We start from the raw sequence: 72,089 nt of genomic DNA on the forward strand, positions 1-72,089 counted from the left end.
TTGCAGTTTCATTTTCAGGAGTATATAATTCAAGGCAATAATTCATCCAAGCCAAACTTGGCAATAAAAAGAAAAAAGGGGAATCAACTATAACTGTTTTCATGACAGTGTTGACTTTTCATAGTAAAGGACTGTACATGATTCTCTGTGTCTCAGATTCTGAAAGCTATACAATGTTCTATCTTCTAAAACTTTCAGTTTATAAAAAACAGTATTTGGCACTTCATTGAGGTGAACTGGAGTCTACATCTCTGCTTTGTTTAAAATAAAGATAACACCATTCTTTGTGTCTTCTGTTAATGTCTGATCACATCACTAATGCTGCCTAGAACCAGCTGTTAATGATGCTGTCTGCTAAAACCTGCTCCTTTGTTCCTTGAATCACAGAGGAAAGGACTTTGGAGATTCTGAGTTTGAAAAATGCAGTGTGACTCTTAAAAAAAAGGAACTCATAAGAAGATAGTTTACATAGTGAAAAAGGATATTTTTCTGTAATGTCATGTGCAAGATGGTTGAAAATGCACTCTGGGCATCTTTAAAATATTGGTTACTGGTGCAGTGCTTTCATCCCAATAAAACATTCCTCTAATACTGTTTGACATTTCGTAGATTGTTGATGATCTCCAGCACAGGCTTTACTTGAGATATTATACTCCTTTTTAAGTCTTGGAAGTGGTATGTGTCTGTGTTTTGTAATGAAGAGCACATACAAAATGTTTTGTTTCCAGAAAGGCCTGTCTGAAATGAAGAACAGGGGAAAGTGCAGAAGCTGGAAGAGTTGGAAGCAACATCTTTACAAATCCTGTTATGAGAAAAGGTTTATGTGAATCATGTCATATTGATGCTTTTATTGCATGTGGAGAACTTTTAGCCACCCCCAGAAATAAATTCAGACAAGACTCAAATTTATGGTTTGGTTTTTGGCAGAATTTAGGCCACAACTTTATTGATTATAATCAAGTGAGTAGTTGCATAGGCTCTGGTTTGACTAGCTACCTGAAGCCCTGCAGGCAGCACTGACTCTGGGCACCAACCACGAGTCAGTTTGGGTGAACCCCTGGGACAGTGGTAAGCAGGAGCCCTGCTCGGCCTCCATCCAGATGAGCCCTGGACTCAGGCTCCGGGCACAACCCCGCATGGGGAAGACCAACCATGAGTCCACGGATTCCTTCTTAAAGGAATACCCAACACATAGGGATGGCTAGGCATCCTGCCACCCCTATCCACCTGAACAAGACCCTATCCGCAACCTTACAAGTTGTGATGATTTGCTATGCGGCAGGCGAAACCCAAGTGGCACCAGCCAATCAGCCAAGTGGGAAAAATTCCTGCTGTGCCCCTGTCCTGACAACAGGTGACACACGACGCCATAGCAAGGTCAAGCACAAGCCCTAAATAGAGAGAGAGGCGGGCAGGTGTTCCGATGCACTGAGCCCGAAAGAGGAAGCTCAGGGACACATGTATCGGGTTAAATAGTGGTCCCTTGATCGATTTAACTGGCGTCCCTTAGACCCAATTGCTCCCAAGATCGAGGGACCACCAATAGGGTGTTGTGGCCGCTCCAATGTTCCCACCCACAACACAGGGTCTGGTTGCCAGGTCCCACCGCAACACGTGCCCTCTTGTTAGGGAGGACCCGATTTAGTAAAATATAGTCCAACCTGATTGTGCTCTGAAGTCAAGAGACCATATGCACTGAGAGCTAGGGGTGGGATAGCTATTCCTTGTGTGGCCTATGGTAAACTGTGTGGAACATATGTAGAGCCTCTTGGATCAGGCCAATGGTCCATCTAGTTCAGCATCCTGCTCTCACAGTGGCCAACCATCTGCCTGTGGGAAACCTGCAAGCAGAATCTGAGCACTCTCCCGTCTTATGGTTTCCAGCAACTGGTATTCAGAAGTGTTACTGCCTCCAGCCATAGGGATGGAACATAGCTAGTTTAAGTTATGCCAGTGTCAGTTACCTGTATTCCAAACTTCATCCAGTTGGCTACCGCCAACTGAGTCAGCCTGAGCCTTGAGCCTTGCAGAGGGAAAATAAGTCTTTAAAATACAGATTGACTTACACCACCTGTTTTGTTGGCACAGGTTCTATTGGGTTGCCAGGTCATGTGACTGAGTTGAAAGAAATTTGGAATAGGTGTATATCTCTCATTGCCCTATCCCCAGGACAATCACCCCTTTATAAACTTCCACTGGTACAGTTTCCACTGGCTGAGCCTTAGCATAGCCCTGGCTCAGTGAGATTGAGAGAGTTTTGCTAGTACAGTGGTGCCTCGCAAGAGGAATTTAATTCATTCTGTGAGTCAATTAGTTTTGCGAAAAATTCGTCTTTCGAATCCCATAGGAATGCATTGATTTTTATTCATTTTTTTGCCCATAGGAACACATTAATTGAATTTCAATGCATTCCTATGGGAAACCGCGATTCGCTATATGAATTTTTCACAAAATGAATTCGTCTTGCGAGGCAACCTCCGATCGCAAAACCCATTCGTCTAGCGAAAAATTCATCTAGTGAGGTACCACTGTATATCCTCAGCTGAGTTATGAGGGAGCTGAATTGGCTGAACCATGGCTGAGCCCAAACTCAGCTGGGGCAGCCCAATATCTGCCTATTTCCTTGCTCATCCTGTTGGATCTTGATTTTGGATTGTATTGTTGGTTGGCTCTAATTCTACCTACTTTGGGTCTCCCTGCCTTCCTCTCTACAAGTCTCAACGGGCAGCTGCCACCAAAAATTATGCAATGCAGTTGGTGCAGATCAATGCAACCACAAAGTACACCAAGTTTCCTCTCAGCCTTGATCTGCTATGATTTTCCAGTGGGTTCTGACCAATCCAGGCAGGGCAGCTGGAATTTCCATTTCATTTATTTTACTCTAAATACATAATGAAAATACTCTAAATACATAATGAAAATGGTAATATGATGCTTTACTGAGACATCTCAGTAATCTAATTTTAATTTTTTTGGCTCCCTGCTTGGTGATAAAATTTGCATAAGTATGCCGGTTTTTAAAGGTTTATTGGGGAACACGGGTGTAGTTTTGACTGCACTGAAAAGAGGATTCAAAAAGAGACTGGATGGTGAAACAGATTCCTCTGCAGTATAAAAATTGTCAGAGCTCAGAAGAAGAGGTTTGGAATAGTTAGAACCAATAGTTATTATTACACCCTAACAAAAGTCAAAATGAAAGGGCAGAGCAGACTAGGTACTTTGCCACACATGGGGCATACAGACCTTTCAAAAATACCTTGGTTTAAAATCAGCAAAGTTGTTATGATTCCCCTCAAATTACCTTAGGAATAGCCATTTTCCGAGGGTACTGTGGCTCAGCGGAAGAGTGTGTAAGTGGTATGTAGAAGCTTCAGTCCATAGCATTTCCTTTTAAAGGGACCTGATAACCCAGGGCTCGGAAAGCTGGGCCCATCCAGATGTGTTTGGACTTCAGCTCTCACCAGCTCTATCAAGTATGGCCAATGGACAGAGAGTATGCAAGTTATAGTCCAGCAGATTCTAGGGGACCACAGGTTTCCCACCCAAGATGTGACTTCTGAGTGAGTATCTGGAAAGCCTCTGCCAGTAGTTAATACTGGGCTATGTGGACATAAAGTGTTGCCTAGTATAAAGCAGGCTGTGTTTCTAGTAGAGGTACCTATCCCCATCACTGATTTACAATTAACTGGGTTCAAAGTTGGGGAGCCTACGGTGGTTAAACATGTTTGAAACTGGATTATTTTTTAATGACAATTGCACAGACAGATAGCAATTTCATAATGAGTTTATCTAAAACTCTGAATGAAACTTCAAAATCCATCAAAGAAAGTGAAGAAAGCTGTCACATTTCCCACTCATGTGATGAAAGCTTTTACATAGGGTGCAAAGGGCCATGGAGATGAAAAGCCAAAGAGCAATTTCACATGGCACGTCGATGTTTCAGTGGTGCTTATTTGAAGCTTTCACAAAAACCACTTGGGGGGATTCGATAGACAGTGCATGATCCGCCTTCGTTGTGCTGTCTCTGACATGAATGCACTGCTTACCATTCATTACAATGGGGCGAACCACATTTAATTAATACTGTGAATGGATGTAGCACAGCTACTACCATCCATTACAATAAGGGCACACACAGGGGGAAAAACTTCCCAACAGATTGTGCCTATAGTCTGTTTTGTTTATTTCATTCGAGATGTGCAGAGTTTTGAAGATTATTTCCTCTGCTCTAGCAGCTGACTCACATCAGTGAGGCTTCAGAGAAGTGAAACTGGAAGAAAATGAGGTTGATGTATTAGGTTCAAACATTGGAGAAGTTGTAAGTCTTGCATTCCCTTTCAAACACCAAATGTTTCCTCAGCCAGTCTTCTGAGTTGCTTTGCAGCTCATGAGTCAGCCAAAAGAAAACACAGCATAATCCCTTTTTATTTTTTTGTCAGTGATGGTTCTTAAGGGGGGGGACACAAAAAAAACTCTATGAAGTCCTTTTCAAAGTAACCACACGCTACAACCTTCCTGAGACTATACAGATCTCTCTCCCTACCCCATCCCTTCATCTTTTTTGTTGCTTGAAGAATAAGAGAAACAAGATAATAGAAAAAGTCATTTTTGAACGGGGTTTTAAAACACACACCACTAGGTTTGGTTTGCATTTCAATGCAATTCTACCTTATGCACACTTCCTCAAACAATAAAGGTAAAGGTAAAGGGGCCCCTGACCATCAGGTCCAGTCGTGTCCAACTCTGGGGTTGCAGCGCTCATCTCGCTCTATAGGCCGAGGGAGCTGGCGTTTGTCCGCAGACAGCTTCCGGGTCATGTGGCCAGCATGACAAAGCTGCTTCTGGTGAACCAGAGCAGCGCACGGAAACACCGTTTACCTTCCCGCTGGAGCGGTCCCTATTTATCTACTTGCACTTTGATGTGCTTTCGAACTGCTAGGTGGGCAGGAGCTGGGACCGAGCAACAGGAGCTCACCCCCATTGCAGGGATTCAAACCGCCACCCTTCTAATCAGCAAGCCTTAGAGTCTGTGGTTTAACCCACAGCGCTACCTGGGTCCCATCATGTTTACACAGATTCAAAAGCCAGCAGTGGGAGCCCACTGGAGTCAGAGAAAATGCCAATGTGTACACAGCCTTAATGTGTACAGGATTACAGTTTCAAATACCTAACATTAGTAGATTTAATATACAACCATGTTCTCAGGGATTCTCTGAAATCTTTAGCTCAGCAAGCCCTAGACTCTGTGGTTTAACCCACAGCGCCACCTGGGTCCCTTCCTCAAACAATAGGCAGACTAAAATGCACCTCGCCTTCAAAACTCACACTTCTACGAAATTTGTGTTGCAGTCTTCCAACCAAATAATGTGAATAATTAGTAGAAAGGGTGCATAAACATGCATATATTGGTGAACAATGTATATGCCTTGTATTGGGGAGAAATGCTTGCCAAAATATGTATACTAGGCAAAAATGCATGTGAAAAAGTAAATATTACGGTAGGAGAAAAGCCTACTAAAATGCTGGTGATTTTTTGTGAGCTCCCCCCTCCCAAATGACAATGGATGTGGAAATGTGGAGAAGTGAAAGTAAGTTTGGCAAACTGAAAACACTGAGAGAAACTGAACTCGGCAGATTTGTCCATCCCTACATACAATTGCGGACAAGAGTCAGCGGTCAGCAACATTGGGCATCTGCTAAGGCCCACTTTGCAGCAGTGAACCAATCTCTGCTTGTTCACCTGCCCTCTCCAAGCACAAGAAGAGTAATGAAAGGTAGCAGCAGCAGCAGCCGCCTCCATTTCCATGCCCTCTGCATCATCAGAGCAGCGGTATGAATTGGACCCAGAGGGAGCTGGCATTTGAATGAGTAGAAAGAAACAGGGTGTGAGGGGGAGCGAGTCCCCTGAGGACATCTTGCTGCATAACCGTGAGCTGGCACTGAATGTTGCAGGTACAATATTCCAAGCCACATAGGTGATATGGAGGCCCCATCCTACCCTCCCCCCCTTATTCTTCTTTTGCTCTTATGAATGGGTAGCTGGACTACTTTAGGGCCCTTCCAAACCTCCAAGTCTATGATTCTATGAACGCTTTTCTCTCTCCCAGTTTCCCATCTACAAAGTTACCCCAGTGGCATTTAGCACTATGGCAGTAAATATACTGCTAACTGTTTTTCTTCCCCTGGACATCTCCTCCCCACCCCCACCCCTACCCCCACAAACATCCCATGGGACTAAGGCTCAGTGCAGCAGGGCTCCCTACTGAGAAGACGAGCATAAATCTGTACTGTAGTACAGGGGGGGTAGTATAGGTGTGGGAAAGCCTACCCACCCTACCCTGCCAGTGTGTCATTTGCAACCGCAGCCTGGATTGCCACTTGAGATTTAAAAGGGGCGGGGAAGAATATGTAAAGGCTTCCATGCACTAAAAAATAAATAAAAATGCATAATTTGAGCCTCAGATGGACCCCATTTCTACCTGATTGACGGGAGAACTCTTTGCGACAGAGTTCTGAAATCAACTGTGTGATTAGCACTTCTAAGCAGGCTCCTGAAAGATCAGCCCAGTATATAGAGAGGAGTAGGACGAAAAGGAGAAAAGGCCAAGTGGAAAGTGTCTGAGTGTGTTTTTAAAGTGCAAAGTGACCCCTGCTCCCACTAAATATAGCAATTATTTCAAAGAGGTCTGAAGACTCCTTTGTGAACTTCAAGTGGATGCATCTGGAAAATATTATTCATTGTTTGGATTCATGTTTCAAGGTATCCTCTCAGTTAAAAATGCATACTAATAATTTGGGGGGGAGAGAGCTCAGCTTCAGGGCCCCCCAATTCTGTGCATACAACACATCTATAAATCTGCCACTGTGTTTGTAACCTTTGTAGCAGAGCTCACTTCTGAGCTCATGGAGTTTTTCTGCCTATAAGTTATCCCTATGAATGCTGTCTGCTGCAGTTCTGCATTTGGGTGCTTTTATAAGATTTTGGTCAATGTAGGAAATTCTTAAATAAAACCGATTCAAGTAATAAAATCCCCCAAATCTGTCGCTGAAACAAAAGACATGCCTATCAGCATTGTACACTGTGTATCAGTGTAATGTTTGGTATTATCTGCAGCCCTGATTCAAAATTGATCCATTTTCTTTGCTCTCTCGGAGCAGATCAATGGCAGGTTCATGATATCACATGGCCTCTAGTTGAAGATGAAACACTGACAAATCCAACCTGTACGTTTCTAGTTTGCTCGATATGAAGAAATCATAATCTTTCCCACCATTCTTGGCTTCCTACAGGAATAAAACATATTGATGGTTTACAGCCTAGAAGTATTTGCAGCCAGAGTAACACACCATAAATGATGTTACATGTTCTTCAAAGTTATTAAAGTATTTGGGGGGGGGAATCAGGTGAGGATTTGCACCCCTCTGCCTGTCGGACTTGAAAGTTCCACATAGATTTATTCATACTACAAAGGAGCTTATCTGGGTATGTGTGGTAATATAAATTGTTGTATGCATTTCTCACACAGATTCATTTCCTTTCTTTTTGGGGTGGGGGTGGGGTGGGGTGGGGAGCTGACCTGGCATGTGGAATCAGTGAGACAATATAGTATAATATGAAGCCACTCTGGAATTTATTAAAACCCTCATTTTTAAAAAAACTTCCATGGCTAGCCATGACTATACACTCACAATTATACCAATGTGTGTGTGTGTTTTAATATAGGAAAACAATGCAAATTTTGTCCAGCTTTGGAGTGACTTCTGGTATGAATTTAGGCATTTGATAGGATTGACTTGATTGACTTTGTTTGTTTGTTTGTTTACAACATCTGAAATGAGGCTCATGAATATTTCCCACCTTGCATGTGACAATTTTGCAGGTTTGATGTTACAAGAAAAGGGGAGTAACTCAAAATGAAACTAAAGTGAAAAACTGGATTGGATCTTTCCAAAAGACTGAGTCTTCTTACCCACAAGGTAGGAGAGGATATCCAAATCTGATCAGAACACCAGCACCAGAGAAGATGTTGTTTAACCCTTTTATTCCACACTGCTTCCCCTATCTCAACTCTGACTGTGAGCAATAATCACCAGGATCATAAAGGAGTATCATAAGAGCTTGTATCTTGAGTTGGAGAAAATCATAATTATAAAAAAAAACCCTGGTCTTATCCAACTTCTGTATTTCTGAGGATAACAGTTGCGTGTCAAGACCCCGCAACCACCCCCTCAAGGAGGAATAAAACACTAGGACACAGGATATACATTTTTTGTAGATTTTTTGAAGACATAAAATGATTTCCCTTTCATTGTCTGGAAGCCTTTCTTTAAATTTGACTACTATGGCTATGAGCCTCCATAGCTTCCCGTTAGATTTTCTGCCAGCCATGTAAGAGCTGTGATCTGCCCCGAATTTATGACCCAGCCACAAAGGTGAAGCCAATCGTATGGACTAAAAACAGCCATATTTGAATTACTAGGTAAGTAAGAGGCAGCCCAGTGATAGGCATTGGGCATTCTGTGTACACTACACAAAATTTTGTGGAATTTCTTGGGTGCACATGCAGTTCATGAAGAACTCGGTCTGCACATCCTGATGGACACGTTCCATGAACTGTGTATGGCTTAAAACACATCCAGTGTTCACCTCCAGCTGCACATTGTGGGAAGACATCACTTGTATTTTTCCCAGGAAGCTTTTCTGCTGTTAGCAATCAGCTCACTGAGGAGCTCCTGACAAGTTTCCAAGAAACTCTACAATTTCCTCTAACACAATTTTTTTTGGGGGGGGGGAACCAATGACAAAAGCTGTCAGGAAGGCTAGTGGTGTGATAATTTTTGGGAAAGGGAATTTTGGGCTCTTCCATCCATATTCCCCAACTATACCAACCTTTCTATCAATAGCAACCCTTCAGATCTATAATGCTAAGGGTTAAAAAAGAATTCTCTAATAATACCGATCAAGGAAATGGCATTCACGTTTTTTGGGGGACTCACTCTTTTCCATAATATGTCAGTCCCAAAGACTTTTGTGCCCTTAATTATTACTGACCTGGGCCATCATCAAGAAAAATAGTGATTTCTCATGTAATTAGGATTTAACAAGTTTCACCTTTTTGGAATAAAAGATTCATTTTTAGTGTGGCCAGTCAAAGAATGAGCAGGCAGCAAGCAAGAGTAATGTTTGCTCCCGCCTGGCACAGTAAATTTGATGGAAGAGAGCCATTTCATTTTGCAGTTGATGCTTTCATTTTATACAAGCATGGATGGACTCCATCTGTACCCAAATTTTTCAAGACTTCCACAAAACTAATTTAAATTCTCTCAACTTTAATCAAAAGCACTTGGCTCCATACACTGTTGACTTTGATACTGGCAGTTTGCTTGTGAAGGGTTTGGTGTGTTCAGAGTTTTAAAAAGCCTTTTTCAGCTGCTCCAAAGGGGAAAGTACGTTGGTATTGTGAACAGTGATGCCAAAATGGCTGCCTATACATTGTTTCAAAATCACAGTTGCTTTATACTTCTATTTGTACTTCAGAATTTCAAAAACAGTTGTAAGGGGACATTTTCACTTGTCTCCAAATGGCTTTAGGCATAGAGGTCTGCAGAGGACTATAAAGTTCACACACAAAAAAACAATTTACAGTCATCATTTTTTGAGAACAAGGAAGTGGTCAACAAAGGGAATTCTGCAGTTTGCAGAGTCTAGTTCCCTGTGGAATGAAGCAACACAACAGCTGCAATCAAATTCACAGTAACATTTCAAGATATGAACATGCCTTTAGGGGAAAACAATGGATGCATACAGTTTGGTTACATGATGCATACCTAATGTTCTCCATACAGATTTTTGTGGTACCTCAATGCTAAACGTAGTTACTTGTGAGGAAGCCAGTACTTTGAATTCCTCTGCAACTTGCTTTAACTCAAGTACTGTTTATGTTACGAGCCTTTCACCTTAACTCTTCTACTTGGAAGTAAGTTGAACTACAGTGGTACCTCGGGTTACAGACGCTTTAGGTTACAGATGCTTCAGGTTGCAAACTCCGCTAACCCAGAAATAGTACCTCAGGTTAAGAACTTTGCTTCAGGATGAGAACAGAAATCACGGGGCGGCAGCGGGAGGCCCCATTAGCTAAAGTGGTATCTCAGGTTAAGAACGGTTTCAGGTTAAGAATAGACCTGCAGAACGAATTAAGTTCTTAACCCAAAGTACCACTGTACTTTCAATGCAGCATGTTTATAGTTGCTGGTATTTAGAACGATGGGCAAGAAAGTGGCAGTGAAGGTATTGAAAAGCAACATGACACTGACTTTAACTGAGCATTCCTATACATGTTTCATCCCCATTGATTTCAATGTTACTTAGACACAAATGTATAGGTTTGAACCCTGGAGCTCCCATGTATGGTTTTATGCACAGGTGGGGGGGCACATTAATCAGTTCCATGTATTGAAATGAATGAGGAAGCCCTTTTAGGTGGGAGTGTTCTGATTTGCATGCTTGGGGGGAGGGGATCACTGGAGTGGGTGACAGGTGACCACAGCCCAAGTATGTCATTGATAATGAACACATAGATGGGTTTTTGTTCCCCATATTATCTTGCACGCTACCACAAATTTGCAACTTGGTGCTTTAGTAGGGAAGAAACTAAACTGGAGTGTGGGAAGCCTTCACAGCACACGGATCTAACATGTATGTTTATGGGTTGAAATCGTTTATCCTGATCCAGTGGTTTCCAGCTTGTTCCAGACGTTAGCCACACATGAAAGTCCAGTTCCCAGAAGGATTTCCACTTTAATTTCAATAGAATGAGTTGATTCATTGTTCATATTTCTTGGCATGCACATATTGGCTCCTACTGAAATCAATTGAGACTTAAATGGCACCACAGCATACGTGGAATTCTGGATTAGAATGATTTAATCAGGATGAGTGTACTCCTTTATCACGGGCATCTTGGAGCTTTAGAGTATCATGTAGAAGTGAGAATATTTACATTTGAGGAGAGGGTGATATTTCTGTTGTGAGATCTAAGTTGCTAGCTTATAGGTTTCTGTATCTTTTGAGACTTACTAAGGCTACATGCTTTGTTCAGTCTTCACAAGTGATTATACTGTATATTTCAATGTGGAATAAGAAAAAGCCCTTTTCTAATATTCATTATTGAAAACAATTTTCCTCTCTTCTATGGAAGAATGACACATTGAATAATACATTGCAATAAAAGCATATAAATATTGAAGGGGGAATGTTAGCAAAAAATGAACCTTTTCAGTATATACCATTGGCAAGTACAGGTATATGTCTGCACTTCATATATAAATCCTTTGAAATTTCTTCCAAACCATCAATAATTCCAGATCATTATCCAACTACTTCATGCATTATTTTTTCCAGTGTTTCTGAATTGGGAAACTTCTGGCTTCAGGTACTATCAAGGGAAGAGAACTACATAGAACTTCATGAATGCTAAAATTGCCTGATTGGTCTGCAAAGGTATAAAGCAGGCACCCCCAAACTTCGGCCCTCCAGATGTTTTGGACTACAACTCCCATCTTCCCCAACCACTGGTCCTGTTAGCTAGGGATCATGGGAGTTGTAGGCCAAAACATCTGGAGGACCGCAGTTTGGGGATGCCTGGTATAAAGGTTTGCTAAATAAAAAATGTATTATGAGGGATTATGTCACACATGAAAAACATGATAATGATGTACAGTGGTACCTCGGTTTACAAACACAATTGGTTCCGGAAGTCTGCACTTAAACTGAAGCGTACTTAACCTGAAGCGAACTTTCCCATTGAAAGTAATGGAAAGTGGATTAATCCGTTCCAGACAGGTCCGTGGAGTACTTAAACTGAAAATACTCAACCGAGGCATACTTAAACCAAGGTATGACTGTACAAATTTAAATTGACAAATCTGTTCAATGGTATCTCCTGGAACATGCAGATTTTTGTCATCCAACATGCAGGAAAAGAGTAGCATGGGAGTCATAGGTCCCCTTTGCACACCTCACCCTCTGCTACGGTACTTTAGACAACTGACCACTATGTCACTCTCTTGCCATTTATGTTCACTAATGAAGCATTGTTGCTTTCGCATCCAAACTGATGCAGTATCTGTTAAAATAATTTATTCCAGCAGTCAGCGTTAGAAACTGAGATATGAAAGCTAGGAGCTACATGGCACCTTAAACCTAGGTTACGAACACAACAGCGGAATGTCTAGGTGAGCTTTTTTAATAACAAGAATACAAAGCTGAAAATGAATGAACCGCAGCTAAATTGTTATGTTCATTTTTTACATGGTCTATAGTCCTTCCCCTGCCCACTCCTTTAATATTCTTAAGAGGATTTCTTCTCCAGTCTTCAGAGAATAGCTGGAAGAGGGAAGGCAGAAAAAGGTCCTCCTTTCCTTCCACTCTGCAGTTTTAATCCAAAATCTTACACACAGAAACTGCTCACGCTAATGAAATTCCCTCTCGCAAAATGCACCTAGAACAATGGGAGTTTCAAATGCTGCCAGTAGTCTATAATATAACCGATGCTGTTCTTGTCATTATATTCATATCCAAAAACATTGGAGGTATGTTGCTTTTTCCAAATGCATACTTTATTGGAGAGCTTACAAAAGCATCCCATCAACATTATACATATTTCTTATGCATTTAGAAAACATGAGATGTTTCTTAACTATTGTCACATTGCCTTTGGAGTTTTAGACTTCCTTTAGAATTGTGCCATTCTGCAGTTACATGCTTAATCAAGTACAGCTAAAACAACAATATAGAACATATTAATTTATTGTTACCACACAAGAACTGGAAATAACCTTCTGGCAGTGCATTTATGCTATCTCTTGTGATTAATAAAGCATTCATGCAATAACATGTTGATTTAACTGCACAAATGTCACTGACTGACCCTTCATTTGGGATTAATGACCCCCTTTCTGAGCACAATAGAGCTCATATTTACAACAGTGCTGTGTTTTATCTATGCAATTTTCATAAACATCAGTCAGTTGATGGTCACCAAAGACTTTCTTAACGTATGGCCTTTGAAATAAGTGCCACTGAAATCTATGGACACATTTTTCTAGGACTAACTAGTTGGTTGGGTTTTTTTTTTAAGGCAACTTGCAAATCCATCTGAGCAAAACTAAAGAGCTGGAGGGGCAAAGAAATGAAGCGCTCTCTCTCTCTCTCTCTCTCTCTCTCTCTCTCTCTCTCTCTCTCTCTCTCCACACACACACACACACACACACACACACACATATATATATATATATATATATATATATATATATATATATATATATAGCAACTTCATAGCAGGAGACTGATAGATTGGGTTGCATGGCCCATCTCTGCAGTGGGTTTCCATGCAGAAGTCATAACCTCTATGCCCAATTAGAGAAATTCTGAACAAACATAAGAATAGAAAGTGCTCTTAGAGAACCTTACACATGGTTAATAGTGAGATGTACACCCAAAACATTTTCTTTTTGCATGACTCTGGGGGTTTGGTCATGCTCAGAGTAGACATACTGAAATTATTGAACATAAATAATATGTTCATTTATGTTGCCATTCTGCAGGAGACCAGACTCACTTCAAATGGCAGCCTTTGAGAGAACTACACTTTTTTCCGCCAAGGAGGGCATCCAGAAGAACTACGTATTCATGGCATAAACTTTGCAGTGAGGAATTCTCTTCTGTCTGCGATAGAACTACTGACCGAGGGTTCAGAATACTTGCTTTCACTCTGCCTCTGAACCACCTCTAGTCAGGTTAACATCTTGAGTGTCTCTGTTCTCACTATGTGCTCTGACATACAGACCAAGGACCAGTCCTACAAGGAACTTGACCATGCTGTTAGGAGGGTCCCACACTCTGAACACCTATTCCTGCTGGGAGATTTCAGTACCAGAGTTGGGGATGTCCATCACACACGAGACAATTGCAAAGGCTACTTTTGAATTGGCAGCATGAACGAGAATGGACAAAGGCTGCTTGAGCAATGCTCATAAAATAGCCTCTGCATCATAAACATGTTCTTCTCTACCAAGGCAAAACAGTGAGTGCCCTGGAAACATCCCAACATCCCTCTTGTGCATAAGGCTGCACAACCCTTAAATTATTGTCATTGGGAGTTTTAAAAACGGAGCAGATGATGAGAAAGACTCATGTCTGAGATCTGGGAAGGCCCCTGCAAGTCAATGTAGACTACAACTCCCATCAGCACCACACAACATGGCCAGTGATCAGGGATGATGGGAGTTGCAGTTCAGCAATGTTTGGTGTAGGGCAGGCATGGCCAAACTTGGCCCTCCAGATGTTTTGGGACTTCAACTCCCATAATCCCTAGCTAACAAGACCAGTGGTCAGGGTTGATGGGAATTGTAGTCCCAAAACATCTGGAGGGCCAAGTTTGGCCATGCCTAGTGTAGGGAATACTAGCTTAAACGGACAAATAATTTTATACAAGGCAATTTCCTATTTTCTTTTAAAAAACAACCTGTGCATTGAAAAGTGTCATATTATTATAAATAATCATACGTATGAAGAATAATGTGTTAATGAAGCAACTATTAATTAGTACATTTGTTTCAAAAGACTTACATTTGCATCCAGGGGCTCACTCCTGCGCAGGTACCATATCTCTTCATTAAAGTAACTCAGTGCAATAACAGAGTCAGTTTTCATTGCATTTTTCAGAGTTTAAGACTGTTTGCAATGTGCTATATTGACACAGTACACAGAAGATTTAATGTAGGCCAGGATATGGACCTAATTACTTTTCTGGTGATAAAAATTTATCAAGATAGGCATTATGTATACCTCGTAATATAATACAGGGGATTTATGTAATTTGTGGCTGCAATAACACTCGGTGTCAGGCTGTTATAAAATTTGTGGGTTTTTTGTTGTTTTTTTAAGGTAAATGCCTGTAAAAATGGGTCGTTTCCCTCCATTTAAACACAGCAGGAGTGGTCAGCTCTGCTTTTTGTCATACAAATTAATTTTATATAGAAATTAGTGAGGTTTTTTTTTGTTTTTAAGGAACCAAGCAGTCTTCAGCTTCACAAAAGGAGTTTGGGTTAGGTTTTAAACTGCTGCATACATCAAGGTGTTCATGACAACTACCAGCTTTCATGTGTCTGCACGAGAAGTCGCAGTGCACTTGCTACAGTGGGGTTGGTGGAAGTTCAGTCAGATGTGCGTGTTTAAAAGCAAAGGGGAGCATTCCAGACTGTAAATGTGAAAAACAGCAGATCATGTACACTGCAGTACAGATGATTTTAACAAATGAAATCATTTTTTCCACCTTGCTTGAGATTATACAGATGTGAACTACTCAAACCTGGGGGAGAAATGGAATTAATGAGGGCCCGGTAATACTTCCAGATAAATGGACACACACGCTCATGAGCACTCAGGCACACACACACACACACACACACACTTCTTGGGTCGAAAGAAAAGGAAGGAGAACCCTACTAAGGATTTTAATTGAATCAGAAAGAACTTATTGGGGGGACCTACTTGGGGGACAAGCTTCTTCTTCTTTTGGCCACAGTCCTAAGCACATTTACCTGGAGGTAAGCCCCACTGAAACCAATCAGTTACTTCCAAGTAACCTTTAGAGTCAGGTTATAAGTTTGCGAATCTGGCACAGTCTTCAGTCTGGTCTGATGCGAATGGGGGAATATCTTAAACATAAAAGAAAATGTAGTTGTCTGGCATAAATAATACTCATCAAATAGCGAGCCAAACCGAGAGCGGGAAGAGCTCTCTAATAGGTTGGGGACGGCATGTCATCACTAAAAGTGCAGTAAGGATTAGCTGAGCTTGGGAACGGCAAGCAGGGCGTGCAATTATGCAACATGAGGCACAAGCTGGCAGGAGAAGATTAAAAAAATGAACAAGCGCACAAGAAACAACATGGGTAGCCATGATGGTCCATGGGGGATAAGGGGAATCCAAAATTCACAGCATGGCAATACCTGTAATGCAATCAACCAAAATGTCACAAAATAGTGAAAACTGGTACCACGTGGCATGGGAAGGCATCAGTACTCATCTGATCTTCCAACAACTGAGTCACTTACTGGAAAGGAGTGGGAGAGGGGCAAGGTGGCAGGGAAATCAGTGTGGGGCAAAGACACTGGTAGAGCCGATCTAGTGTTTGTGCCATTGCTTTTGCACTGCACTGACCTCCCTGCCACCTCCGCATCTGCTTCCTGTTAAGCACCAGGGACCCAGCGATCAGGATATAAGCACCACAACCTATCATATATTCTGCTACTAGTGAGAACCTTAAAGCTTGCTCACTATTTTGTGACATGTTGGTTAGCGCTGATACAGGTATCCCCTACTGTGATACTGTGTCCAGCATCCTGTTCTCAGAGTGGCCAAGCAAGTAGATGCCTGTCGAAAACCAGCAAGCCGTACCTGAGCACAAAAGCACTCTTCCCTCCATTGCTTTCCAGCAACTGGCCTCTGGGAGTGTAACATGTTTTCTGTGATGGCACAGCATCACCGGGTTTCTTGAAATCACTGGTCTTTCTGTCCCACTACAGGTGTTTAAAAAACAGAGCACGACTACTTGTCACAAGCTACTGCTGATGTGAAAGGTCATGTTGTGTATTTACACAGAATTTGTCACAGAGCTTTTTTGTCACAATGGAGTGCACCTCCAGGTATGAAGTCAAACCAATGCATTAACAGGGCCAAAGTGACCTCCCCAGTTCACAAGCCTGGGCAGTGTATATGGAAATCCCTGGGCTGCCCAGACAACAAGACCCTGAGTAGACTATAGAAAGGAAGGTGGCATCTAAACTATGCAGAGTCCAACATATTTAGAGACGTTCAATTCATAGAATCATAGAGTTGGAAGAGACCACAAGGGCCATCCAGTCCAACCCCCTGCCAAGCAGGAAACACCACCAAAGCATTCTTGACATATGCTTGTCAAGCCTCTGCTTAAAGACCTCCAAAGAAGGAGACTCCACCACACTCCATGGTAGCAAATTCCACTGCCGAACAGCTCTTACTGTCAGGAAGTTCTTCCTAATGTTTAGGTAGAATCTTCTTTCTTGTAGTTTGAATCCATTGCTCCATGTCCGCTTCTCTGGAGCAGCAGAAAACATCCTTTCTCCCTCCTCTATATGACATCCTTTAATATATTTGAACATGGCTATCATATCACCCCTTAACCTACTATTCTCCAGGCTAAACATACCCAGATCCCTAAGCCGTTCCTCATAAGGCATCGTTTCCAGGCCTTTGAGCATGTTGGTTGCCCTCTTCTGGACACATTCCAGCTTGTCAGTATCCATCTTGAACTGTGGTGCCCAGAACTGGACACAGTACTCCAGGTGAGGTCTGACCAGAGCAGAATACAGTGGTACTATTACTTCCCTTGATCTAGATCAGGCATCCCCAAACTTCGGCCCTCCAGATGTTTTGGACTACAATTCCCATCATCCCTGACCACTGGTCCTCTTAGCTAGGGATCATGGATCTATAGCCTGATCTAGATGCTATACTCCTATTGATGCAGCCCAGAATTGCATTGGCTTTTTTAGCTGCTGTATCACACTGTTGACTCATGAACAGCTTCTTTTGTGTTGCCCATAAGGTAATCATGGAAGACTTCTGAGAACTGATGCAACATCCTTCTGATGACCCTGCCATGTGCTGTTAAGATGACGTACTCCAACTTCAGCTAGGCAAGTCTTTAGACCTAGCTATCACAGACCTTAGGCAAGGTCATCAAACACACCATCACCATGTTTAGTTGCAATCATGCACACTGCTTCAGTAGTAAAACCGGAGCCTAGCTTTTTTATTACATTGGGAAATGCAACTCTTTATGAGAACAGCATATTCAATTGTACATTGTAAAAATGAGAGAAAAAGTTAGGACATTTCCAGTGGCAAAATCTACCACTTGTGTTCTACATTGTGCACCATGACACAATAAAAGTAATCCAGTGCTACATATTCTTTTGTTCATATGCTCCATGTGGCATATGTCACATTGTCAAATGGTAATGAAACATGCAATACAATCGAATCATGTATCTGCCATCAGGCTTGAACTGGGAAAGGTCAACAACACATCTGACATCAAACCAACTTTTGAATTTGAAGGCACATTATTATACAAAAGCATAATAAATATATATTTTGCAGGTGTTTCGCTCTGTTTTCATTAAAACACCCCCTCACTCTCTTTTGGGTTGCTTTCCTGATAAAGATAAATCAGATACATTTATATCATGGGATAGGCAATCATTGCTAAAGGAAATGAATAACATCTAAAGTAGTAAACTGTGCTGAAATGAAAACTTATATAACTGGCACTGGAAGAGCTATTACAAGCTGAAAGAAATATTGCTGAACCTAAAATGAAAATCTAGGCCTTGTTCCTATTTCCTTGCCTCAAGTCAATTTCCTATCTGTCCAGCCCTTATTTACAGTAGTATTCAGTCTGCTGCTAGCCACGAGAGTATCTCTTTGGGAATCTCTACTAATATTCCAACTGTGTACCAACATTGGAAAAAAAGTTATGAGGAAGACAATTCCACAATTTTCCAGTAGAGTGACTACACACACACACACACACACACACACACACACACACACACACTTTTGTATTAAAGGAGGCATTTTATATTCAACCTATTTTCAGAAACCTGGTACAGTCCAGGGAGTTGAATTGTGGAGAGGATATTTTCCCGGAGGAAGTTGAAACCACATTCTTCTAGAAGAAGGGTCTGGAGACAGTTATATATACCCTCATTTTATCTGTACTAGATTACTGTAATGTCCTTACCATGGGGCTGGCTTTAAAGATTCTTCAGAAACTCCATTTGTTGCAGAAATAAAGCTTTTGGACCAGAATCAGGTCTGTGATCAATGTAGCTCTATTTCTATACCAACTACTCTGGCTTCTGATTTATTTCCAAATCCAATTCAAAATTCAAGTTATGGTACAGGAGTAGGAAACTTTGAGGACCACCTCCTTCAAAATGAATCTGCCTTCTCTCTCAGATGATTGGAAGAGACTCTTCTTTATGGTCCACTGTAGCATTATGAAACAGGATCACACTGGTTGACTGGGGATCCCTAACCATTATCTAGTGCAGGCATCCCCAAACTGCGGCCCTCCAGATGTTTTGGGCTACAACTCCCATGACCCCTAGCTAACAGGACCAGTGGTCAGGGATGATGGGAATTGTAGTCCAAAACATCTGGAGGGCCGAAGTTTGGGGATGCCTGATCTAGTGCCTGGGTTTGGGATTCTTGTATAGTAGCCCTTTGGTGTGAGTGCAGTATAGCTCAATCAGACCAAGTCAGGCTGTGATAGGTTCAAATCTTCCCAGGTCAGGTCATTGTGGTGGACAGGAAGAAAGTCAGGTGGGGAGAGGGAGAAGCTGCAGGTATCTGCTTTTACCCTCAGGTGTCTGTGGGAAACCCACAAGCAGAACCTGCTTGTGATTTCCAGAAACTGGAATACAGATGCATACTGCCTCTAATAATGGATGTAGAAGATAGCCACTATTGCTAGTATCCATTGATAGTCTTATGCTATATGAATTTGCCTAATTACCTTTTAAAGCTGGTGGTCATCTCCACATATTATGAGCACAGATTCCAGCAGTTAACTATGAGCTCTGTGAAGTACCTCCCGGGAGGAGATCATGTGCAGAAAAAAGAGAGGCTGCTTACAGGTCTGAACCACAAAGAAACGAAACATGAAATTATCTCCATCATGACTTCTTTACAGAAGCTTAGAAGCAACATATTAAGAGAAGAGGGAGACGGTCCCAGGCACAGCAGTTTTATGAACCCCAAACAACACATTCTGAATTGTGTCTACTTAAAACATAATAAGATGATTATTTATTATTATTATTATTATTATTATTATTTGCAGAAAAACAGTTGGACATAATCATTGGGTGGTATCTGCATCAATGAACAGGGATATAACGTAGCATGATTATCTTTAATATCCTGCTTGATGAAATATGTTACTTATGCTGTGTAGCAAAGTAGTTTGATATGTCCCTTTAAATGTTCAAGGAAGAGCCAGCCAGATACACACACACATAAATTTTCTCCTGCAATGGTTTTGCAACAACTGTTGCAAGACCCATGTGATTAACAAATAACAGAAACAAATCTCTACAGTGGTACCTCCGGTTATGAACTTAATTGGTTCCGGAGGTCCGTTCGTGACCAGAAATCGCTCGTAACATGAGGCGCGCTTTCACTAATGGTGCCTGCTGCTGCTGCGCTGCTGGAGCACGACTTGCGCTGGTATCCCAGGGCAAAGTTCATAACAAGGGGCATCTACTTCCAGGTTAGTGGAGCGCGTAACCTGAAGCATTCGTAAGGGGCCGGTACATAACACGAGGTACCACTGTATGTAGTTTTGAACGTTAGCGTTCTGTGGTTTTTACACTGAGCATTCAGAAACTATTTCAATGGCCATTTATTGTGAAACAGTAAGCATAACAATAATGTTTAGACCCCAAAGCGTCAGAACATGGCTCAAAAGACAGAATCAAAAGTATTTGTATCAAGAATGGAGGCGTTTAAAGAAATAAATGACTGTGAGATACACACAGATGGGAAAATAACTGACAGTTATTCTATGACCTCTGTTTTTAATCAGACTTCCCCACAAACATTTGCTCCATGTAATGATTTGATGCTACAATAGTGATCTATGGTGATTCACCACAGAAATGGGTAATTATAGGCTGCCTCATATTGCACAGAAAGCTTTTGTGTGGCAGCTTGACAGCTCTGTCAGATATAGAGCACAAAATTGTGCTAGCTACGGCTCAGAGTTTGGTTTGGGGTTTCGTTATGCATTCAGAGAAGAGATACTGAGCTGACAACTATAAAATAATACTTTAGCAGAAAGCCGTTTCTGAAGTTGGTACTACAGTTAGGAGGAAGTATAATAAGCCACATAAAACAGAGATTTTGAACTAAACTTAGCAATAATGGGATAATTGTAAGGTACATGAGCTTGTCTTTAATCAATAAAAAGTGTCACCAGAGTTTCAAGATTGGAGTGCAGCGACTGAGGAAGGAGCAGAAGGTGAGCTGAGCTTGGGAGACACTCTGTAGGTTTTGTGGTTTTGTCTTTTGGGGCTGTGTGTGAGTAAGTTTGTGTGCTTATTTGTTTTCTTACTTGTTTGTGTGCTTGTGCTGGTTTTCTAGGGCTGCTGCCTCTTGGATTTGGGTGACTGTCCAGGCTTGTGTGGGTGTTTGTTTCTGGCTGTGACCTTGTTTGTTTCTGGCTGTGACCTTTCACCTAGAAGTGTGAGTCAGGAAGTTCAGGTGATTAGCTGTGGGCGGAGCTAGTCAGAGCTTGGAGTGCAGCGACTGAGGAAGGAGCAGAAGGTGAGCTGAGCTTGGGAGACACTCTGTAGGTTTTGTGGTTTTGTCTTTTGGGGCTGTGTGTGAGTAAGTTTGTGTGCTTATTTGTTTTCTTACTTGTTTGTGTGCTTGTGCTGGTTTTCTAGGGCTGCTGCCTCTTGGATTTGGGTGACTGTCCAGGCTTGTGTGGGTGTTTGTTTCTGGCTGTGACCTTGTTTGTTTCTGGCTGTGACCTTTCACCTAGAAGTGTGAGTCAGGAAGGTCAGGTGATTAGCTGTGGGCGGAGCTAGTCAGAGCTTGGAGTGCAGCGACTGAGGAAGGAGCAGAAGGTGAGCTGAGCTTGGGAGACACTCTGTAGGTTTTGTGGTTTTGTCTTTTGGGGCTGTGTGTGAGTAAGTTTGTGTGCTTATTTGTTTTCTTACTTGTTTGTGTGCTTGTGCTGGTTTTCTAGGGCTGCTGCCTCTTGGATTTGGGTGACTGTCCAGGCTTGTGTGGGTGTTTGTTTCTGGCTGTGACCTTGTTTGTTTCTGGCTGTGACCTTTCACCTAGAAGTGTGAGTCAGGAAGTTCAGGTGATTAGCTGTGGGCGGAGCTAGTCAGAGCTTGGAGTGCAGCGGCACGCGCAGCTTGACCCATCTTTTTGACCTAGGGCAGCAAGTCTCATACGTTTGTTAGGGGGGACCTAGGCCTCTTCCTCTTTCCCCCTTGACCTCAAGGTTTTCAAGATGGAGGTGGAGGGAACAACCATTGTCACCTGCAATTCCTGTGCAATGTTTGTTTTCTTGCCAAAGGATGTGGGTAGCTACACCTGCAACAATTGCAAGTTGGTTGCCCTACTAGAAAACAAGGTTGCCCTTCTGGAAGAGAAGGTGCAGCAGCTTCAGGGGCGTGTATCTACGCTCCAGAGAATTAAAGAGCTGGAGCTTTTCTTGGATGCAGCAGAGCACACTGTCTGCACCAAGGAGGAGACAGGGGATCTCCCTGAGGAGGAGGTCAGTTCCCCAACACAGCAGCCAGATGTATGGAGGAACGTGACTCATAGAAGTAGAAGGCCCAGGGATCGCTCTGAGTGCTTAGAATTACACAACCGTTTTGAAGTGCTCATGGAAGACGAGGAACAGACTCCACCTGAGGATCTCTCCCTCATCACAGTTGATGAGGAATATGAAGACGAGCAACCAAGTCAGTCCTCTGTAAATATGCAGGTAACCTTGGAAGGGACAACACATAGAAGAATCCCAACCAAGCCTATGAAGAGGCGTGTAGTGGTGATTGGGGATTCCCTACTGAGGGGTACAGAAGCAGTGATCTGTGGGCCTGACAAGATGTCTCGAGAGGTGTGCTGTCTACCTGGGGCCAAGATCAAAGATGTAACAGAACGGCTGCAAGGAATCATAAAACCCACCGACAAATACCCCTTCCTTTTGGTGCATGTGGGAACCAATGACACTGCAAGCCATAGCTTACAGAAGATCAAAAATGATTATGAGGCTCTGGGCAGGAAGTTGAAGCAATTAGATGCACAAATTGTCATCTCTTCTGTCCTCCCAGTTGAACGACATGGCCCAGGGAGAGAGGGAAAAATAGGGGAAGTGAACAACTGGCTTCGCAAATGGTGCAAACAGGAACGGTTTGGATTCCTAGATCACGGTCTGCAGTTTCTTGAAGATGGACTTCTGGCAAGTGATGGACTGCACCTCACAAAAGTTGGGAGGAATGTTTTTGCCACAAAACTCAAAAACCTCATCAGGAGGGCTTTAAACTGACTTATGTGGGGGAGGGAGACAGTGGTCCTGAAGGTAGGAGTCTATCAAATGCTGAAGATGATCATCCAAATGTCAAGGACCAAATGGAGCAAGCAGCATGCAGACCTAGTGGTGGGACGAAAATATCCTTAAATAAGAGACATGGGGGAATGATCAACGGTCTTCAATGTCTGTATACTAATGCACAGAGCATGGGAAATAAACAAGATGAACTTGAGCTCTTGGTACAGCAAACTAAATATGACATAATAGGCATCACTGAAACCTGGTGGGATGAGTCTCATGACTGGAATGTAGTAATAGAGGGATACAATCTATTTAAGAGAAATAGACCAAACAGGAAAGGAGGAGGAGTAGCTTTATATGTTAGGGATATGTATACCTGTGAAGAGATCCAGGATTTAAAACTTCAAAGCCAAATTGAGAGTATCTGGGTCAAAATTAAGGGAGAGAAAAACAACAGTGATCTCATTGTGGGAGTTTACTATAGATCCCCAAGCCAAACTGAGGACACAGATGATGCCTTCCTGGAACAGATGGCCAAGCATTCCAAAGGAAGTGAGATAGTAGTAATGGGGGATTTCAACTATCCTGATATTTGTTGGATGTCAAACTCAGCCAAGAGCATAAGGTCGAACAGATTCCTCACTGGCCTTGCAGACAACTTCATTGTCCAGAAAGTGGGAGAAGCAACAAGAGGATCAGCCATTTTAGATCTGGTCCTAACCAATAGTGATGACTTGGTTAGTGGGGTAGAAGTGGCAGGATCATTAGGTGGGAGTGACCATGCTCTTCTGGAGTTTATTATCCAGCGGAAAGGAGCAACCAAGCATACTAAGGTCCAAATTCTAGACTTTAAGAAAGCCGACTTCAGAAAACTTAGGGAAACGCTGGGTGAAATCCCATGGACAGTAATACTAAAAGGGAAGGGAGTTCATGATGGTTGGGAGTTTGTTAAAAGGGAGATATTAAAAGCACAACTTCAGGCAATACCAATGAGACGGAAACATGGAAGGTGCCTAAAGAAGCCAGGCTGGCTATCTAAAGAACTTTTGACTGAGTTAAGATTTAAAAGGGATATGTACAAAAAATGGAAAAGGGGGGAAATCTCCAGAGAGGAATTCAAACATATAGCCAGCACGTGTAGAGACAAAGTCAGAAAAGCTAAAGCACAGAATGAACTCAGGCTCGCCAGAGAGGTTAAAAGCAACAAAAAGGGCTTTTATGGGTATGTCCGTAGCAAAAGGAAAAACAAGGAAACAGTGGGGTCACTCAGAGGAGAAGATGGTGAAATGCAAACAGGGGACAGAGAAAGGGCAGAACTCCTCAATGCCTTCTTTGCCTCAGTCTTCTCCAAGAAAGAAAACAACGCCCGACCTGAAGAATATGGCGCAGATGATTCAGCAGGGGAAACACAGCCCAGAATAAGTAAGGAGGTAGTACAAGAATACTTGGCTAGTTTAGATGTATTCAAGTCTCCAGGGCCAGATGAACTACATCCAAGAGTATTAAAAGAACTGGCAGAGGTGATTTCAGAACCACTGGCAATAATCTTTGAAAATTCCTGGAGAACAGGCGAAGTTCCAGCAGACTGGAGGAGGGCAAATGTTGTCCCTATTTTCAAAAAGGGGAAAAGAGAGGACCCAAACAATTACCACCCAGTCAGCCTGACATCAATACCAGGAAAGATTCTAGAGCAGATCATTAAGCAAACAGTCTGTGAGCACCTAGAAAGAAACTCTGTGATCACTAAAAGTCAGCATGGGTTCCTGAAAAATAAGTCATGTCAGACTAATCTGATCTCATTTTTTGACAGAATTACAAGCCTGGTAGATGAAGGGAACGCTGTGGATGTAGCCTATCTTGATTTCAGCAAGGCCTTTGACAAGGTGCCCCATGATATTCTTGTAAAGAAGCTGGTAAAATGTGGGCTAGACAATGCTACCATTCAGTGGATTTGTAGCTGGATTACTAACCGAACCCAAAGGGTGCTCATCAATGGCTCCTCCTCATCCTGGAGAGTAGTGACTAGTGGGGTGCCACAGGGTTCTGTCTTGGGCCCAGTCTTGTTCAACATCTTTATCAATGACTTGGATGATGGGCTTGAGGGAATCCTGAGCAAGTTTGCAGATGACACCAAGTTGGGAGGGGTGGCTAACACCCCAGAGGACAGGATCACACTTCAGAATGACCTTAACAGATTAGACAACTGGGCCAAAGCAAACAAGATGAATTTTAACAAGGAGAAATGTAAAGTACTACACTTGGGCAAAAAAAATGAAAGGCACAAATACAGGATGGGAGACACCTGGCTTGAGAGCAGCACATGTGAAAAGGATCTAGGAGTTTTGGTTGACCACAAACTTGACATGAGTCAGCAGTGTGATGCAGCAGCTAAAAAAGCCAATGCAATTCTGGGCTGCATCAATAGGAGTATAGCATCTAGATCAAGGGAAGTAATAGTACCACTGTATTCTGCTCTGGTCAGACCTCACCTGGAGTATTGTGTCCAGTTCTGGGCACCACAGTTCAAGAAGGATACTGATAAGCTGGAACGTGTCCAGAAGAGGGCAACCAAAATGGTCAAAGGCCTGGAAACGATGCCTTATGAGGAACGGCTTAGGGAGCTGGGTATGTTTAGCCTGGAGAAGAGAAGGTTAAGGGGTGATATGATAACCATGTTCAAATATATAAAAGGATGTCATATAAAGGAGGGAGAAAGGTTGTTTTCTGCTGCTCCAGAGAAGCGGACACGGAGCAATGGATTCAAACTACAAGAAAGAAAATTCCACCTAAACATTAGGAAGAACTTCCTGACAGTAAGAGCTGTTCGGCAGTGGAATTTGCTGCCAAGGAGTGTGGTGGAGTCTCCTTCTTTGGAGGTCTTTAAGCAGAGGCTTGACAGCCATCTGTCAGGAATGCTTTGATGGTGTTTCCTGCTTGGCAGGGGGTTGGACTGGATGGCCCTTGTGGTCTCTTCCAACTCTATGATTCTATGATTCTATGATTCAAGATGTGCTTTTGTGTGTAAAGCACCATTAACGCCTAATTTCCTGCATTGAGATGTTCCAAATTCTCTGAAAGACACCCCAAATGCATGATCAGAATAAAGTGCTTCACATAAAGCAAATTTGCATACATTTACCGTGCAATCCGGTACATATATATCCACTGAGTTCAATGCAAGCCATAGATGCAGCCTCCTGGGAGCTTCTCTCTATTATTGCTTCCACCTGGAAAGGCAGAAAGTGAACATCTCACTGAAGCAAGTCACTGTTCCCCTGCCACACACACAACCAGTTTGCTGCCACATGCTGTCATTTGGCCTGACCAGACAGCGACCAGTGGTTCCTGGTATCAGCTACCTGAAAGGCACAAATACAGGATGGGTGACACCTGGCTTGAGAGCAGTACATGTGCAAAGGATCTAGGAGTCTTGGCAGACCACAAACTTGACATGAGTCAACAGTGTGTTGCAGCAGCTAAAAAAGCCAATGCAATTCAGGGCTGCATCAATAGGAGTATAGCATCTAGATCAAGGGAAGTAATAGTACCACTGTATTCTGCTCTGGTCAGACCACACCTGGAGTACTGTGTCCAGTTCTGGGCACCACAGTTCAAGAAGGATAGTGACAAGCTGGAACGTGTCCAGAAGAGGGCAACCAAAATGGTCAAAGGCCTGGAAATGATGCCTTATGAGGAACGGCTTAGGGAGCTGGGTATGTTTAGCCTGGAGAAGAGAAGGTTAAGGGGTGATATGATAGCCATGTTCAAATATATTAAAGGATGTCATATAGAGGAGGGAGAAAGGTTGTTTTCTGCTGCTCCAGAGAAGTGGACACGGAGCAATGGATTCAAACTACAAGAAGAAGATTCCACCTAAACATTAAGAAGAACTTCCTGACACTAAGAGCTGTTCAACAGTGGAATTTGCTGCCAAGAAGTGTGATGGAGTCTCCTTCTTTGGAGGTCTTTACGCAGAGGGTTGACAGCCATATGTCAGGAATGATTTGATGGTGTTGCCTGCTTGCCAGGGAGTTGGACTGGAAGGCCCTTGTGGTCTCTTCCAACTCTATGATTCTATGATTCTACTCCCTGTCTCTCTGTGATGTGTCACAGGCCATCTTCCCTAGGTGGTGAGTCACTTCCATTGCAGAACAAATAAAAAAATAAATACCCTCCCCATGGCCAAGTGCAGAGGACTAAATTGAATTGGTAAGGCTGTGTGCTACACTAAGGATTTGTACGGATTTCCCTTGGCTTTAAAATACCTTGAGCTAAGTGACTTGATAGATTGCGATCCTACCGTGTCCGAAGTCACATAAAAAAAATGAGATTACTCCGAGTCTAAGAGATGCAGCCACAGGAAATTGCTTGTGAGGGTTAGAGCCTCCCATAACTTGCCGTTCCTGAGCTATATAAAACTGCAGCTTGGGATGGAATTGAGCTTGTCAGCACAACCCATTACGTTTAAAGGGAAGCAATTTGGGCTGCAGTCCCCCACACGCTTATTAGGAACGTGCTTCTCCTCCCTTATCAGCCTTCAGCTGGACACACACATACATACTGGGGTGCTGCAGCTGCTTTAGAATTGTGCAGGAGCCTTCCACATACAGATCAAAATGCCCCACTGCTACATGAGTGCTTCTGGGTTATACATGCTCCGTATATCATTTGCAAGCACAGTCCTTGTAAGGAGCATAGCAGGCATAACAGCCAGATGGGCGGGTTATAAATTATTATTATTATTATTATTATTATTATTATTATTATTATTATTATTAGTATATGAGTGTGTGCAACTAAGTCTGGGCACCGGAAATCGGGCAGTGCCAGCACCGGAAATCGCTTCTACGCATGTCTGGACATGTGTAGAAGCGACTTCCAGTGCCGCGCCACTGCTGATCCCGGATTTTTCTGTCTGGGAGTACATAGGGAAAAGGAAAAGAAAAAACTAAAATACAATAATCATTTTTCCTTTGACATTTTAAAAGGGGACTTCCTCGAGTTCCCCCTATCTGCGGTTCCTTTCTACTCATCTTTAGCAATTTCTACTTCTTAATTTTAAATCCTTCCAATTTATATTTTCTCAATATAACAACTTATTTAACATAATTCTTTAACCTGCAGTTTCTATACACTTCTAAGTCTACTCCTACTAATCAATTTTACAATATTTTTTAAAATACATTTTGAAATCTTTCCACTCTTCTTCCACCAACTCTTCTCCCTGATCGCACAGTCTCCCGCTCAGCTCAGCAAGTTCCATATAGTCCATCATTTTCAGTTGCCATTCTTCCATAGTTGGTATCTCTTGTGTTTTCCAGTACTTGGCTAGCAATATTCTTGCTGCTGTTGTGGCATACAGAAAAAAAGTAACATCTTTCTTGGGGATTTCTTTTCTGACTATACCTAATAGGAAGGATTCTGGTTTCTTAATAAATGTGTTTTTCAACACTCTCTTTAACTCATTATAAATCTTTTCCCAGAAATCCTTCACTAACGGGCAAGTCCACCACATGTGGTAAAAGGTTCCTTCTAATTTCTTACATTTCCAACATTTATTATCTTGTTTATGATAAATCTTGGCTAATTTAACTGGTATATGTTGGTATATTTGGGGAGGAAATTACTTTTTTCGCCTTTTTCAAGGTCAAGGTTAAGTACAGACTTTCGGAACCAATTGTGTTTGTAAACCGAGGTACCACTGTATGTGGGTTGACCTAATGCATACAAAAGCTCATACCAAAATAAAAACTTAGTTGGTCTTTAAGGTGCTGCTGGAAGGAATTTTTTTATTTTGTTTCGACTAATGACAGCCGTTAGCAGACCGGGAAGTTTGCAGGACAAATGGAAGATGGAAAAAGGGAGAGGCTGCATGCCTTGGCCTTTTACCAGGTTTGGAAAGGTCACACCCACCCACTAGTCACATGCAAGGAAGGATGCTCCAGGCCAGGAGGAACAGGAAGTTTCGACTGGCTGGACAAAACATTCCCTTGCATGTCCACTCTAGCAAAACAAGGAATGTTGTATTTGACTGCTCCTAGTGGATTACATCCCACAAGTACACTGTATGGTCTGCATTGTATCTAATGACTGCAGAAGTCATTTGAAGGCTAATAATAAATCAATTGAACTTACAGACCATTTATCTTAACTGATAAAGGATGGGCGAGCCTAAGTGTATAATGAGTTCTTATCTCACCAGTTAGGAATTGCACCTAAGAAGCAGAACTGCTTACTAAGAGGGAAAGAGTGAGCAGTGCTGTCTCTGAACTTGTTAGCCATGAGCAATCCTGCAGATACACCACTAAAGTTGAACTCCTTTAAACCTAAAAGAGAGAACTTAGAAAAGTTACCAGTGCACTTGGCAAATGGAGATATCCTAAAGATGCCGTGTCGCATGAACCATAATACCCAAATTCATACCAGAGTAAGGATGATGTTGATTATGATGATGCCATTGCTTCTACAATGTAAAGGGGATTTATTTATTTAATTTTGAGGGGGTGTTCTTCTCATAACACCACTGCAGCTGAGACTCATTCAAATTGTGAGTCAATTAAAGAACTGATGCTCTCAGGGAATTTGGGGCTCACATCTGTCAGGGTTGGGTAAGTGGGGCAAAGCACAAAGTAACAGAATTTATTATATTCACACTATACCCATCCTGAGTTTATGGAGTGATTTCTGGGGGGTGAATCTTCAACTTCACCCTAAACCACAAACTCTGTGAGCATACCTGCTGTATTGGAATCCTTGCCCCAAAGGACTGTCAAATGATAAAACCTTTAGCCCATAATCATAGCTCAGTTACCGGTAGATGCTTATACTATAGCATTTCTTCTTAGCCTTTCTTATATGTTCTTAATATAACTCTGAATGCAATTTTCAAAATAGTTATGCTCAGATGAACAATTCCCTCCAACACATAATAAAAGTCACTTCTCCTTGGGGAGAGGACTATATCTTTTCAAATGTCACATCTCAGTCCCCTGCTATTTTTCATTGTCTCTGTGTTCCGAGTCTGTTCAGCTATATTTCTCACAATGGCAATACTGCATGTCATATGAAACAAGAACTTTCGGATACACATACAACTAGACAAAGTTTGCACCTGAAAGGACAAATTTTAGAAATGGGTAAAAACAACCGCAACAAGGCATAATAATGCCCTTATGTCATTTTCATTATTTGAAAAATATAGTGATTTTTTGGGGAATACTACTATATATACAGTGCAGTCATCAATTATTCTTCTTTTGTCAATACGGTAACACTGAAACCATAAAAATAAATCCATGAATCACAATCATAATAAGACCAAAGTAAAGGTTTCTACCATCTGATTTTTTTACTTTTCTCAATGGGATGGCAAATAAACCTCTTCTTGAGGGCTGATAACAAGTCTCACTAGATTTTCAGAGTCAAAGATCCTACACACCTTCATTTTCTCATTCATTTCACTTTTGCTGCAGACATTTTGGAGAAATCAACTTCAGATTTGTTCCCACATTCAAAACTCCAAATCCAAAAATGAATCCAAAAGTGAGAGTCTGCAGTCTCTGGCAAATATCTGGAGCTCTTAGGATAACTGATTACTTTTTCTGGGAGTTGGAGAGGGAAAGAAGGGAGCTGATAGACCTGTGACCATTTCCAGCTATGGAAAGAAATTATATCCTTTAGTTTGTCCTTCTTTGTTTTGATGAACCAAGTACTTTTGTGAATCTTTTATGTACAGAGACATATATTGATGAAATTGCTGTCAGCTAAGCGGGGAGGGGAGAGAGGAACCTGTCACCCTCCTGGAGCTATAGGAGCAGAGAGCCTCAGCGGAGGCTGGAGAGGACTTTGATCAGCCCAGGTAGAACAGGAGGCAGCAGTGTCTGAACAGGAGCCTGAATGGGAGGGTGCAGTCTTGTTGTCTATAACCTGGTGCAGCCTTACAGCTGGGAGCAGACCCACTCACTCCAATGGAGTATACACTGGCAATCTCAAAATTCCCACAAGGCAAGAGAGTATTGTGAGGGAGCATATCTTGTTTTATCTTGAAAAGCTTGGTGGCTGGGGCAGGGAAGCTTATTGGGACATCTTCATTGCTTCTGTCTAGTTCTTAAGTGCTTGCCCTTCTTCTGAACTCCTGAATCATGACTTCTGAGTCCTGTACCTAATGCTGAACTGCACTGTTACTTGCTTGATTAAAGCTTTCTTTCAAATAAGAGCCACTGCTTGTGCGTTCTGAGCTGGGAGCCAGGACAGTAAGTGGAAAGCTGATTTGATAGGAGCTGATGTGTAGGCATGTCCCACTGAGGCAGAAGGTCATGGATGTCGAGCATTTTACAAGCAGGTACAGCTAGCAGAACTAGCAAAGAAAACAGAACATGTAAGAAGAAGGTGATAACATCCCTTCAACCTTCCCAAAGCATTGTTTCTGGGGAACATTTAGAAGTTACACCTATCAGTCACAAATGTGCTGTCCCCTGAGCACTTCTCTCCACTTGGGCATTATCCTTATATGGCATGTTTGGTGAGAAATGTATTCCATTTTCTGCAAACACACTGTCTGCATGGGCTTTTTAACATCCAAATTGTTTTGAATCACTTCCAGGGTTCCCATGCTGGCTCAGACAAGTTATGAATCTGCCTGAAGCCACCTTCTTCAGGATCTATCGGGATCTATTCGGGATCTATCTAAATCTGATGTACACATCCAATTTCTCTTCCTGGATGATACCCAATGCCATGCAGCTACTATTATTTAGAGTTAGATTCCTGGCTCTCCTTTCTATTCAGTGTGATATGTCAATAGCCACATTATCAAGTATTTAGCTATTTAAAAGGCAAATTGTATGCAAGGCAGAGCATATTTTGATGCTGTCCTTGGATCCCCCCCCCCTCACCCCTAAGCTATGCCTTTCCTACATTATGTCAGTTTTACTGTCATGGAAACACTGATTCCCTATTGTAATCATTTCTGTTGTAAAACACAGCTGTCTGACAAATGTACGCTGGAGCCATTTCCCTTCAGCATCTGTTAAACCTCAGCCTGAAGCTCCTAGTGTATACAAAAGAAAAGTCACTCTCTATAGAATACATCAATCATGGAAGAGTGAGATGAAATTAAAGAGTTTAGCCTTTCTTGGCTCCTTTTGTGTCTAATTTAGGCTTCTACGACCCATTGCCATCGTTGTTGTGCTTGTGCCGAATGGTTCTGATTATTAAGAAAAACAGTGTTAGATGCAAAACATAGAACAATAAACCATTACCAGAGGACTTTGATTCAATTCACACACAATAGAAGTATGGTAACCTGAACTGGAAACATAGCTTGTCAAAGAATGTGGCAATGGAACTGAAAATCAGCTAGCAAAAGGAAGGCATTCTAGGATCCAAGTTATTCATTCCATGGGAGGGGTGACTAAATTTTGATGGATTTCCAAGTGTAAACTCTGTAATAGAGGAAGTATACAAAAGAGACAAGGAATGATATGAGAATTTGAACAGGGGTAAATTACAAAGCTGAACACCCCTGTTCAAATACTCCTGAGCAGAATCGAGGGTAGACATAGCCCACCTTGATTTTGGTCAGATCCTTATTTTAGTGCCTCTCCCTGTACCATGGGCATAAATTTTTACCTCGAGGCAAGTGAAAATAGCAGAAGCAACAGACACAGTGAACACTCTCTGTAATTGACAGAGCATCATTTTCCCACAGGAGAAGAATGCTGAGATAAAACCTAACATTCTTCGGAGAAATTATGCACAGATCATCACTTTCCTGCTGAGAATTTGTAGTCCCTATCCATGTCCTCTGTGACCTGGGAGTGCATGCTGCTGGCTACCCAAAAGTATATTTTGACACCCTTAGGGCAAGGAAGGAGTTGACAAGGGCTTGGAGTTTGAACACTCAAAAATGCTCAACACCTTGTAGGGAGATTGGTAGGATGACCGCTAATTCTAAATGCTACTGGAAATGGATTATGCTCCCCGCTACTGAATAGGACACACGCACAACTCCAGTTAATTTCAGTGACCTTGTACAGGAGAACTACTCAGTGGAGATTCTGCTCATGGTGTTGTCATGTTGTCATGTCTTCCAGTAGTCAGTTTTGATTATACAAAACTGAGTGATCACATGAGTGGTCTTCTCCTGTGCAGTGTGCAAGAAACCAACTCACTTGGTTTCATCTCTTCCCTTTCATGATTTGAAAAATGGCATATTGCTCTTTCTGAAGTCACTAGAGGGATAGGGAATATCACATCTTCTGAAATCACATCTGCACAGAGCTTCTGAAAGGGGCGGGGGGGGGGGATTTGATGCACTTCTGAACTCTAAAACATTCATGCCAGACATTCTGGTCTTGTGTTATTCTTCCACTCTTTGTAATCCACACTGCAGAGGTGATCTGCCAAGAATCAGCACCACCTATGCAATCTAGGAGACTGCTTTCCTGATTCTAAAGGGGGCGAAAACACTTCTTTAGTGGTCATGGGGAAATCCACATGGTTTCCATTTATCTTCGTAGCAAATAAGGCTGCTGCATAGATATATAGAAACTCTCCTCATTCTTATGGTGTTTAGATAAATGACTGAGCATTTTTGTCCCAGTGTGGAATGGGTGACAGGGATGAGTGCCAGGAGCAGGTCAGCAATAACTCACACAGCTTCAGTAAAGTTAACTCTTTATTTAAAGAAACAAGATAGTCCAGGGGGGGAGGCCTAGTGAACACAGCAACTCTTTCTGGTAAAATTGCCCCTATGAGGCAGTTGCAAGGACTGAAGGTCTTTGCCTTTCCACAGCTTCCTAAGACGACCCTCCCCCCCCCCCAGTTTTTAAATTAAGCAGTTGGGTTTTCTTTAAAACTGCTCCAATTCTTTCTTACTATTGCAAGAGACCTATGTATCTGAGGTTTTCTTCCCCAATAACATTCCTGCCTCAGTGTGGTTGCATTTGCCCACCCTCTTTGGGAAAGGAGACTTGCGGTTGTCTTCTCAATGGGGTGTCTTAGGGTCACATGGATTCATTGGAGCAGTCAGAGAGAGGTCCTCGTGTGTGTGTGTGTGTGTGTGTGTCCGTGTGTGTGTCCGTGTGTATCCTTTCTAAACCACATAAGTGTCCTGAGTCTTATTTCTGGATGTGGGGCAAAGTGGTAATTCCAACAAGGGGGGGAAATCTCCTGCTTAGTAGCAATAAGATAGGTTATATTTATTGGCACTCCAGTGCTGACATACAGTAGATAAGATATTCTCGAAGGGCCTTCTCACATGAAATTATAAGCTGTTCATTTTGAAATAATGACATAACAAAACACTCTGCTATTCCTCTCAAAAAGATGAAAATAATTCCTTGCTAAATAGGACATGAAGGTTGTTGAACTAATGCCTATTACAAAGCATAAGGCTTAGTGGCAAACTCTGCGATGTTGTTTAAGTGAAACATTTGTCTAAGGGCCCCAAGGGATTATATAAGTGTAATTTGCATCTCTCTCTATGCCATTATTTACCTCTATCTTTATCTTTCTACCTACCTATCTATCTATGACAGTAGGAGTAAAATGATACGTTTTGAAATGTACTTTCGTTGTATAAACTTTGAATTACAGAGAGAACATGCTGAGATTATGTTTTCTGCTAGAGCCTAAATGTTATTAAATCTACATTTGATTGGTTATTTTAGCAATATTGGTTATTTTAGCAACACTTTGAAAGAATTGCCCCCACTCCACCCCACTGCATGCTCAGATTCATGTTGTTAAAGTCCATAGTTGCGTATTGATATCATTCTATCATATAGTTGGGTGCAATGCAGTCTGTTTCCAAACTTGGTCTGGATAAGTTCAAATTACATGGGGAAACTAACAGAAGGGGATTTTTTTTCTTTCTGAAGAGCACCAGCATCTAACAGTTGCTGTCAGGCTTCAGGAAGCTTCAAATCCAGACACAAAAAGCATACAGAGGTACACACAGACTTATTCTCAAACATGGCAGGTACATGGCCCAGACACACAGTTTCACCTGCAGAACGCAGTCTGGAGACCCTGGACCTGACTTGGCTTTTATTTTTTTCCCAGTTGCTATACTTTTTGTCAGTGGGAAGAGGATGAGAAGCAGCTCTCTCCCAGGTAAATGGATCTGGATTAAGCTCAGGTTGCATGGGACTGGCAAAGTGGTGCTAGCACCTGGCTCTTTGGCTGGCAGCTGCTGGCGGGATGAGAATCTGTGGTGCCTGTCAAGGAGTGATGTGCCAGGCAAGGTAAGCTCAAAGCTCAAGCTGCCCTGACCTCCACAAAAAAACTCCGCTAAAAAGATTAAAAGAATTCCTTTGCTGCCTGACCTCCACAGCAGCATTGAGAGTAAAGATTGGGGAGAAATTTGATCCAGATTGCATTTAAACGTGAACCTATCTCATCACTTTCTGAACATGAGGACTGACTGTCAGGGACTGGGCAGAGGAGGAATGGTGGAGACCGCCTCCCCATCCTGACCCTTCCAGGGAAGAGGAGGAGAAAGTGGGGCAACAGATGATGGACACAGTGTTATTGGAAAGCCTTCCAGACTGCCTGCCCCCTCCCAGAACCCAGCAAGTCTTGAAAATAGGAGAGCAAATAGCTCAAAGACAGAGGGCAGTTAGCAGCACCCGTAGAAATGATGAATGAGAAAGTGGGAGAGATGGTGTGTGTGTGTGTGGAGATTCACTCGGGACAACGCCATTATCCAAGAGGCTGGGTTCTATAGCCTCTCTCTGTAAATATTGAATTAAAAAAAGATGGTAAGAAACATTCCCTTGTCTTTATACTTTCCTGGGCAACCAACCAGGAGCCGCTAACAGGATCCTGACACTGAAACACAGTCATCCTTCAACATTCACACTTCTGCAGTGAAAGTATGGACAATCAGCATAGCATCACTCATGGAAATATGCAAGCCCCAACAACCAGCTGATTATCATCAGGGCTTGTATAGTTCCATGTGCAGTGCTTTGAAAGTTCCCAACAATCAGCTGATTGTCCATGTGGGCAAAAGCAAATCAGCTGATGCCATTATGATGTCACACAATTGAGAAGTGGGTGTGGGGGGTGAAGAAATAAGGATCCAGGCTACCCACATAGGTCCTATGCACTTGATAGGTAACAGTAAACCACTGCAACCAAATTAGTATTAGCTCTCAGTAGTGTATGACAGAAGTGACTTCTTCAAATGCTAGGTTGACAATGCACTCCACAGTGTTGCATTGTGCACTGCAGATGCAAAGAGTATCTTTAAAATGATTTACACTCTGATCTAAAAAGTACTGTAAGTTAAAGTGCTATCGAAACAGAAGTATGAATTCACCCACTGTCTTACGTTTTACCATAAAGTCATAAAGAGCCATACTCAGGGGGATACCTTCTGTTCTTCCAAAATGGTGTTGAGAGATAAATTTTAAAATAGACATGCTTTTGGCTTTCTCTGAATATAGTCTGAATGAATCATCTTTATGAAAACTAAATGAATAAATCCTGGCATAGTTATTTCTTATTTAACTACTCCCCAACTGTCAAGAACAAACTGAAATGTGTTGCATGTGATCACAGTACCTGATAACAGCCGGATGTGCAAAAGTACATCAAATGCAAGACCGTGTAGCCCAGAACTAGGTCTGATATTTCAGAAACCAGCTCTAAAACTTTTGTTTTTCTTGCTCACTAAAATGTTCCTATATATAGGTGCCATGAATAATAATAAAAAGTTCCCTGAGGCCAAAGTGGATGCGGTCGTGAACTGTCTGTTCCATTTGTGAACTCAAGACGACACCAGCAAAATGTTTACATCTACTTCTTTCGTGAATATCTGAAAGCATTCCCCCCTCCCCTTTAAGAGCTCTTATTACTCATGTAGGAGAAGAATAGAAATTTTTTATTTCTCGAAATAGTTGATCTCATCTTTACTTTCTCAATGTTATCTCAAGGCAGCGCTCCACCAAAGCAAACATTTTAAGAGCCAGCTCAGCAGGCAAGTTTTCCAAATGTAGTTATGAATTCTGATCATGTCAAATTTCATAGGGAAGGAAAGCCTCCCCTTAAAACTTGAATGCACCTTAGAACATTAACCTCTTCAATCTTCACCTCAGCTTTAAAAAAGGTAAAGGGACCCCTGACCATTAGGTCCAGTCGTGACCGACTCTGGGGTTGCGCACTCATCTCGCATTATTGGCCGAGGGAGCCGGCGTATAGCTTCCAGGTCATGGGGCCAGCATGACAAAGCCGCTTCTGGCAAACCAGAGCAGCACATGGAAACGCCGTTTACCTTCCCGCTGTAGCGGTTCCTATTTATCTACTTGCATTTTGACGTGCTTTCGAACTGCTAGGTTGGCAGGATCACCTCAGCTTAGGGAACCTAGAAAATGCCACTGAGACTGAATATATTTGAACATGCGTTGAAATATGAATATATTGCTTTGTAATTCCAGCTGGCTGTGAAAGAGCAATAAAAAACAACAACAACTATCTAGCGTGATCCTGGTAAATGCCGACTTGAAATGCTTTATCAAAACCTGGTTGGAGGATGCCACCCTGACTCTGATATGCCCAGTTGGGTTTTCAGGTTTGTGTCATATTAGCCTTGAGTTAGGAGGAAGCAGAGCAGAGTCACAGTGGTTCATGATAGAGTTTCCATCACCAAACAGTGATACGCAGTGAAGCAGAAAACCAATCCTGAGTGCTTGTACATGGTGCTGAGCAAGAGATAAATAACACACATGGTTCAAGGGTAATAACTGCCAGGGTACCTGATGGCGTTTCTGCCTAAGTTGTTGTAGCTTGTAGGTGGTCTTGGCCATGAGTACTGTTTATGAGTACTGGGGAAATTTGCCAGTCTTTGAGAAATTGCGAATGCTGAGACCATGTAGTTGGAGACACACCAGATCTTCATAGCAGCTATAACGGTCATGTGGCTATTGTAGTGGCCAAAAGCCAACACATGTTGCAGGCCATGCCACTGGATTCAGGTTTATATTAAGTGGGGCTGAGGTTAAAATGGGGATGAAGAAAATAATAACTTCTCTGTTATAGATATACTCACTGCCTGGTGAGGTCACTGTGGGAGAGTACCTGATATCACCAACTCACAAGTCACCCAAATGCCATCTGCCATCTTAAATGACCACTCATTCTCCCTTACTGCCTAGTATCCCTTAAACTTCCTCATAGAACATATGACTGGAGCCAGTTCTCTACCCAGTTTCCAAACTCTCCTTTTCCCTTTAAGTTTTTGTCTGAATCATTTAGAGTTCAATAAAATGTAAGTGCAAGTACTATACATAAATTATCCTAGTCTCTCTCCATCTTCTCCTCTCCTCTTCTTCTGCTGTCTCCCATATGTAGAGTTTATGTTCAAGGCAAACACCAATTTTCTATTTGTAAAGGTACTCTGTAAAATGTTATGAACAATGATATAAATTAAAAGAGTTACCTAAAAGATCATACTTATATACTCAACCAATCACTGCATTCTGAAAGAGAGGGCATCCTGCAGATATCATCTTACTAGGAGGTCCATTCCATAAAATATAGGAAGTGGGCCTTTAGTGTGGTAACACCTATCCCTTGGAATGCCCTCCCAGTGCATACCGGTCAGGTGCCAGCTCTACTGTCTTTTCACCACCTATTGAACACCTTTCACAAGCCTTTTAAGTGGGTATTTTTTATCCCGGTTGGCAGGACAATGAAGTGGGCTCAAGCCAATGAAAGTTTATGCCCTGATAAATCTATTGTCTTTAAGGTGCCACAACTTATTTGGTTATTAGTGGTGATTTTATCAAAGATAGAAGTAAATTAATATCAGAATTTTAGGAGTAAAAAAAAATTCTTATGAGCCTTTAAAAGCGCCCTCTCTCTCCCTCTCTCTCTCTCTCTCTCTCTCTCTCTCTCTCTCTTTCTCTCTCTCTCTCTCTTGTAAAAAAGGAATAGCCCAATTAGATTTAATCAAGTGGCCTAGAGTTGAATTTATTCCATGATCAATTTCAAGAGCCTGCATTTTACCCCTCCATAATATAAAGATTTCTCTGTAATTGTCATCTTGCCTTAGTTGTTGGTGAATAATTAATTCAGGTTCTGCACTCCTAACCAGAAGAGGTTACATTAGGTGAGAGCCATGATTCATATAGCCAGACAAAAATAAGCCATTAAAAAAATCCCCATGACCAGAATACTTTGCAGCCAGGTAACATGCATCTTAAACAACAAGTGCAGTTGTGTGCTTTCTGTGTAGGAAGTCTTCATTGCCAGTGGTGTTATACGAACTGCTAGGCATTTGCCTCCATGGAATCACAACCATAGGCACCAAAAAAGAAAAAGAAAAACAGTCCTCATCAACTCTGTGTGGATATGGGAGGATTGTGGAACCACACAGCCTCTTTCATTTCTTCCTGCTTGTCTAAAAAACCTGCTAGTTTCAGGTTCCCTCCCAAGCAGCTAGGATATCCTATAATGTATTAAATTCCTTGGCAGTTATGTGGGATTGAAAACTATTCAGAAAATGTTCCACTCTACTGTGGAAGATTTTCGGTTTCTACATAACATGCACTTGTTTAATAATATTAATAATGAGCAATGGCCATCAGACTGTTGTTGTTAATTAAGTTTTTGCAGGTTGACTAAACCAAAGACGCTTACATCTTACAATCATGCACGCACAAGCTGCAATTCTATGCACAAATACTCGGGAGCAATCTCCAGGGGCATACCTCAATGTAAACATGCAGAGAACTGTGGAGGATAACAGTTTTGTTTTCTTGTAAACCAAAAGTACTCCTAAACACTGAACTGAATTCAAATTTATTGTGGACATCAGATAATTTGTTGGTTGAAGATTTTCTGGAAAACTCATAGCACTGTTCATGTGTCAGAATTTTGGCTCCTATTCTCCATTTCTTGCTGCTTAGACTCTGCTTACCTGAATTCCATGTAGGTTTCCTTATCAAGGAAATCCCCAAATGCTGTAATATTTCCTCAGTTTTCACCTGTGGGAAATAGGAGTAACCTTGTACATGGGAGTAAGCAACAGTGGGCTGTAGAGAAGAACTCTGACAGATTGTATGTTGCTGGTCATATGGAAGAGTCCTGTGCTACTATCTAAACCTGGAGAGAAAGTGCTTGAGATTAACAGAGACTGTGTTGTAGTGGTATTTTGTGTTTAGGGGCTATTCCCAATGGTAATCCTCTAAGTGACAGAATTAACTGCGGCCCTCCAGATGTTTTGGCCTACAACTCCCATGATCCCTAGCTAACAGGACCAGTGGTCGGGGAAGATGGGAATTGTAGTCCAAAACATCTGGAGGGCCAAAGTTTGGAGATGCCTGTGCTAGATTAAGATGCCAGGTGTGGAGGATCTTTAGTCTTCCAGCTGCTGCTGAACTACAGGTCCCATCATTCCTGGACAATGGTTATATTTGCTGGGGCTGATGGGAGTTGTAGTTCAGCAACATCTGAAAGGTCAAATGTCAGCAGAAATAAGGCAGCAAGATCCCAACCAGAGAAGAAAGAAGGTAAGACAGGTAAGAGGAGAGAGAGCATAATTAAGAGATAATGGCAAAACTAGGCACATAAACTGGAACCATAGGGTACAGGTAGGGAACCTGTGGCTATTGTTTAATTCCAGCATGATCAATTGTTAAGGATGATGGGAGCTGGTCCAACAATGACTGGAAAATCACTGCTTCCCCATCTTCATAATAATGAATCAGGACAGAAGCCAATGAAAGAAAAGGAATGAAGGAGAATGGTGGAGGAAACAAGTTACAATTGGGAAAAAATGAAATGAGTTACAGAGTTATGAATGGAGGAGTGGGTGAAAGTGAGAAGCATGCAAAACCAAAATGAAGAGTCATTAGCCAAGACAGGAAAGAGTAGGATATGAAACCAACCTCTTTCAATTAGATAGAAGGGAACAAAATAGAATTTTTTTTGCAATGTTTAAAATGTCACAGTATTGTAGTAACTTGGAGAAAAGGAAAGAGAAGAGCAAAAGACTGCAAAGTTCCATACTTCAAGATCATCGGAAATGGAAAACAAGGGACAAGTGTCAGCTTAATTGGAAGTGGCTAGTACAAATAATCCTCAAATCACTCACTTTTGCATAATCCCATTGTCATTACTGATTCTGGTACAAATGGCTTCAAAATTGTAATCATTCTTACAATCCTTAACTGATAGTTATTTATTTTATAGCTAGAAAGTCCTTTGCTTAACACTGAGACACACATCGATTTCAGACGTATTGCTAACACATTCAAACATAATATTTAAAACATGGAAAGGCTGACTTCATAGGATGAAATCCAAACCTTTTGGACAACCTATCTGGACTTGGATCTCCTTGCTTATGGGTTCATTAATATAATTCTGCTTGGAGCGACTGCCAGGAGTTCTTATAACATTCTTCCACATTTGTATATAGGAGTGGTAAAACTACCACTGTGAGAAAATATAATAAAGGTACATTGGCAAATGAAACTAAGTTCTGAAATTCATAGTGTGGGATTCCACACTTGCCAGACACTACCCGCTTCAAAAATAATTCATTCCACCATGAAAAGAACTTGTATTCTTTTTTTTAAAAAAAAATGCCATAACTGTAATTTTTACATCCAACCAAAAAAAAAAAATATTTCACCTTCCTCCATAATATTGGCTGTAAAATAAGGTGGTATTCTTAATTATGAAAACATTAAAACAGCTAACTCTCCACCACTGTTTATTAATATTATATTGCCCCTATGGTTTTATGCACATTTTACTTCTTTCAATACCCTAAGTTCTCTTCCTTTCACTTACAGGCTCCCTTTGTTATGCTAACAAGAAGCATGTTGAAACTGTTCAGGTGCAGCTAAAAGGAAATTTCCTGAATCTAAACTGGAGTAGCCAACATGGTGCCCTGCAGATGTTGCTGGGCTGCAACTGTACCACCTTTTGACATTGGCAATGCTGGCTGGGGCTGTTGGGAGCCGGAGGCCAGCAAGAGTGGCTGGCTACCACATTGACAAGGCTTGCTCTAAGCCCTAATTTGGGTGGGCAGGAAAGAACGTCTCTGTGGTTGCTTCATTCAGCGTAAAATGGCCATAGTTCAAAAAGCATAGGCTTTGACCAATTCGATCCCCAAAGAAACAGGGTTTCACTTTTGCCGGTTTCAGAAGTCTGAGACTGGGCTTCTAAAGGTGCACTGTGATGGTTGGCCAGTTTTAGACTTTTTAAAAGCAAGAACTATTTTTCAGGCTGAGGGCCACTTTCTTTTCTGGACAGGCTTCTGGTGTGCGCATGCCAGCAGTGAGCAAGAACGGAGGCAAAATTAGGAAGAGCAATGAATGTAAATTTACCTTGGTAGGGTAAGCCAGTTTCTGCACCCACTCATGCACACCCCTTTGTCCTCCATCCATGAAGCAAGAATGAATAGTTCAATTATCTTGAATTCTAGTTCAAGGACAGATTCCAGGCAGGCAAAAGTACTCAGAGAGAGCACAAAGCAGAGCCAGGGTGGCTGGGGAGGAGGTATGGCCTGGGGAGGGCTAGGTAGTGAGGCCTGAGGTACCTGGCCCCTGTATTAAAGGGGCAGAAGATGCTTCTACTTTCAAGAACGCTTCCTCTTTAAGACAGTCTTCAGAAAATGTATCACTATTAAACTATTTCACAATCCTTGCCGACAGGGGGGATCCTTTCTATTTTGCCTGCCATATCTAAGTGGAAGGAAACAAGTTCTTGCCTTAATCATTTCCGTTTGGTTCATGTATTACTTCGTCCCCAGATGCAATTAGAATAGCAATGGCTCTTGCTCCTATTATATAGTGCCACCTGTGTGCCAGGCATTGGACTGGACTAGCTGTGCCCCAAGGGCAACGTTTTAATCATTTTAATGTAGTGAAAATTAGATTGCAACAGACAGACATTATCAGAATGGAGGATGTGGAGAAGCCAGGAACTGGCAATCAGCAGAGGGGATGAAATAGACGAAGACAGGCACAGAAGAGCAATAACAGAGACGCAGAGAGGAGAAGCTAAATTGCCAGAAATAACAGTTATGTGGTAGATATGGGCAGTTCAGTCTGTTTCTGGTCCAGGTTACTGTCACATGTGTTCATTCATCAGTCCCTTTCATTCTGCTTCCACATTCACACACACACACACACACACACACACACACACACACACACAAATTCACACTTGAGTACATGTAGTATATTTGAATGTACTTTCTCTTAAAATATGTAAGTTGCATGGTTAATGTGCATAACAAGCAACCGCTTCGCACATTCAGCAGCACTCTGGGAAAATGTACATGTAATCTTTCCATGAAGAAGGAATACTGTACATTCCCCAGCCAATATAAATAAGTAGCTAATTGCCACAAATTCAAATACAAAAAAAAATGCAATGTAATAAACTGTCATATTAATCAGAAATAGGACCTATTTTGGCAAATAAACTACACACACACACACACACACACACACACACACACACAACTTAGATCATAAGGTAATGATAGAATGGTTTGGGAAAGACTTTGTTTAAAACAACAGGAATGAAACCTGGTTCTTAAGAAGGAAAGCTTTATGGTGAAAAGTAAACTGAACTGAACTGGATGCTTTATGAAACATTGCTCTTGCTGGTGAAATAATACAGTATATTGCATGACATTTTAAAATGGCAAGGTTTTAATTTTTTTTAATGTGGTGAAAAATTAGATTAGTTTTAATGTCATGTTTTATTTGCTCGAAACGGAATGTGGATCTGGGGAGCCATATAACCATACTTGATATTTCTTTGAAAATGTTCATTTACCTAATTGTAAAGATTTGTTGCTGCATACCCTGTAGTATTGTTTTGTGAAGCAAAAAAGCTTTGAAATTGACAGCCAACATTTTCTCCATGTGCAAGCTAGTGCATAATGTGCAAATGAGAGTTTAAAATGTCCTACATTACTTTTGATTTGCAAAGGCCAGGGTGGCATCTAATACTGCAGAATGCTCAAATGGCTCGTGGGTGTTGCTTCGGAATGCAAGAGAAAGCTCAAAGACATTTCAACGGTGTTCCAATACAGTGGTGCAGTTTAGGCATCATTGCATGAACCAACATAAGGGAGAGTGGGGCTGGTCTGCCTCCAATATCCCTGCCAGTAGTCATTGAGGGGGGCTGCTTACTAGGCTTCCTAATGCAGGGATCACCACTGGTTACCAAGAGGGGGAGTGGTCAAACTGCGCACACAGTGACAACCTTTCCACCACCTCATCCCTTCCCCTCTCCCTCTCGGTAACCGGTAGTGACCCCAGCATGGGAAACCAGGTAAGCAGTATAACCCCAACTTGCCCTGTCCCACTGACCACTGTGGGCCCCAGAATATGCCGCTCTCACCCTGGCCTTTAAGTAGAAAGCCAAAGGGGGTGACCAAATCATCCATCATGTTTTCTTTTGTTTGTGACCTCATGAGGAACAGAGCAGAAGCAAAGTGGTGGTGGTCTAAGTGGACAATTGGCCTGACCTAGTACAACAGTAAGAGTTATTCGGCAGTGGAACAGACTCCCATGAGAGGTGGTGGACTCTCCTTCCTTGGAGGTTTAAGCAGAGGTTGGGTGGCCATCTGTCATGGATGCTTTAGCTAAGATTCCTGCATTGCAGAGGGTTGGACTAGATGAGTCTTGGGTCCCACCCAACTCTAAGATTCTTTGAAAAGTCTTAGTAGCTTATCTGAGCATATCAGGTTGTGCTACTGGTCAGCTGGACCCTGGTTCCATATGGAAGAAAAAACATTCAGACTTCAAAAATGATTATTTATCTCCCCTAACACCTTCCAAGAAAACAACAAAGGTCATTGGCAATGCAAACTGGTTCTGAGGGAGGAAGAGGACAGAAGAAGATAGCCATTGCTATTTAGAATCATAGAGATGGAAGAGACCACAAGGGCCATCCAGTCCAACCCCCTGCCAAGCAGGAAACACCATCAAAGCATTCCTAACAGATGGCTGTCAAGCCTCTGCTTAAAGACCTCAAAAGAAGGAGACTCCACCACACTCCTTGGTAGCAAATTCTACTGCCGAATAGCTCTTACTGTCAGGAAGTTCTTCCTAATGTTTAGGTGGAAGCTTCTTTCTTGTAGCTTGAATCCATTGCTCTGTGTCCGCTTCTCTGGAGCAGCAGAAAACAACCTTTCACCCTCTTCTATATGACATCCTTTTATATATTTGAACATGGCTATCATATCACCCCTTAACCTTCTCTTCTCCAGGCTAAACATACCCAGCGCCCTAAGCCATAAGGCATCGTTTCCAGGCCTTTGGCCATTTTGGTTGCCCTCCTCTGGACACGTTCCAGCTTGTCAGTATCCTTCTTGAACTGTGGTGCCCAGAACTGGACACAGTATTCCAGGTGAGGTCTGACCAGAGCGGAATACAGTGGTACTATTTAGACCAGTGGGGAGCTCTTTCCCCATAAAGTCAGTTAGGGGTCACATCTGATGGTGGCAGAACCAGATCAGATGATAGGTTTAGACAGAGCCCAAAGTGGACAAAGTTTGCAGCCCTCCCTCTCTTGCCACCCCTTCCCTCCTTCCCACTCACCCGCCCACAAACTCACATACTTTCTCTCTCATGCTCAGTCTGCGGTTCCCCATCTCTCCATCTGTTTCACCTTTCTCCCCTCCTTAAGTGATCCCTTGCAGAAGATCACATGTGGTCCCCAAGCTGCAGGTTCTTCTCCCAACGTTTATTGGTTTATGTATTCCTTTTACTGCAAATTGTATGAGAAATGCATACAGAGGTCCTTGAAGTGGGCACAGCTGGGATGGGAGGAAGAGAAACCACAGAGCCTGTGGGGACCAGGAGGTGGGAGAAGGAGGTCTTTGTCCAAACAGCAATTATGACAATCTCTGTCAAAGCCATAATACTTCAGATGGAAATAACCATTGCAGTCAATTGAAACTAAAACAGAAGTTTTTGGCAATGGAAACCAATTAGTTTTCCTATATTGGAAAATGACCAGGGCACAGGTTCACAGAAGTGAAATTTTGAAGTGGCCTCTTTACAGCAGTTCAGGGAGCAAACATAACCTCATTAGTCTTTAAATGGTGCTCAATATTTGAGCGGTTTATTGTGTGATTAATTTTAACCTGGGTTGGAGTTTTATTTTTAAGGGAGAATATATTAAGGGCAGGAAGCAGTTTTTTACTAACACTTTGACGCTGTTTTCATATGATTAAGGCATCAGAGACAGTTATATAGCTAGAGGTATTGGACAAATGTCTCATGTGAAAACTGAAGATGTGGGTGGCACAGTTCACTCGCAGTTCCTTAGTAAATGTTCCTTTCCCTTCAGGCACCACTGAGATGGATGAAATGTCAAACAACAGCTCCTGTAGCTTTCTGATTGTGACACTCTATAATTTGTATGATTTTACACTGTGTGTGTTTTTTTTTTAATGATGCTGGCTAATGTGATATAATTCTTTGGCTGTGAAGGGTCTGACTGTGAAAGATCTTGCTACATAATTTTAAAGTGTCCTCGAGTCCTGTGGGGACACCCACAGCAGAGATCCCAAAGTGCTCGTGCTTCAGTTCTACTTCACACTGGAAGCAGATGTCTTTTCCCGTAGATAGAACAACAATAACAACAATTCTACTACAGTCATACCTCATGTTGCTTCTGCTTCAGGTTATGTCTTTTCAAGTTGCATCCCGTGGCAACCCGGAAGTACCAGAACAGTTACTTCCGGGTTTCATCACTCGCACAGAAGCGCTAAATCATGCTGCGCACGTGTGCAAACATGTTGCTTATGGATGCAAATGCTTCGAGTTGCGGACGTGCCTCTGGGACGGATTACGTCTGCAACTCGAGGTTCCACTGTACTGGTAAACTCACTGCCCATGTCACTCCCAAGTAATATGAGGTGACCATTGTGGTTGGAATTACTCCGTCAACATGGAATGTCCCTCAACCAGCAAGAGTGATGATCCAGTCAGCACCCCCCCACACACACACACACCAGCTCTATGCTCATTTAAATTCTTCTCAGAAAAGTGTCTCTACTTTGGTACCACCCAAAGGAAGCATTGTTATGCACACCCACACAAATACATGTTTTTCTCTTTAAAAAATAACACAAACACCAAAAGTTTTGAACCACTTTAAATCTTATTACTATCCATTGTTTATTAAATATGAGGTTGCCATACCTGCAGTGTGGAGGTTTGAAGTTTGTTTCACTCGTCTCGAAATCTGGTATTATTACATAACTAAAGGTAAAGGTAAAGGACCCCTAGACGGTTAAGTCCAGTCAAAGGCGACTATGGGGTTATGACGCTCATCTTGCTTTCAGGTCAAGGGAGCCTACGTTTGTCCACAGACAGATTTCTGGGTCATGTGGCCAGCATGACTAAACTGCTTCTGGTGCAATGGAACACCGTGACAGAAACCAGAGCAGATGGAAATGCTGTTTACATAACTATGAACTACACACATAGGCCCCAACAGCTCTGTATCGCAGTACCATACCACTTTAAGCAGTCATGGCTTCCCACAAAGAATCCTGGAACTTTTGTTTGTTAAGGGTACTGAGAGTTGTTGTGAAACCAGTTCATCTTGCGGAGCTACAGTTCTCAGAGTGGTTTAACAGTCAGTCCCTCTTCCCAGGGAACTCTGGGAAATGTAGCTCTGTGAGGGAAATAGGGGTCTCCTAACAGCTCTCAACTTCCTTAACAAACAACAGTTCCCAGGATTCTATGGAGGAAGCAGTGACTATTTAAAGTGGTGAAATACTGCTTTAAGTGCAGATACATGCATAGATGCTGAGAGATGTGAAAGAGAATTGGGGTTTCTGGGGGCTGCCAAACAGGCAAACTCGGAGAAATTGGAGAAATTGTAGTTGTTCTCGTGGATTGTGGCTCTCTTATGTAGGTAACCTGTGATTTTATAAGGTTTGATCCCAATGGTATAATAAATCTGTCTAGTTATTGTTGCCTGAAAGGTTCTCTCATTTCCAGAATGCACCTGATGTGCAGTCATGTTTTAACTAAACAACTGCTCTTTCAGCAGTTCCATGGCTCCTCAACCATTATAGTGTCATTGTTATTGCAGAGTGAAGTATTCCTCCCTCTGAGTTGGCGATGCACTTTTCAGCTCTGTGAGTTTCCCCATGGAAACAGGGCACACAGTTCCATACTTCATTATTGGAGCCCCTTCTAACATGTGTAACTGGATCATTAAATCACATTAAAAATTAGATAGTCTCTGCATGCTGTAGTCAAGCATTAGCAGTAATATCAGGTAGCCTGAAAAACAGGTGAGTTTTAATGTTTTCTGTCTGAAGGAGGTGGCACTGGGAGGGTTTTAAAAACACAAACAGCAAGGTTTTCCTCAACACTAAAGGCACAAGTCTGTGGCTTGATCAACATGGCTTCTGCTTCTGAACACCCTTGCTGTTTCTCTGGAAACAGTTGCTAGTCTCTAATGTCACACGAACAATGGACTAACATTTCTGCTAATGTTGTATCTGAAGGTCACAGGGTGAACTTCTATGGCTTCATTACTTAGACACACTGGGAGTAATGAGCCCTGGAATCCCTCTAGACAGAGTATTTTGCATTTTTGAAAGTCACCAGCATAACCTGAAAATGTTGCCCCCCGATGATCTTTCTTTGTCCCAAAGGGCTAGAGATGAGAAAGAAGGAAAGAGACTGAGGATAATTTATGAGAGCAAAAACTTGGAAGGGGTACAAGGGGTGGAATTATACCAGATCTAAAAAAAACAAGTCAAAGAGGAACTAGATGTGAGGAGAAAGAGCAATGAAACAGACAACAGTGACCTAAAACCTGTCATAGCTCAACATCTAGGAAGTGACTACCTGTATCCAGGTCAGGATTGCCTGGCTTTTCTCAGCCTGAGGGAAAGTATTGTTTATTTAGCTAAAAGCTCATGCTAGCACAAAGATTAGAACTAGATTTGCCCCTCTGCTCCCCTACCCATGCCTCACACCTTTGTCATATCTGCTCTGGAGGGTTGCAGAAAACTCCAGGACCGATTTAGTGTTTACATGGAGAGGAGATAGAGAGATCATTATGTTGCACAAGGAAAAATCCTTGATTTGATGCAACAATCTGCTCAACACTACGGCTAAATATAATCTATAATTTTATATATCTGTATTTGGGTTGGATTATATATATATATTCTGTTTATCAGTTCACACATACATCCACACACAGTTTTGAGGATGTGGAAGTTAGTGGGCTGGAGGCACTATACATTAAGCTTTCTCCTCTTTATATATATAGTTTCCTTGGTGGGCCACTAGTTCCTCCACAGAAGGGGCTGGTGGAGAAGAATAGGATTACACTTGCCTTTGACCATCACAAATGTCGTCAGATTCCAGATTCCACTCCCTTGGGATATATGTGTGTGTGTGTGTGTGTGTGTGTGTAGTGATACATTGGGGCTTACACCACCTTTACAGAGTTTTCTTTGAAAGGCAGATGGAGAGTCTTCTGTGTTTCATTCCACTTTCTTTTATCATCATCATATACTATCCTTTCCTGCTGGTCATAAGAGCAAATGCAAAAGCATGCTCAATGATAAACCTGACACTCCCATTGGTCCAGTTGCACTGTCCAACCTCACACTGCCCCAGCCTCAACCAGATAAGCATCAATGATGCCAGTGTCAGGGAGATGGCTCCATCCCACCATAGAGACTCCTGCTGATTTGTATTGAATGTAAAAAGCAAGAATTAAAAAGCAACTCTCACAATAGTCTTGGATGCAAACTCCATACTTATTTCAATTGGAACATGAAAGCTGGGAATAAGGCTGAATTGTATATGAGTAGGATGGATGAATCTGCATTTTTCAGTTCTTTTCAGTTTTCCAGTCTTAAATTCTGTTCTGAATTTAAACATCAGTTTGTGTGTGTGATCATAAAAAATCTACCAGCAGTTTGGTGCATCCCCCCCCCCCCAGGATATAAACATTTTAAATGCAATTTTCCAACATATATATTTTGCAAGCAATCTTCTTGCATGTTATTTTCACTACTATGTGTATCTGAATGCCCACTTTCCCCTGATAAGGACATTTTTGTACAAATCATTTAGTTGGAGGACTGCAACACAAAACTTGGAAAAGTGTGAATTTCCAAATATAACTGTCCTGTTCCAGGGAGTATGAATTAGGAAGCTTTGTATTAAAATGTCAAACAACTGAATTTCTCCCCCATCTCTACTTAGGAATGTTCCATTGAACTCAATGGGGCTTACTTTGGCATAAACAGGTATAGGGTACCACTGTAAAACCTTTTGGAATTGTTTTCTGACTTACACCAGATGCATATTGTCTAGCATCAAGCCAGTAAGTTATTTCTGATGTCCTGCTTAGCTATTCCCTCAGCTTGCTATGTTTCCTCATCTGTTGAGGTTTACTTAAATCCACAGGAGCATATTTCATCTTTATCTATAATTCCCACATTGCTAGGCAGACGAAATTATACCAGCTACTATGCTACTTTTCTATTTGACAGGTATATTTCCAGATTTGTATCTACTTCTATTTCCCTTGCATTAGATTCTGGTTCTCAGGATGACACAATCCTTAATGTCTTCCTCCCTCCCTTCCATAATTTCTATGCAATCACATATTGGCTTCAAATACCATAAACCATTAATAAAGAAACAGCAAGTAACTTTTTAGTCACTTAAATAATAACTCACATCTTTGTTTTGTGGTTTTGGTCTCTGTGGATCTTTAAGTAATATGTTCATCGAAAACACACAATTCCAGTTTTCCTCTCTCAAATATTCTTCATATTATTTCTACAAATGGTCAGGAAGATTGGAGCAAACCACTTTTTAAATTTCACATCTGAAAGCTGCAGGTGCCTTTCCCTAGGAATATCTTATAGAGCCTTTCTTCACAAATGCGAACGGATCCAGACAGCATCTTGATGATTAAAAAGTAAGCTGCCATTATTGCATTTTGTAGTTGCAAGTGGGTGAATGAAATGAGCCATTATTTTCAGTTTACATAATGGAATGTTTTGCCTACTGTTCTAAAAAATACTTCAGGCTCTAGGTAAGGAGAATGAATGTGACATTCAATTTTTTTAAAAGACCTTTTTTGCAACAATAACTAAAGCCATTATCAAAGGTGCATATTTCTGCTACATAAAATATTGAAATACACTCCAAAGCTGCCCAAATCTTTCTGAGTTGGTTTAGATGTTTGATGTCATTTATTTTTTTCAAATATGGATCAGTGGCGCTGTGGGTTAAACCACTGAGCCTAGGGCTTGCTGATCAGAAGGTCGGCGGTTTGAATCCCTGTGACGGGGTGAGCTCCCGTTGCTTGGTCCCAGCTCCTGCCAACCTAGCAGTTCGAAAGCACATCAAAATGCAAGTAGATAAATAGGAACCGCTATAGTGGGAAGGTAAACGACGTTTCCATGTGCTGCTCTGGTTTGCCAGAAGCGGCTTTGTCATGCTGGCCACATGACCTGGAAGCTATATGCCGGCTCCCTCGGCCAATAATGTGAGATGAGCGCGCAACCTCAGAGTCGGTCACGACTGGACCTAATGGTCAGGGGTCCTTTTACCCTTTACAAATGTTATGACTTTTCTCTTCAAAGTAGTTCAAAGGCCACCTGTATAACAAACCATAATGTGGGCAGTGTACTCGTAATCTGGTGAACCGGGTTCGAGTTCCACTCCTCCACATGCACGTGATGCATGACCTTGGGCTAGTCACACTTCTGTGAAGTCTCTCAGCCTCACTCACCTCACAGAGTGTTTGTTGTGGGGGAGGAAGGGAAAGGATAATGTTAGCCACTTTGAGACTCCTTCGGGTAGTGATAAAGCAGGATATCAAATCAAAACTCTTCTTCTTCTTCTTCTTCGCATGAGTATAAACATGTGGTTTGTTACTTGTTACTTGGCTTAAGTTCTCTCATACATCTTCTCAATATCTTCCCTTTTACCTTATCTTTTCTAAAAGACTTGAATATACTTCTCTTTATTTCCATTTTAAATTGCCTTGGCTTCTCCTCCCATTTTCCTGCTGCCCAGACTGATTTCAATCTGAAGTTCTCTGGTGTCAGCTTGGACAATGAAGTTGTATCAGACATATAAAGATTATATTGCTTCCCTGAAAGCCCCACTTGGGCTTATTGCTAAGTAACAGTTCAGATTCTTATGAGCAGAGCCGTACTAGAACTTTAAAATGTTACTACAACTCTCTCTCAGAGTATGATACACTAGATTAACATGAATAGAATTAAACTGAAAGTGACCTGCCCTGGGCCTCTAACTTTCCTCCCTTCTGCTCACCTAATCACATTATACTTCCCTAATTCCCTCTCCTTCACATTCATCCACTCCCAGCAGTTTGATTGTAGTGGTTAATCTTGCATTGCTGTTCCCCACAGCAGTTCCTTAGTGGTTTCTTCAGGACATGTTCACATGTACTTCATCTTCTGAGTCATCAAATAATGTGTCCTGCACAGATGTGGAACTGTAAGGATTCCAAATAGTTTGCAAACAAGTATAGCCTGCAAAGCAATGCTCACTAACACACACACTAACACACACACACACACAGAGAGAGAGAGAGAGAGAGAGAGAGAGAGAGAGAGTACTGTATATCCATCCTTCATAGACAATTTCCTTTCTTGCTACCACAGACATTAGTAAACACAAGGTACTGTGTTCTTCTGCCCCCCAGTGGGTAGAAAATAACTCTCTGATTCAACTATCTCCAGACCATAAACCGGTGATGAAGAAATGACAACATGGTGTGTCCTTATTGAGGATTCACTATACAGTGGTACCTCGCAAGACGGATGCCTCGCGCGATGAAAGCATTTTGCGATGTTTTTGGTGACTCGCAAGATGAAGTTTTCTATGGCCGTGTTTTGCAAGACAAAGTTTTGTTGTTGTTTTTTGTCGCGGCAAACCGCGCTTCACAAGACGAAATTATTGCAAGACGAAGCGACTCGCGGAATGAATTACTTTCGTCTTGTGAGGCGCCACTGTACTAAGAATGAGTTTGAGGCCACTCAAGCAATAAAGTTGGCAAGGGTGTTAGATGTTGACCTGTATTAAAACCCTACTCCGTTTGGAACTCACTGCAAAGCCGTTGACACACCTGTGGCCTCCATTTGCCCCATTGGTAGAATAAGGATAACCATACTCCACAGGGCTGCGACTGTATAGTGAGGATTGATAAGGATTACAAAGACCCCTGCAGGAGAAAAGCACTACAACAATGTTGAATTGTATATCTGTAATTTAAAATAAATGCTCTGAAGGCACATGAGTCAGCTACCTGGCCGAAGCTAAGAAGCCCAGAGTTTCCCAGAGTTCTCTGTGAAGAGGGATTTGCTATTAAACCATTCTGGAAACTGTAGCTCTGTGAAGGAAATAGGGGCCTCCTAACAATTCGTATAACCCTTAACCAACTACAGTTCCCAAAAAATTATTTGTGGGGAGCCATGAGTGTTTAAAGTGGAATCATAGAATCACAGAATCTCAGTGCTGGGAGAGACCCCAGGGGCCCCCTAGTCCCACCCCCTGCAGTGCAGGAAGAACCCTTTAAATGTATGGTGTGGTTGTGATTTGAATGATCCCCCACTCCCTAAACTCCATTCCTGCCCACTTACACTTCTGGCCAAGGATAAGCATCAGACATGCTGGACCAATGTCACAAATCACAAATGAACACTATGTTTCACTTTGCTATTTCCCCACTGCCTGTGACATTTTCTTCTTTGCCTTTACAAACAGCAGCTGTGTTTTTCTGTTCAGTAAGCCTTTGCTTCTTTCTCTTTCTTTCTTTCTTTGCTTTTCTTTCTTTCTTTTTCTATTTTGTTCTTTCTTTTTTAAAATAAAATAAAATAAAATCCTGTCTCTAAAGAGTGTTACCCATCGTGTACATAGATTCCTCTGGCCAGGCTTTGGAATCCATATTAGGTTTCAGATATGCTGAGTTGGAATTAATACCACTGACAATTATAGCGTGAAATTGCAGCGTTGTGGATAATTAGCCATTCTTCCTATCCTGTATTTACTTAGCCAAAACCTGTTCTATAGTATTAATAGCTGAAGGCTACACATGTAAAAAGATTTTCAGTAATTAAACCTAGCTCAGGGAAAAGGGAAAAGGTTGGCTGACTTTAATTTAAGATAGTTCTCTGACGAAGAAGAAAACAGTGCAGAGTTCTCATACAGCTTGTAGACATTCACTTCCTCCTTCGGTGTGGTAAAAGGAAATGAACAGGTTTTCACCTGGGGAGGTTAAATATGCACACATCTGGTGTTGTAAAGCTGTTCCACACAGTGCCTTTTTCTGGGGGTACTATGGAGTTACTTGTTTTGTGCATAATTGGTTCTTCATATATAGAGATTTGGAAGGCATATAGGAGTTCATAGAAGTTTATAATCAATAGAAATCACACATTTGTCTTCTCAGGATATTACAACTATATACCAAATGCTAAGGGATGCGGGAGGCTCTGTGGTCTAAACTACTGAGCCTCTTGGGCTTGGCGATCAGAAGGTTGGCAGTTCAAATCCACACAACGGGGAGCTCCCATTGCTCTGTCCCAGCTCCTGCCTACCTAGCAGTTTGAAAGCACGCCAGTGCAAGTAGATAAATAGGTACCGCTGCGGTGGGAAGGCAAACGGTGTTTCAATGCGCTCTGGTTTCCATCACCATGTTCCGTTACGCCAGTAGCGGTTTAGAAATGCTGGCCACATGACCCGGAAAGCTGCCTGTGGCCAAACGGTGGCTCCCTCAGCCTGAAAGCGAGATGAGTGCTGCCTGTAACCCCAAAGTCGCCTTTGACTGGACTTAACTGTCCAGGGGTCCTTTACCTTTACCTTTTTGTACCAAATGCTAAGAAGCATAGATTGTCTGCAGTGAAGTCCTCTTACAGCAAGTGCCGTGGGCCACTTTTACATCCCTCCACTCGGTTGTGTTTTGGTTTTATGCAGTGTCTCATCACTTGGGTCATTTAATGCATGACAGCACGACTTCAATACTTCAATATTTCCTTAGCTTCATGAGTGGAATTTGGGAGGAAGATATGTTGTATACCAGGCACGTCCAAAAGGTAGATCGTGATCTACCGGTAGATCACTGGACATCTGTGGTAGACAGGGCCGTCTTAAGCGTATCTGGCGCCCCTGGCACCGTGGTGCAAAGATCCCTCTGGCGCCCCATCCCCCCACCCCGTTTCACACCACGGCTGTCTGGTGGGCGCTGCGCACAGCTCGGCACCTCCCTGGCGGCCCGGTGCCCTGGCGCATTGCGCCACCCAGCCTTGCCTTAGAGCCAACCCTGGTGGTAGATCACTGGTAGATCACTGGCTCCCCCCAAAGAAGCCCAAGAACTTTGGCTCCCCTAAAAAAGCTAAAGATTTTTTTATAATTTTTTTTATTTTCTTACTTTCACAACATACAACCATACAATAACAAACAATAAAACCTTTCTGCTCCACCAAGCTTTTGACCCCCTCCTCCCCTCCCTTTAGCAGGTAATTTATTTCACTTCCAAGAAAAAGAAAAAGAGAAGAAAAAAGCTAAACATTTTAGCCCTGCAGCCCATAAAAAGAACTCAACAACTTTGACCTGAACCCCTAAAGAACGGGCCTTCCTCTTCCGTAAAAAAAGCTCAACAACTTTGACCTAAACCCCCCCCCCAAAAAAAGGGGGTAGATAACTGCCAGTTTTTAACTCTGTGAATAGATTGCAGTCTCTTGGGAGTTGGCCACCCCTTTTTTATACTATGGCACAGGAGTAAGAGATGGGATGAAGTTGTTTTGCAGGTATGAATCTGGGAGTTTTGAAGACACCTAACCTTTAACCTTTTTGCCTCTTCCTGCTTTGGTTTTGCTGCCTCAAAGGAATGCTTTAAAAAAATAATAAAACACCACGACCACAACATGGGGAAAGGTTTATACTGCCCCTCTGTGCCTGCTGTGATTGTGATTAATGTTAGCCTTCCAAACCCCAGAGGTCGCTAATTTTATTTTGCAAAAGTGCTAATTGAATGTAAAGATGCATTTAATGTCACATTTGAGGGATCCCTGACACACCATGACAGAAGAAAAAGAGTGCAATGGGAAATGCAGGGAAATGGGAGAGACTTATCAGTGGCACAAAATGTGCAGGGGGGAGCGTCTAGTTTCCAAGGCACCCTATGTTTTGATAATCAGAGCTGCAACAGTGCTAAATTAATAAGCATGCCAGATGAATGATCAAACATCCAGAAAAGATCAACTGAATAAACCATGGTACAGTGGTACCTTGGTTTTCAAACTTAATCTGTTCCGAGAGCACGTTCGACTCCCGAAACCATACAAAAACCAAGGTGTGGCTTCCGATTGGCTGCAGGAGCTTCCTGCACTCAATCGGAAGCACTCAGATGTTCAGCCTCCGAAAAACGTTCGCAAACTTACTTCCGGGTTTGTGACGTTTGGGAGCCGATTTGTTCAGGAGCCAAGCCGTTCGAGAACCAAGGTACCACTGTATTATCTTGACTATGAACTTCAATCTGAATTAGATGCAACCATCTCTCCAAGGTGACCATACATTCTATACATTGAAAGTACATTCTTTCTCCCAAAGAATCATGGAATCAATAGTTTGTTAAGGATGCTAGGAATTGTAGCTTGGTGTGTGGGTGTGGGTGGGTGTGGGTGTGTAAATACAGTTCCCATGATTCTTTGGGGGGATGTGCTTTAAAAGTATGGTGTGTACACAGCCTGAGTTTGTAAGCTGATAAAGAAATATTTGGCAAGAAGCGATCTGTGGAGTAATACATATTTTTCTGCGGCATTTTTAATGTCTTTTTGAAAATTGAAGAGTTGGTTCTAGGATATAAAAAGGAAATTAAATATGGGGATGATGAAATGTTAGATGAAAGGAAAGCAGCTTGAAGTTTTCATATTACAAGAAGGTTGAATTACAGTAGGTATAATTTGTGCATTTCCTTTTTTTTAATCTAAAAACACATGGAGATTCTAGGATTAAAAAACAAACAAAGGAACTTTATAAATTCACTCATGTGCCAAAGGCAAAAAAAAGGTAAGATACAACTCTTGCCTTTATTTGGGTATCATGTAAGCTGCTTTCAGCCCAGTTCTCCAATATATATTCTCACAGCAATTTCATCCCTGATACAAATAAATACTTCTGCCCACTACTCTCCATTCTCCAATATCATTCAATGTGGGAAATGAACTATTTTAGTTGAATAAATTTCACTGAACGTGTTCACAAGCCTCTGAACTAAATCTGAAAGTGTTCCCATAACTGCTTGGTGAACTAAATGTGAAGTAAGTGATTAAATTCATTTTGGGGAAGACCTTCTAACAAATTCTAGGTCATCTTCATGTTCGTTCCTTCCTCTGCCCAGCAGGAAGGCTAGACTCATAGGTTTCTTTTAAAAAAAAAGCAAGTTAACAAGCAAAATGCAAAGGTAATATTGTAAGACTTATTAAGCAGATACGAAACTCCTGCTGTTGCTAAAGCCACTTAGGACTCAGCTTGTTGTCGTTTAGTCGTGTCCGACTCTTCGTGACCCCATGGACCAGAGCACGCCAGGCACTCCTGTCTTCCACTGCCTCCTGCAGTTTTGTCAGACTCATGTTGATGGCTTCGAGAACACTCAGGACTAAGCTACATGGCTGCAAATATAACGTTTTAAGTGTGTTTTAAGTACAATACACAAATGTGACACTAGATGGCGCGGGTGAGCTAAAGGCAAATTTTATATATATTTCAAAACATTTTTTTTAAAAAAAGCATTTTCACATGTTGTTTTTTTTCATATGTATGTAGATTAAGCCTTAGTCACTTAATCACTGTTGCTTAAGCAATTAGAAGGAAGGAAAGTGAGGCATACCTCACTAATTCCTACCTGCTGAAAGATTCATTCTATTTCAAAAGGATCTGTTCGCAGCAAGAAGTAAAGGTACAAGATAAAGCAAATGATGACTTCTGCCTTTAACTGCTATGTGACTGGCACAAATTAAATGGGAAAAGCATTTTCTAGTATGGAAATACACTTCTGGGGAAAACTACACCTATCAACCTTCTGTATGCCATATTACTTGTGTGCAATCCCCAATTTACTTTATGACCCTATACTTCAGTTTCTGTGCCTCTGCCTAAATGAACCCGGGTATACTCAACATCTAGGAAAGTGGAATGGAGGAAGGCAGGGGCTGGGAACTTCTTATTCAATGTGGTTGTGGCCTGCTGGACTCTTACAGACTGTATCCTGGCAGGAAGAAAGGTGTGTGTGTGCACGCACACACACACGCAGAAATGGCAAATGCATAATTTGCATACTGATTCAAAATAACCATCAGAATATTTGGCTGCCTGTCTCTTTACATGTTTAAAAAATGTTGTCTAAGTCACATTAAACACACACACACACATACTTGAAGAGCAATAATCATGCAGTATTCTTTGAATAAGAAGGGAAGATTAAAACCTGCAGGAGTCCCACACTACACAGAATTACTAAAAGAATTTTGTGACACAAAGAAAATGCAAGGAGCCCATACTCCACATCGAGGAATTGCCTACTGTGTCACAGCAAGAGATGAGCTCAGACTACATGGCTAAATGCTTGCCCTGTATATACACAGCAGTTTCAATGGCTTCCAAATTAGGTCCCTTTATACTCTACCAATGAAATGCTGTACAATTGGGTAATTTTATGACACACCTAGGAGTGACTATTTTAATCGTAAAGTGAAAAATAAAGTAAGAACTGGCACAAAAGGTTAAGATATTGTCAAGGCTGAGAATGAATGCACACACACACACACACACACACACACACACACCTCACAAGAGCTTATCTGGGCAAATCAGTAGCAATCAGCTAAAAGAAAGGAAAAAGCAGAGACTCCGATATCCCAAACTGTGAAGCCAACAGAAGGAACAAAACCAGAGAGAAACCATGCTGAGATATCAAATGGAGGCTGCCTGCGACCCACAGAGAATATTTGTTACAGCTAAAGTGGGAACCTAGGAAATTGTCAGTTCTGGAGACCAAGGGAAAGACCAAAAAATAAAATAATGAGCAGGAACATAGAACAGGGCTGCATTGGCTTATTGTCAGAACTACATTTTCTACACGTTGTCATGTTGCCTAATTAACTGCATCTTAGCTTCATAGTAAAAGTCAAGGTTGCTGTTTTGCTATTGCTGCATGCATCTTAAATAAGTTATGTTAAATTTCTCAGGCAAATTTAATTAAACAGGCCACTTATATGTGACCACAGAAATCAAGGGTTATATCACTTTACAGCAACACATTCAACGACAGGTCTGAATACAAAAGCATATTGCCGTCACATCGGAAAGAAGACTCGAGGCAAACAGCATTATGGGTAACCGTGTTATATTTATTAAAATGTAACAAAACAGAGAATCTGGAAATGAACCAGATGGAAGAAATTAACCCAATCAAATATGTCTGTGCTGAGGATTTGTAATAAATGGGAGGACACAATCCCTCTTATTTCTTGAGCAAGCCTGCAGTTGCATGCTGTGGTCATGCAGCAAGTTTTCTTAAGATTCCTCCCCGCTGTTGAGTGCACCTTGGGTGCGCGAACCTGACATGTAGACCACGGCTCCACTGGCCAATGTTCACCCCAATGTGCCTGCCAGATCAATCCTCACAAAAAGGCTGAGATATCAACACTAGCATTTCTTAAACCCTACCCGGATTAAATGCCAGTTAAACCAAATTCTAAAACACCATTCCAGCCAGGCAGACAACACTCAACAGAGTGACATAGGCAAAAAAGAGGAGACCCAAGGACTGTTAGGAGCTCCTCCTAAAATTGATGCTCAGTACCTGACAAAAGACAACTAGCGGCACCCACCCTGGTGGGAGGGTGGGTTTCAAAAGGGGGAAGAGTCATAGTTGCCAAGTCTCCTGCTGAAAAATGTGGGATCAGCAGCGGCGCATGTCCGGACATGTGTGGAAGCGACTTCCGGTGCCACGCTACCCATGTCTGGGCACCGGAAATCGGGTGGCGCCAGGACCCAAAATAGAGCCTCCCTGGCAGGTAAGAAATCCAGGGGATTTACAGGATTTTTCCCAATCTGGGCTGCCAGCGGGAAACGGTTTAAAATACGGGGGTTTCCCGCGAAAAACGGGAGACTTGGCAGCTATGGGAAGAGTGGGGGATGGAGTCGGCATAAATAGTCTGGTCTCCACCTCTTCCTTATTGGGCAAAGTGCCCCACATGCCAAACTACATCTCTTCCCCTGGAGGAAACCAATTATCCTCTTTTTCCAGGGGAGGAGGGTATTGTAAATACACTCCACTTAGAGGTGGGGATGGCATTCACATGCAAATAGATATTTATGTCTCAAATTGATTGCAACTTAGCAATTCCCCCCCCCACACACACACACCCTGAATGAATACCATGGAGGAACATATGTGAGCATGGAGGAAGGAATGTTTACGTACAGAAAAGTTATGTACGCTTTCAATGTGCATTAAATGTATGGTGTATGCAGCCTTGATTTGGTGGGATGTAATCTATTGGCTGTGGACCCAGGTGGCGCTGTGGTTAAACCACTGAGCCTAGGGCTTGCTGATCAGAAGGTCGGCGGTTCGAATCCCTGTGACGGGGTGAGCTCCCGTTTCTTGGTCCCAGCTCCTGCCAACCTAGCAGTTCGAAAGCACGTCAAAATGCAAGTAGATAAATAGGAACCACTACAGCGGGAAGGTAAACGGTGTTTCCATGTGTTGCTCTGGTTTGCCAGAAGCGGCTTTGTCATGCTGGCCACATGACCTGGAAGCTATACGCTGGCTCCCTCGGCCAATAATGCGAGATGAGCGCGCAACCCCAGAGTCGGTCACGACTGGACCTAATGGTCAGGGGTCCCTTTACCTTTACCTTTAATCTATTGGTACAGTCAAATGCAATGTTCCTTATTTCGCTGGTGTGGGTACGGGCATGGTGACATCCAGTCAGTGTAACTTCATGTTCCGCTGGTCTGGAGCGCCCTCCCCCTGCATGTGATCTGGGAGATGGGCTTAATAACTATTATTCATCACACCTTGCCCTGCATCCTGAAACTTCTCTTTTTCATCACCTGATCTCCCTATCTCGCCTCATCTCATTAATAAATGATAAAGAAATTAGTGGTGCCTGATGTGGAACAGGACTCAGGAACCTAGAAAATATATACATTTTGAGGGAGGGAGGGGACCATAATATTTTAGTTGTTGAACCAGAAGTGTGTGGAAAATTGGAAGGCAGAACTATAGCATTTGTTTTAAAATAAAGGGCATTTTTACTTTCCTGTGGTGTACAATAAACATACGCTTGACTGATCAATAATAGTGTTCCAGCAGAGGATGTTGGGTCAGCAGACAGAATTTATACTAATGCTAACTTCCATCACCATCAAATCAATTGTGTTGGTAATCACATTTGATCTAAATTAACAGGTGTAAAATGATTAAGAACGCTTCTCCATTATCAGCATGATGCAATGAGGGGAGGGGAGGGGGGCAGAGAGAGAGAGTCGGTACTGATCTTTGGAAATATTTTAACCGTTGCTCTGAAACAAGGAAGTTAGTTTCCTCTATGATGCCAGGGTAGGAGAAATGGAATCTGTCAGTCATTAAAATGGAAGGCATATAGCACTGGGGCTGTCTGCAGAAGAAATTGGATTTCTGTGTCTGGGTCCTCCTGATTCCTTTTTATTCCACAAAGCAAATTGCTTTGCTGTACCTTCAGAATAAAACAGGAAAGGCTTCAGCTGACAGAGATAACATTAAAAGCTCATTAGGAGCCATGCATTGTATTCTCTACTGAACAATGTATATTAGGAGACCAGCTCTTGTAAAAGGCAAAACTCATTTTCAAAGCGTTATGCAATGCTAGGTGAATGCCACTAACCTTTTTTTAGCCCCCAGTGTATTCTCCCACACCGTTTTCATTTTCTTTCTGTCCAAGACATCACATTTTAACATTTTATTGACAAGTTATTTTCTTTCAGAAAAAGAAGAAGTTAGGCTACAGGAATCCATTCATGACCAAACAAGTATTTAAATGATTTCAATAAATTTCTCTGTGCACCCACACAAAGCTTGATGTTGTTGAGTATTTGTTTATACTTGTGTGCGTGTATAATTTTTATGACCCGTATCAACCAACTTCATGCATTATTTCTGCCCCTGATACATCTGCACAGAAGGTGCAAAGAACATAGGAAGGGGACCCGGGTGTCTGAGCATCCATGGAAAGGTAGAATGTAAATGTATAAATCAATCAATTCTGAACAATGATGAATGAGCTAGCTAGTCTACCAAATGGATGGTTTGCTTGCATGAAAACATAGAGATATATTAGATGAAGCTCTTAGGAGCATTTAAAATCAGAGTGGTCCAACTTTTTATACCAAGAGGACTGCAAGAGTGCAAAACACCCCATTCTGCCTTCCACCCCTTTTGTGACATCTTTCTGACATTTTCAGTGTTATGCGCATGTGCATAAATGGGCAGCTGTCTGTTCAAAACAGTGAAAACATTAAGGACACCTCCAGACTGCCAGGATTTGTGGGGAGGGATTCAAGTGCATTCCAGAACTTTAGGTTTGCACGGCCATCATTAATCCTCCAATCATGTTTTCTCTGTGAATCAGACTTTTCCTATGGCACCTGAAGGATATTCTAAAATAGATAGATAAATGACTAAGTAAATAAATACCCATGTCAGACAAACCTACCCACCACAAACCAGGTGACGGCCACAATCCTCTACACACATACCTGTGAGTAATATTCGCAGAAAATAATGGAACCTACTTCCGATTAGACATGGGTTAGGATTGCCATGTAGGGGAGATCTTTAAGCAGAACCTTGTTTCTCTGGGAATTTGGCTATTATTGGATCCATACCCTTGTATTAAAAGAAACAAAATCACACAAAAAAGGTTATCAGCCACAAGGGGCTGAATAAATTACTTAGCTTAGGTGTGAGTATATATTAAGTTGCCATGTTTATTAGGAATAAATATATACATATATCATATCAAGCAGCCTCATGGTAGCTCATTTCAAACCTTTGATAGCATGAAGTCATCTTTTGGGGCTAATTTCTGTCTTTCTTTTTTACTTCTACTATTTATCTTTCCAATAAAGTTTAATAAAACTTGGGGATTTGATTCACTAAATGGTAGGCGATAAAAGAAGTGTTGGAGCCAAAGCTCTTGGCTTTTGCTTTAAAATATTTAACTTCAGTGCAGATGTTTCAGCAGATAGAGGGGTTGGCTTTACCTGAAACACATGGATCCAAATCAGAGCTCAGACATGGATTCCCTCATTGGGTGGTCTTACTTAACATGGTCTTTGACCCTCAATTTAACACCTCGAAATGGAACAGTAATTAGCTGTAGTGCTATAACTGGATTTTTTCCCCTGAAGATTGTCAAATTTATAATTGTGCCTGCCTGCATCACGCCTAATTTTAACTCTGTTGCTGGGGTGGCCAACAGGAACTTAAAAGAAGACTTAGATCAGGGAGATCAGCGGTGTCAGAGAGGAGGTTAAACACCCCTCTTCAGAGTGCCATCATGGGTCAGATTGAAACTGGATCCTCTATGAGCCATTTAGAATAATAAAAAAGGGGGAAAGATGATGGTGAAAAGCCAGAAAATTATCATTGATCTCCTGGAGATTGCATCATGTGTGGTTTGGCCCTGAACCTTGGCAGTCGCAGTAATGTATTGCTAATACTAAGTCTGGAATCCTGTGGAAGAGAAGGGAATCCAGCATATTTATATAACCTTGGACTCAGTAACAATGGCTCCAGGACATCCTTTGCTTCTTTAACCCATTTCCTAGGTCCAACCTGTGCTCAAGTGGAGAGGGGGGTATCAGCAGGGGCAGCCAATATGGTGCTCACCAGAAGTTGCTAAATGCCAGCTCCCATTAATCCCAGCCAGCAAAGCCAATGATCGGGGATATTGGGAAGTATAGTCTAATAGCATCTGGAGGACACCCTCAGATAACTCTGTTTTGCTCTATTTTGCCCCTAGAAACCTGAGACCACAATTGGGAAATCACACACACACACACACACACACACACACACACACACAATGTGGTCCGACAGCAAAAATAGAGAAAGAATGTGGGATAAAAGGTGGTGGCAGAGAATGCAGGGAGGTGGCAGAAAGAGGGGTATGTGAAAGAGAGAAGTTGGGTCCTGGGTGCTTTTTTGCTTGGGCCCAACCTGACCGCACTGTGGCATGCAGCTCCTGGCAGACTGCCTCCAAGAGAACACAGCCATCAATAGGAAATGGGTTTTCCTGCTGCTAGATATCCCCAAAGAGCAAAACTCCTTATATGCAATCTGGGGGTGCAGTTTGTTGGTCAGTGTTAGAACACAAGACAATGGCATCTCAAGTCCACTGTCCAATTCTCACAGTGGCCAACCAGCAAGTGAGAAACCAGCAAGCAAGCAGGACTTCTGAGCACAAGAGCACCCTTGCCTCCTGTGGTTTCAAGCAACTGGTATTGAGAAACATTTGCTGCTTCTGACCATGGAGACAGTGTTCTGGGATTGTTCTGCCATGATGCAGAAAATAAAAATGACAGGTCTTGGAAAAAGTGAGAGGGGGGATGTTCTTATTTAAGTCAATTCCCAGGCAACATTGATGCCTGAAGGGATGGCAGGAGAGAAGAATGGTGCTACTTGTGTTTTTAGCTCCCTTTCTCCAGTCTCTTGGCTTTCCTCACCATCAAACAATTTAAAGCTAGGGGACCCAAAAAAGCTTCTCCAAAACCACCATTTCCTCCATTGAGGTAGATTTCTCTCTTGCCGTGGCCACTAGCGTCAACTCATGCACTATTCTTCCATGCAACGAACTGAACAGCAGTTAGCAGATCTTTACGCCCACCTGAGAGGAGTCTTTGTCACCACTCCCTGCCTTACAGCTCCAATAAGACAATCTGACAAGTCTGAGGAACTTCACTCTCTCCACTGTCCGAGCTACCAGAGTGGTGAGATCAAAATGAGAGCTTCAGCTCAGAGAGAACAGATTCAGAAAGGCCCTCAGGGGAAGGACAGAATTGCCTCATGGAAAGAAATTTGCCTCTCCCAACTGCTCTACACTGGTTCAACTTTCCCTGTGTGCTCGCTTATAAAATTACAGGAGACTGCCTCTAAGGGGGAAGGTGAAGCATAGACTCACAGCTGTCAGTTAATGGTCACTTGCAGTGACCTTAGTGCTTGTATTTGTAGGTTCATAGTCAAAGGAGACAACTTCCCCAAAGTTTTTTACAGTTCATAAATAAGGTGGCTGCCTTTTCCCCTCACAGACAAATGAGCAAAGGAATATTATCAAAACCAGTCATCCCTAGGAGATATTGCTGTGGCTACATGGTTTTCAATGCATAGCAGAAGACCCATGTGCTAACTGGCCACTCATGAGGGACTGGAATTGCTTTCTGAAAAGCACTAAGTGAAGACAGAGATACAATCCTCAGGTCAATTTCTAAGCATTCAAAGCATGGGTCACCTCATGCAGTGTATTTTTTAAAAAAGCTTAAAAAGATGTGCAGATTTTTATTTGTTTATTTGATTATTAATTTTCCAATTTACACATTACATCTATACAACTCTTATCTTAATTTTACATAGACTTCCCGGCTTATCTTCCATTGACATCCTACTTCAAATCCTTGGTTTGCTACAACTCCTTACATTATCTCTTTTCTCCCTTTATTGTTTCCCTTTTCTTTTCCTTTGTCTTGTATGAGCTTTCTGTGTGCATGCACACTCATACCAGTGCAAACTTAGTTGGTCTCTAAGGTGCTACTGGAAGGAATCTTTTTCTAAGGTGCTACTGGAAGGAATTTTTTATTTTGCTTCAACAAACTCTATTATTCAACAAACTATATTGTTCCTTTGTTGGAACAATCCTTTCTTTCCAATTTTTTGAATAAGTTATCCTTGTGCAGATTTTGTAGGGCGTGTGGTGTCTGTGTGTTTTGTTTTGTTTCTACTCTAAACAAAAGGAATAGGAAGGACTAGAAGGTATGTTGATGTTGTTGCTAGTGCTTAGAAAAGATTAGGGATTTTAAGTCTGCTCAATCTATCAAAATGCAGGAATTGTCATGCATATGCTGCTGTCTTCGTTGTTGTTGTTGTTTAGTCGTTTAGTCGTGTCCGACTCTTCGTGACCCCATGGACCATAGCACGCCAGGCACTCCTGTCTTGCACTGCCTCCCGCAGTTTGGTCAAACTCATGTTCGTAGCTTCGAGAACACTGTCCAACCATCTCGTCCTCTGACGTCCCCTTCTCCTACCGTAGTGCCCTCAATCTTTCCCAACATCAGGGTCTTTTCCAAGGATTCTTCTCTTCTCATGAGGTGGCCAAAGCTATTGGAGCCTCAGCTTCACGATCTGTCCTTCCAGGGAGCACTCAGGGCTGATTTCCTTAAGAATGGATAGGTTTGATCTTCTTGCAGTCCATGGGACTCTCAAGAGTCTCCTCCAGCACCATAATTCAAAAGCATCAATTCTTCGGCGATCAGCCTTCTTTATGGTCCAGCTCTCACTTCCATACATCACTACTGGGAAAACCATAGCTTTAACTATACGGACCTTTGTTGGCAAGGTGGTGTCTCTGCTTTTTAAGATGCTGTCTAGGTTTGTCATTGGTTTTCACCCAAGAAGCAGGCGTCTTTTAATTTCGTGACTGCTGTCACCATCTGCAGTGATCAAGGAGCCCAAGAAGGTAAAATCTCTCACTGCCTCCATTTCTTCCCCTTCTATTTGGCAGGAGGTGATGGGACCAGTGGCCATGATCTTGGTTTTTTTGATGTTGAGCTTCAGACCATATTTTGCGCTCTCCTCTTTCACCCTCATTAAAAGGTTCTTTAATTCCTCCTCGCTTTCTGCCATCAAGGTTGTGTCATCTGCATATCTGAGGTTGTTGATATTTCTGTAGAAAGCACTGAATGCAACTGTGGGTTGGACAGGAGAATATCCACCCCTTCCCATTATTACTGTTATAAATGCCTGCCATTTATCTCCACCCAGCACACTGCCCTACCTCCACAATTCCCCACACACCCAGAAAGGTGTATTTTACACCCTAAGTCACATGTGACATGCAGGGACTATGAAGCTGGGTCCAATGTACTCGGTGGGCAGTTTTTTAAAATCCCATCATTTTGACAGGATGTTTTTCAACCCTTTGCACTCTTACTTGGAGCTAATCATCACTGAATTACTGAGAAATAGTTTTGATTAAAAAGCTTATGAAGACCATGTTAGTAATGACTCATTTTCGATGGATTGAGCCCTTTTATCTTAATTGGTCATGTGATTTTTAATTGGGTCTTTTTGCCTTGTGCAGTGACTCAACCTTCCTTTAATAGTGTTTGTATATGGGCAAGAAAACTTGTGGGTGAGACTCAAAATCCTGCTTGCAGCCTCGCTGTGTAAACTCAACATCCCACATTTCCTTTAATGGAAAGGTTTTGGGGTTGTTGTTTTTCCAAAGGCAAAGTGAGGTTTCTGTCACTGTTTGATTTAACTGTGAAATATACCTAATCTTCAAGTGCATTACTTATGTGCTTTGCTTTGATAGATAAATGCTATTGCAGTTATTTATTCCCCAAGATGTTTGGATTTTGTCAAACAAGCATATACAAGCAAAATCTAAATATTAATGGAATGAAAATATTTAACAGAGTTTGACAGCTTGAGGAAGGTGGGGAGGAAGCAGATAGAAGGAGACAGACTGCGAAGACTGCTTAGGCACTTAGGAACTACAAAAGGGCTCAGACAGAATCATAAAATTGTAGAGTTGGAAGGGACCCAAAGTCTCATCTAGTCCAACAACCGGCAATACCGAATCACAGCTTTAGTTCTCCTTTGAAGATGGGGACATAGTCTCTCTATCCGGGTAGAGAATCTTTCTTAGCGCAAGGGTTGTATTCCTTTATGGGCAACCTCCCAGGAGAGACATTTCTACATTGGCATTAATGGCACAAAACCCAAACATGTGCTCTTGTACAGCTATTATCCCACAGACTACAGCAGAGCCTATTCTCAAGTAAATGTGTATAGCTTTGTAGTCTAACAGTTCGATCCTGTGGCTGCTGGGAGGGTATCAGAATCAGAGGAGTCTTTTGTGATGGTGCCTCTGTCGTCACACTAACGTAAGTGCCAAAGACTATTAAATAAAACAATGGCTCTTTAAGATACTAGGTACCTTCCTATCAGGAAGTGAGGCCTACCAGGTTGGTCATGGAGTACAACATGTGGACAGACACAGGTTCCACATTCCTGCTTTATAAGATACTGTATCAGGAAGTCTTTGCACCCTTCTGAAGCAACTCCGCTTATTATAGATGAGTGCTCTGTCCAAGGTTCTGATTGGCTGTTTCTAGTTTTAGCCTGATTCTACTTTGTGAACCAAGTCTAGACCTGCTGACCAATAATTTACTTTGTTGGAACTTTCCTTTGCTTACCACAATCTACCTTTTATGGTCAAGACGTGATAATGTCTGCAGCTACACCACCCAGATATGAAATATCACAATCACAGCTCACTTCCCTGGGAGCTCCGAACCTAGAAGGGACAGAATAGTTACAGACCTACATGGTTACCACCCTGTGCATACATGGCACTCCTGTATTCTCACATTCACCTATGCACTTCACTGGAATCAGTAGAGATCCTTTTTTAATTTCAATATTTACAGAGAGAGGCTGTAGAACCCAGCCTCTTGGGTAATGGCGTTGTCCTGAGTGAATCTCCACCCTTCCGTCTCTCCCACTTCCTCATTCATCACTTCTATGGGTGCTATTTATGTGCTCTCTGTCTTTGAGCTCTTTGCTCTCCTACCTTTAAGGCTTGCCAAATTCTGGGAGATGGAGGGTCTGTAATGCTTTCTCATGACAACGTATCATCCGGGTGTTGTTGCGGCTCTCCCATGATTTCCCAGCTTTCCCTCTCATCTGCCTCTGAGCTGCTACCTCCCTCAAACCCCTGTTGTAAATCTATACTGTCTTTCTCTTCCTCCTCCCTGGAAGGGTCAGGATTCACCATTCCTCCTCTGCCCAGTCCCTAACACTGCCTCAAGGACCGATTCTCTCTGTATGAACCTACCTGGACCCTGAGATCATCCTCAGAAGCCCTTCTTTGTGTGCCTCCTTCATGAGAGGTTCAGAGGGTGGCAACATGAGAATGGGCCTTTTCTGCAGTGGTTCCCCATTTCTGGAATACTCTCCCCAGGCAGGTTCCACTAGTGACTTCATTATACACCTTTAAGAGCCAGGCGAAAATGTTCCTCTTCAATGAGGCCTTTGGCTGATTGATATCCAATGCCTTTTTAAATGTATTGTGGGGGGATTATTGGTTTGTTTTTGTTCTTATTATGTATTTTTAATTAACAACAACAGCAACAAATTAAGATGCAAAAAAAGATATATTTGTTAATTGACAATGGGAGACTTGAATCCTTAGAATGTTGAATCCTGAGCTACTTTTTTTTTGAGGAAAGCATTGTGTGTCTTAGTTCACAAAGTGAGTAAAATGATGCAACAGTTAAAACTAGCAAAGAGATGAAGGTGTCAGCAAAGGCAAAGGAAAATTTAATAATTGTTACACACAATACAGAAACAAAATTGACTTATTATTATTATTATCCAAGATTTGAACGGCAGATTTATTCCCACAGAAAGTTGCAGCTTATAAAACACAAAATAGTTTGATTAAACCACAAAAATGAGATCCAAGTATCAGATTCAATTATCAGAAAAACTGCATATTGTGTTTTATTTGTTTAGGTAAACAGGGAATTATTATTTCTATAGATAAGGATAATATAATTGCTTATTTGGTAGGATGTGTTGTTTTTATTACAGTGTTTAATACCACTTTCTTGAGGCAAGTCTTAACAGTATTATTTCTGCTTCACTTGTAGACTGTAAACTATATTTAAAAGAGTAGCTACACTTTGCTTTGTTTACCATTGTGGATTAATATATTTACTCAGCCACAAAATCCAAAAGACATGTTTAAGCTTCCTTAATTTAGTTCATGGGAATTTTTGGTCACAAAGCTTTGTGAAGGATACACTTTGACCACAACATGAATCCCATTCAATCTCAGTTTTATTTACTGCTTTAAGCAACTTGGGGAGAGGGGAGCTTTAGATTCCAGACAATTTCAAAAGCTTAGAGTTGGCCATAGACTTAGATATGCTCTCAAGACTTAAGCCAGTTGCAATCATCTGAATAGTTAAAAGTTAGCTGTAAGTTCTGTAGGAGACATGAACCTGGCACTTCATGAACTGCCTTAAAATTAATCAGCTCATTGGTCTGTCTAGTACAGTATTGTCTACACAGAGTGGCAATGGTTTCCTTGAGTTTCAGACTGGGGATATTCCCATCCCAATCCAGAGATGCTGTGGAATGAACATGGGACACTCTACATGAAAAGCTGGTGCTCTACCACTAAACCACAGCACTTCCCCTTCGTTCGACTGGTCATGTTGTACGGATGCCTGATGATCGTCTTCCAAAGCAACTACTCTATTCCGAACTTAAAAAATGGAAAGTGTAATGCTGGTGGTCAACAAAAGAGGTTTAAAGACTGTCTCAAGGCAAATCTTTAAAAATGTAGTATAAACACTGACAACTGGGAAACCCTGGCCTGCGAACGCTCCAGTTGGAGAACAGCCTTTATCAAAGGTGTCATGGGCTTTGAAGACACTCGATCTCAGGACGCAAGGGAGAAATGTGCTAAAAGAAAGCACGCTTGGCAAATCCACACCGTGATCAACTCCTGCCCGGAAACCAATGTCCCCACTGTGGAAGGATGTGCGGATCCAGAATTGGCCTCCACAGTCACTTACGGACCCATTGTTAAAACCGTGTTTATGGAAGACAATCTTACTCGGATACGAGTGATCGTCAAAGAAGAAGAAGAAGATTGCATCTCCAATATTGTTTGTAAATACAAACATTAGAAAGCTATCTAACATGAGTACAAAATGATCAAGGAAGGGGATCTCCAGTTGTCAGCTTCTGAGTACAGTTATGTGCCTTGATTTCCTCATAGTTTTTCCCATCCATCTGAAAATTCAGCATAGGGTCATATAAACCATGGAAGAGGAGCTGTCTCAGGTAAAATGTGAAGCTGAAAGTGGGAGAGATTGATTGGAAGAGCCAGTTGCCTGAGAGACAAGAAAGAAAATAGGGAGAGAGAAAGTCTTTGTAGCATCTTTCTCTGAAAGAGAGCAATGTTTGGCCCCTAAGTTTCGAATACATAAAACCAGCAGTTGCCTGGATCTGCCCCCAGCCTTAAACAGACCAATACGAGACTCTTGGAAACCTGCCTTCTAGCCGCACACTTCAACAAAACTACAATGTCAAAGGCTCCTGAGCCATCCCACCAATTTTGCAGTTCATGTGCAACTAATAAAATATATAATAAGTGAACAGCAATTAAATGATGCTATTATGATGTAAAGTAAGCTCACATTATAAATCTATAATAGATAGCAATTTAAATTGCAGGGCAAACTGGCAGTCTTCTTTTTCTGCTTAGGGTCTAAGATAAGCAATAAAGTTCACGTTTATGCTCAGATCCATCCTCCACTAACTCAATCCTTTTTTCAGACAGCAAAAGAAGCAAGATAAGAATTCCTGGGTGATAAAGTGGTTTTAGCTAAGACTATTATCCCACTATCTGTAACTAAATTCTCCTGCAGGGAACGGCCATTGACTTTCCATGAATAGTGCCCTTTAACCAAGGACATTCAAGACTCATTTGTACAATAAGCCCTTTAAAATGGTCCATCTTCTGGTGTAAAAAATGGAGTATTATTT

This window comes from Zootoca vivipara, chromosome 10, assembly GCF_963506605.1.
Source record: "Zootoca vivipara chromosome 10, rZooViv1.1, whole genome shotgun sequence".
In the NCBI taxonomy this organism is placed as follows: Eukaryota; Metazoa; Chordata; class Lepidosauria; order Squamata; family Lacertidae; genus Zootoca; species Zootoca vivipara.